Here is a 72,089-nt window from a genome sequence, read left to right on the forward strand (position 1 = left end):
TTTGTTGAACTTTTTATAGTGTAGTAAAATAGTAATTTAAATGTTCTGGAATGGATTTTATAAGATATGAACAAGAACTGTGAAAATAGGAATAGAGTGAAAAAATTAAACATCAAAATAAATATTCAGAAAACACTTCTGCCAGAATATATTAGGCATTAGATACTTGGGAAAAGGATACAAAATCTCATGGGTATCCTTAACATTTCTGGTTTATGTTACTATATAGCTATACTACCAACAGAGTTACATAATATATAATGACAAGTTAAGAAAATTATGGATTCTGGGCTTTTTTTCATGTTTATTTATTTTTTGAGAGAGTGAGGGAGGGGCAGAGAGAGAGAGGGAGACACAGAATCCGAAGCAGGCTCCAGCCTCCAAGCTGCCAGCACTGAGCCCGATGCGGGGCTCAAACTCACAAGCTATGAGATCATGACCTGAGCCGAAGTCAGATGCCCAACCGACTGAGCCACCCAGGCACTCTGGATTCTGGGCTTTTCAAACTGGTTTGTGCAGAAACATTTGTGTATATATGTCTCACTATCAAGGAGGAACACTGGAGATATATCTTTGGGAGTTAAAATAAGTTCAGTGCAAAGGACTACCAAGATGAGTTTGAAGAGAAAGAAGCAGTGGATAAGGATCAAACATGTAGGATTATAAAGCTAAAAAAAAAAAAAAAAAAAAAAAAAAAAAAAGACTGGATATCCAGAAAGGATGATGATAATGAATGACCAGAAAGGTCAAAGAAGAACCTTTAAACCCTTGACCTTACCACTTTTTTTTTTTTACCACCCACTGTTCATCTTGTATCATTTCCCTCTGTACTCATCTTACAGTCCAATGCACATCATTATAATTGTTCTCTTGCACTCTTGCAGCCATTTTAATCCCTTTGTCTTCTCTTTCCACTTTTATTACATTAAATATACCAACCACGGCAAGCCTCCATTTCTGCCCACTCTATACCTGAACTCTGAATCTGAATTTGTCTAACAAAAAGTCAACATTGCAAAATAGCTTAACTACATTTATGATGATAAAGTACTTCAAGTGAGTTTTCAGCTATGCTTCATTATTGGACTATATATCCACAGACATACTTTTCACTCTCTTTTTGTATAATTTTGGAATGAAACTATAAAACAAGATCTTCTACATACCCCACTATTTTTTCTACCAAACCGCATGAATCGAGATATCTATACTTTGTCTTCCCTACAGTGACAATGAAAACCATATATATGTGTTCCTATGGCCAGTGCTTCCATTTGGTCACAGAACTCACTTGCTTCCTCATGGACTTTGCCTTTGAGTCATCCACTTTCCTTCCTGCATCATCAATTATCTTTACTAGACTATTCCAAGCAGCATACATATGTTTTCTAATGTATCCCATATTAAAAAAGCAAACAAACTTAATCTATTTAAGAGTTAGAAATCTCTGGTAGCTACTTCTCCATTTCTTTGCTCTGACTAAAGAAAAACTCTTCATGGAAGTGTTCTATATTCTCCTCTATTTCTTTTCCTCCTATTTTCCCTATAGCCCACTTCAATCATTTTTTGCTTCCAACTTGATACTGAAACCTGTCCTAAAAGGGATCTCCATGTAACAAAGTAAGATGAACTCTCAAAGCAACATTTGACACCAGTTTTCCGTCTTTCCGTATTGAAACATTTTCTGGTCTACTGTGCCAGGACACTACTCTTCTACTTTTCCTCTAATTTCATTCTTTGCTGTTTCTACATGTTCTTACCCTCTCTGATTAAATTTTAGAAATCCCAAATTTAGCTACAATTTCTTCTTGTAATAAAATCTCTTACTTAGCACTTGTATTTTGTTTTAATTCAAATCAGAACACTGTAAGATGGGTGATATTCATTTACTTTTATAGATACAGAAAATGAATCATAAGAAAATTATACAGGTAATAAGTGCCCACACTGGGATTTGAACCTCAGGACCATCGGATTAAGCAAAGATACTCTTAGCCAGTTTGCAATCCAGCATTTATCAGGTAATCATGTCTCAACACTGCAACTGTAAATATCACCTATGTACTTACACTTTCCATATTAATAACTCCAATCTTTATCTCACTAATAAACTCCAGCTTTTTGTTTATTTTTACCAACTACCTTTCAACATGTCTACCCTGACAACTAATAGTACAAAATCAGTGTTTCCCAGTGTTGTAGACAGAATAATGGTCTCATTCTCTGTCCATTCAGGCTGTTATAACAAAATACCACAGACGAGGTACCTATAAACAACAAAAATTTCTTTCTCACAGTTCTGGAAGCTGAAAATCCAAGATCAGTGTGCCAACATGGTTGGGTTTTCTTCCAGGCTACAGACTGCCTACTTCCCTCACTGTAGCTTGATATGGTAGAAAAGGCAAATAGGCTCTCTAGGGCCTCTTTCATAAAGATGTCCTATTCATGAGGGTCCCATCCTAGTGACCTAAGCACCTATCCAAGGCAACCTCCTAATACCATCAACATGGGCATTAGGATTTCAGCATATAGGTTTTGGAGAGATACATACATCCAGACTATAGCAGCTTCCAAAGATATCTACATTGTAACCCACAGAACCTAAAAATATCAACTTATGTGGCAAAAGGGAGTCTGCAGATGTGGTTAAAATAAGGATCTTGATAGGGAGAGATTATCCTGGGTTATCCAGGTGGACCCAATGTAATCACAAGGCTCTTTATAAAAGGGAACCAGATGGATCAGTCAGAAATGGAGACACAATGAAGCAGAGGTCAAAGCGAAAGGGTACCGCTGAAACACGGAAGACACGTGACCTCTAAACGTTAGAAAAAGGAAAGAACAGATTCTCCTCTAAACTGCAGAAGGAATTCAGCCCTTCTGAAACATTCGTCTCAGAACTTATGGCCTCCAGAACTGTAATATAACACATTTTCATTGTTTTAAGCCACTAAATTTGTAATTTGTTATAGCAGCAATGAGAAACTCATGAATCCAGAAAAGACTCAAAATAATCCAACTTTTCCTTCTATAATTTTTTACCGTTTTAATAAATTAAACTACACATAATAGAAGTGTAGTTGGGGAGTTATAATTTGATAAGGAGTAACCCTGAGAAGGAGAACTAGAGAATCCTATTCCTAAGGGCTTATTCTCCCTGCAAGTTTAATGCTATAATAATCCACTGAAAAGCATCAAGTTTGTTCCAAAGAGCCAAAAGAGCAGGTCTTCGAAGAAAAAATAATTATACTGAACACATACACATGGGAAATGTAGTTGTATGGATTTGGCTTTATGAATATGTTCCAATAAAAGCTCTGTTCTGTAGAGGCAAATAAGATGACCGAAGAAAAGCAAATAGGCTTTGTGAAAGGGGAATAGTATGAGAGCAAAACAGTGCCTCAGTTTGCACTAGGAAATACCTATAAAATTTGATCTAAAATAACTTGAGGATAAGTTCTTGAAGAGTGAGAGAAGTACCTGAAACCCAAAAGCAGATAAATATCTGTTCACAATGGGCTAGGCCCAAGTTTAAAACAGGTATCCACTGTCTTAGCCTGTTTAGACTGCTGTAACAAAGTATCATAGACTGGGTGGCTTATAAACAACAGAAATTTATTTCTCACAGTTCTGGATGATGGAAATCTAAGAATAGGGTGCCAGCATGATTGAGTTCTGTTAAGAGTCTTCTTCCGAGCTGCAGAGTTCCAATTGTATCCTCACATGGTAGAGAATAGATTGAGGAAGCAATCTCTCTTATGTCTTTTATAAGAGTACTAATCCCATTCATAAGGATTCCATCCTTATGACCTGATCTAATGCTAATCACCTCCTAAGATTCCCAACTCCTAATAGTATCACGTCAAAGGATAAGATTGCAACATATGAATTCTGGGGGAACACAAATATTCAGTCTATAACATACATCCAAATGAAACAAGAAAAGGTTAGGTTATTTCTTAATTTTTTTGCAATGTTTATTTTTGAGAGAGAGAGAGAGAGAGACAGAGTATGAGTGGGGGAGGGGCAGAGAAAGAGGGGGACACAGAACCTGAAGCAGGCTCCAGGCTCTGAACTGCCAGCATGGAGCCCAATGTGAGGCTTGGATTCAACAACCACGAGATCATGACCTGAGCCGAAGTGGGACGCTTAACCAACTGAGCCACCTGGGCTCCTCTAGGTTATTTCTAACATTATATAAAAGAGGAAAATGAAGGAGAAATGACGTTGCTTCAAACCTTCAAGGATAAAGACTCCCTCAAAAGTTTCTGGGCTTTAATATAGGAGAGATTAAATATGATAGAAATTGTTCAGAGAAAGATTATGTATTGTAGTGAGTTTGATTTCACAGAGATATAAACTCCTACCCCAAAGCAAGTATGTATAGAAATTCTGAAGCCTTCATGGGAATGGTAAAATCAAAACAACCTTTGGTTCTTATTTGGTTATCGGTATGGCTAGCATGTTTTCTGATATATAAAATATGTTTGTTTTGTTTATAAACAAAACAAAACAAAAAAGAGAAACACACACACAAACTCTCCTGGATGCCTGGGTGGCTCAGTTGGTTGAGTGTCTGACTCTTGATTTCAGCTCAGGTCATGATCCCAGGGTCATGGGATCCCATCCCACATCTGGCTCCACACAGAGCATGGAGCCTACTTAAGGTTCTCTCTTTCTCTCCTTCTGCCCCTCTCCCTACCCACCCCAAACAAAACAAAACAAAGCAAAACAAAACAAAACAAAGAAACCTTCCTTATTTGGCAAAAAACACTTGCATGCATCAGTTAGTAGCATACATATAAACTGAAGACTGGAAGTATCACTTGCTTCACTTGTTTTTATGTTTGTTTGTGTTTTTTGGGGGGGACTGTTATTTAGTGTCAAAGAAGTTAAGCAGTATTTTTTTGTTGTTGTTGTCTGGTACCATTTTAAAAATTATATTTAGAGACAACATTTTCTCGAAGAAACCTTGTGTGTGTATGTGTGTGTAGGGGTACCATATTTATTTCATTGGTAATACTGCTGTTCTTTATTGTTCAGGGGGGTTTTGTTTGAGTTTTATCCTAGAAATTATAATGATATTATTAACTGCTAATGAAATATAAATAAAATAGAGTTGAAGAAAATGGATACTGCAAATGTAATCCATTATAGTATACTTTGTCCTAATAATTGAGAATATCTGGCTTTCTTGGGAAAGTGAAATTTCTATTGATATTGACAAGTAAAATTAGAATGGAAATGTCTGTCCTTAAGAACAGGGAAGTGAATATTTTCCAGGCAAGTTACAAATGTTATCACCTTAAGGGGAAGAGTCTCAGTGCACCACAAACAGTACTTAACCAACTACATGGCTCAGGGTCACCAGAAAGATATGACCCACACAGGCATTAGATGAAATTCTTTACTCATGTAGAAAAGAGGTAGAACAAGATCAGCTTCAATAGTGGGCACTGGTCCCCCATGACCCACAGGTTCCCTCTAGCCCCATGCAACGTGATGCTCTGCACAAATGCCTCTCGTGCGATAGGTAACGAGCCCCATTTTCTCCCCTGTGAGGGTTGGTCAGGTGTCATATTATGCACATGCATAAGCAGGATAAAGAGAGCATGTTGACTAGGAAAAGGTAAAAACATTGCCACACAAAACGATAAGCCCAGTATAGGTTGTGTGGGTTTCCTACCTCTTGGTAAGCAACTGCTCTAAGCCCAAGGACCATTCTTATATGGCCGAGAGGGTATTTAAAGACCACATGCACATGTCCACCTTTCCCAACAGTCCTCAAGTAAACAGTCTCACTTGACACGGTCAGTGTTGGTGTCTATATGTATACACGTGTATGTGTGTACACATATTCATATATACATATATATGTATGTATATAGGCCAGACAGACACTGGCAAAACTGCCTGTTCATATGTATGTACACACACAGACACACACATATACATACCCAGAGTCACAAGTACAAGGGCATTAAAAAAGATGTTTTAACTAATTATATCTCTGTATTAAAAAGGTAAGTAATGATTTGGTCCTTAGTATATAGTTTTTATCACAGAAACTTGATAATGTTTGTATACCCTTGGTTTTATGTTGATTTGTCAAGAGGGACTGAGTAAGATCTAAGTAAATTAAATGAGGACACCAAAACTCTCACAGTGTTATAATGACTTGATCACACAAGGAAATATCGTCTATGTAAGGCAGGTCATTCAAGTGGTGTTGGGTCTAACTAGAAAAGAAGAGTGGGTGGACTGAGGGAGGTATTGGATGGGGGAAAACAGAAGGTAGATTGAGAGATGTCTAAGAGTCCAAGACTAGAAGTGGTACATATATTTTTTTCTCAGTCATTTTTGGCCAAACCTTAGTCAAATGGTCCCATCTACATGAAAAATTTGGAAATGTAGTCCTTATTTGGCAAACTTACCAGTACAACTCTATATCATGGAAAAGGCTACTCTTTCTTACAACAATTCATATACATCCTGGGGTCTCACAGGATAAAAAGGAACTTCTGAGATGTAAACATTTAATAAGTTGTTAACTCTTTCAGATTGATCTCAAACACATTTTGGGATATTGATGGACATACCACTTAGGGAAAAATGTTACAGTGGGAGCAGAACACCCTTACCTAACCAGGAGTGCATTGTGAACATTCAAATGCAGAAATATTTTGATATATGATATCCCCTGCTCCAGTTCCCTCTTCCTATACTGGTATCATTTTTCTAAAACTTATCTTAGGTGATCTGATATTTGAAAACACTTAACAGAAAATTGCTAAATTTTTTTTCACATCATTATTTTGTTGACTAAATTTGTGGAAAAAAATACAAGGAATATTTGAAATATAAAACACAAATCATGATCCTTGTCCTGAGCCTGGTATTACATATATTATTATTATTAGGATCTTAATACTAATAATAAGCAGGTATTCTATATTGACTCCAATAGTCAGGAAAGTAAAATGATATGTAAACAGATAAATAATTACCTACTTGGAGGTCATAGCACAACTATCTTCATGATTTTCTCTTCATTTTTAACCTGTGATGCAAAAATTATTGATCATATTAAGGATGTATCTAGATTTTCACTTTCAATTAAAGCTAATAGGTTTGCATTTTCTGTTACACAGAGCAATGAAAAGGTCATATTCCAACTTCAAATAAAAAAGTGCAAAGCAGCAATTTTTCAATAGAATAAACTATTATTAAAAGCAGATTAAAGAACATCCATTTCTAACTCTGCATTTTAAAAGTATTATGGGAATCGCAGAAATATCCTGTAACGTTACTTCATATAGTAAAACAGTGTTGCATGGCATGGAACACTAGTGGAGATGTGGTTACTTCCATAAATTATAAATCAGTCAGCAGAACATGTACAGAAAATATATGAAACAGAAAATGATAACAATTCATAGAGGAGAGAAAGCACAAATAACACACTACAAGTTTGGCTTCAAAAATCTGTCAGCTATTTCCTCATAGTGTGTTAAGTGAAGGAGAAAAATAGAGCTCCAGGATATGTGACCATGTAGCATTTCAACTGGAGTCTCCTAATTGCAAAACTTGAAAAGCCGTTCTTTCTTTTCAGCTCAAAAAAGTGAAGCTTTGTGTCTAGAGGGCAACTTGTTCAGATTTCAGATTGCAGTCTTCTTTACCTTGTATGATTATATTACTTTGGTTTGTAGTTGCCTATAACTTTTATTTACCCAGAAGAATCAAATGCCACTTTTTCTCAACACCAAATGTTTCAAAATTTGAACTTTTGTACCAACACTTTTTCTGATGGTTTTTATTTTGTCTAACTTGTTTTAGATTATGTACAATATATATATACTTGAAAATTTTATATATGTATATTTATGTGTATATATATATGTGTATATATATATACACATAAATATACATATATGTATGTGTATATATATACACATATGTGTACATATATATATACACACACATAAATATACATATATATACACGTATATATATATGTATATATAACACATACATACGCACAAACTCTACTGGAGATATATGTATGGTATTTATATGAATTAGGTAAATTAAGATTATAAAATAAATTTTACCTTTTTATTGAATTAAAATAATTAAAGGAAGGTCTAGGGAAAATAATTTACTGTTTCAAAATGATTTGTGTATAATAATTGCCATAATAAATGGATTTGAGTATTTTAAAATTCAAATAGGACATGCATGTTGTAAGAATCCCTTCCTAAAAGAGTGAAGTGATAAATGAGATAAACTAACCAAGTAAACATTTCCAAAAGAAAAATTTGTCCTAAATTTTTTGAACATTTCAGCACATATACATTTGATTTTTTGTAGTCTGACTTTTTTTAAGTTTATTTATTAAGAGAGAGAGAGCGAGCAAAAGAGAGAGAGAGAGAGTGCACCTATGTGTGCTTACAAGTAGGCGAGGGGCGGAGAGAAGGAGAGACAGAATCTTGTGCTGACTCTGTGCCATTAACAGAGAGCCTGATGATGGGCTCAAACTCACTCTGTGAGATCGTGACCTGAGTCAAGATCAAGAGTCGGATGCTTAACCAACTGAGCCACCCAGGCACCCCTGTAGTTTGACATTTTGGGCCACAGATTGCATTCATGTCTTCCAGAAACAAGTGTAAGTTTCTACAAATTTTACCCATATTTTCAATTTCAAAAGTGGATAGCATACAATTTAAATCACAGAAAATACTTTGGGTGACTTTGCTCTAGAGATGTTTTAGAACATTATCCAATTCCTCTTCTACAGAACCCAAGAAGGTGTGTATGCTCATGCTCTGAGTCAGTTGCAGTTCTAGATCTGAATTTGGTTAATGCAATGCAAAATATTTTGGAAGTCCATTGCTTCTATAAATGTAAGAATATACTGTTTTAAGTCTTGCTACAGGTTTATCAATTTTATCAATTTCTAAAGAACCAGTTGTTTGTTTTACTCACTTTCCCTGATGTTTTCCTATTTTCAATTTCAATGATTTCTGCTCTTTTATTCTCTTCCTTCTTGCTTTGGGTTTATTTTGCTTTCCTTTTTTTTCTTTAGTTTTCTGGGCAAACTTTATTTGAAACCTTTCCTCATCTCTCATGTAAGCATTTAGTATTATACATTTCCCTCTCAGCAATAATTTTGTTGTATCCCATATATTTTGAATATGCTAAATTTTCATTTTCATTGTAGTTTATATGATTAAAAAAAGACTTTGAAACTTACTCTTTGAAACCTGAATTATCTAAATGTTTATAATTTGATTTCCACATATTTGGAAAATGCCTATTGTCTTTCTGTTATTGATTTCTAGTTATCACCCAGTATATGTAGAGAACATACTCTGTGTAATTTAAGTGATTTTAATTTATTGAGGTTTGTTTTATGGTTCCAGATTTGGTTTACTTTGGTGACTATTCCATGGGTTCTTGGGGAAAAAATGTCTATCCTACTTTTGTTAGGAAGAATGTTCAATGTATGTCAATTAGACCTTGTTAGTTGGAAATTTTGTCTCTGCTGTGTGTGAGATCTCTTTGTCTATCTCTGTCTCTCTCTCTCTGTATCCTATTGGATTTGTTTCTTTAGGGAACCCTGAATAACACTTAGACTTCCAGAGTTCTCTTGTGCTTGTCTCTTTTGATATTTCCAGAGTTTATTGATGTACTTGATGGGAAGAAAACCAAAGAAACAGGTTTACAATATCCTGTCTAGACCAGAAGTCCTAAAAGTATATTGTGGTAAAACTCGTGATCATAAGAAAAAATATTTTATACAATTCCTGTAAAACTATATACTATCTCTAGGACATCTATATTTCTTCCTTTTTCTTCTTAGGAAATTGTAATTTGCTGGAGGTAACTTGTCACAGTACCAACATGTCCAATATAAATTTATCCTCTCTTAGGTCCCACTGCTGTTTGACAGTCATTTTTAGTCATCTGATATAGACTCTGTTGCATTTACCACAGCTGTTATCTAAGAATTACTTTCTTCTCTCAAACATCTAAGTATGCTACTTCAGTTGTCATCCTTATCTGTAGAATGCATCTCCTACTTTATTTGTAAAAATTCAAGTCATCTGGGGCACCTGGGTTGCACAGGTCATGATGTCACAGTTTGTGAGTTTGGACCCTGTGTCAGACTCCACACTGACAATGCAGAGTCTGCTTGGGATTCTCTCTCTCTCCCTCTCTCTCTGCCTCTCCCCCACTCACATGCTCTCTCTTTCTTTCAAAATAAATAAATAAACACTAAGAAAAACCCCAAGTCATTTGACCCAAAATTCCTGCATAGTCTTGTTCTTTACTCAAACATCCATTTCTCCTTTCTGTTCCATTTCAGAAAAAAGTATGTCCCTCTTTTCGTGTCACTGTTCATTCTATCTTTGGGCCTCAATCTATGCCTTATTTATTCTATAATTTCAATTTTCTCTTAAAATGTTTATTTATTTTTAGAGAGAGAAAGTGGGGGAGGGGCAGGGAGAAAATCCCAAGTACGCTCTGTGTTCTCATCTCAGAGTGTGACATGGGGCTCAACCCCATAAATTTGAGCTCCACAAACAGTGAGATCATGACCTGAGCCGAAATCAAGAGTCAGACACTTAACCAACTGAGCTACCTAGATGGCCCTATCATTTGAATTTTTAATCTCTCACTCACTCTTGTCCCTTAATTCAATGAAATTAGTGTTCCCTAGAGTTCTGCAATGTGGTGGCCCTGCAAAATAGAACCAGAATCTATATAAGATCATTTTCACAGTTCAATGGTGAGTTTTCTAGAAATCTTTTCTCTATTGAAATCCACTTCCAGTAATTGCAATATTTTAAAGGATGATTTACTAATTCACATTCACTGAAAGATGCTAACATTTTTTATAGCTGACTGTGTCTTAACAAGTGATGATGTTAAAATTAAAGAAATGGAATCTCAAGAAGGATATAGACAATTTGAAATTTATTACTCAGAGAACCTGGAACCATCTTATAAAATATTACAAAAACTAAAGGAAAATAGATTTAAAATGAGAAATTGGAGAGGAGAGGTAGACAATCATTTCTCTCTTCAAAAATCTTTAATTTCATTTCAAGAGGAAGAGAGATAAGGTGTTTTCTACATTTTCCAAAGAATAATGCCAAGATGTAAGGGGAAAAAAAAACTGGAAGAGAAACAGATCTTGGCACAATATCAGTAAAAATTAATTAAGAAAATTAAATTTAGGAATGTTAAAGTAGTTTCCTTCAGTAAAATTTGAGTTACTCATAAATGGAATAACTCTTATGGTTGGAATACATAAGTAACTGGGCAATCTTTTTGCAAAAGTATTGAAAGAGGACTTAAACATCTGAAGGAACTTTAGATCAAATGTCCTCTAATGACCTTTCCAACCCTGAGATATAAAACCTAAGCTTTGACATTTCTCCAAGAGAGAAAGTAGGGTTTATACATTGGGCTGAAGAGATCTTTCAAGTACTCATAAATAGCAACAGAAAAAGAAATATTTTAAAATCATTTACAGAACTATGGACACAGATAATAAATGTAAAAAAAAAAAAAAAGTAAACAGTGGTTTATTCCAGGACCAGGACTATCAGTATAATGATGTCTTTGTTCTCCATGTAATTTTTTTTTTTTTAAGAGAGACAGAAAAACAGAGCACACATTGAGGAGAGGGTCAGAGGGTATATAATGCAGGGCTTAATCCCATGACCCCAGGATCATGACCTGAACAAAAATCAAGAGTCAGATGCTCAACCAACTGAGCCAGCCAGGCACCCCTGTAATTTACCATTTTTATGTGAAGACTTTAAACATTTTTAAAATAGATAGATCTAATTTAACCACATTGTATTTTCCAAAAGAATAAGAATTAAATTTGAGATTCATTTCCACCTCTATAAGTCAAATACTCCCTTCACTAAAGTATGCTTATACTTAAAGTATGCTAAGTATGACCTCCACTACTTAGAATCAATCATAGCATTTGCTTTAAATTTATTTAAATTTAAATTCAAATTAATTAAGACGATGTAGATCCAGTTCTACTGAAATGTTTTCTGATTTCAAATTTTCATATGGGGAAAAACATTTATAGCTTTGCTAGCAAAATGAGTTATTTTGTTACTCTTTTTTAGATACTGGCCCTAAAAAAATAAAAACATTGAAGATTTGCTTTTTTGTGATTTTTAATTTACAAACGTTTGTAAGAAAATGTCAGCTTGGGTCATGTGGGTGGCTCAGTCGGTTAAGACTTCCGCTCAGGTCATGATGTCACCTCTCCTGAGTTCAGGTCTTGGATCGGGCTCTGTGCTGATAGCTCAGAGCCTGGAGCCTGCTTCTGTTTCTGTCTCCTTCTCTCTCTGCCCCTCCCTCACTTGTCTTCTGTCTCTCTCTCTCTCAAACATAAAAATAAACATTAAAAATTAAAAAAAAAGAAAATGTTCGCTTAATAATAGTCATTTTATAATGTCTGCAGAAAGATTATTAACTTCAATAGTTTGGGAACCTACTATTATATAGTTGGTCAAAAGTTCCCTATGATATACTTATCACTATAAGTGAATCATTCTGATTTCTATATACTTTAAAGTGTATTACTTAAACTACCTATATCAGAAATGATGGTAGAACCAATCCTAGGCTTTCACAATCAGATTTCTGAGAATAGAGTCAGAGAATTTCCATGTAAAATAAAGACACATTCAAGTATCATAACAGGGATGATAAAAGTAAAATAAAATAGTAAAATAAAAAAAAATTAAACTCCTTATGAAGTCAGAAAACCATTTTAAATTGTTTTGAAGGTCTGTGAACTTGTTTATAAAACCAAAAACTTCTCCTTCTTTCCAAAAAAGAAATATATATAAATTTATATATAAAAATATACAAATATAAAAATATACAAATATATATATATATATGTATAATATATACTTACTTTCAGATTCTCATCTGTACTATTTAGTACTACATTCTCATCTGTACTATTTAGTCAACAGAAACTACTTTAAAAATTATATCATTTGTATAAAGAAAAGCAGTCTGGAACATATGGAAGACTTAATATTTGGGAATAAAATTTTCACAAATTGAAAAGTGGTAGAGATTTAGATAAAAAGTTCCTCAGTGTCTATTCCTAATGAGAGGAAAAAAATGCTTTATTCTTAATGTTAAAAAAATTTTTTTAAATGTTTATTTATTTTTGAGAGAGAGAGTGTGTGAGCAGAGGAGGGTCAGAGAGAGTGGGAACCACAGAATCTGAAGCAGGCTCCAGGCTCTGAGCTGTCAGCACAGAACCCGACGTGGGGCTCAAACTCATGAGCTGGGCTCACCAGCCGTGAGATCATGACCTGAGCTGAATTCGGATGCTCAACCAACTGAGCCACCAGGTGCCCTGCCCCTGTTCTTAATGTTTTAATCTGAGGAATTACTGAACAAAGAACATAGTGGGGTAGGGGCAAGAGGGCTTGGGGTAGGATGGCTGAAGGAGAGTTGACCTAATCTGGCCATTGGGTGATTTATTGCCGAATCAGCACCACTCATCAGAAGGCACTGTGCTTGGCACTGCTATGTGGGCAAATAGAGCTTTCCCCCTTCTTTTGTTGTGCTACCTTTTCATGTGTATTCCTGTGTCCTTAGGTTGTCTCAGAATCTGTATTTGTGTGTGTATTTTGTGTGTGTGTGAGAGAGAGAGAGAGAAAGAGAGAGAAACCCAGATCCAAAGCTTAGCCTTGTCATTGTTTTTCATGTCAGTGAGCCTTTGCACATAGAAACATTTCATGAGTTTTGTACTTCATTAAATATTGAAGAGGTCTTAATAAGGATAACAAAATAGACAACTTTCAGGAAAATCTATTATTCTTTCCTTCATCTCCCTTCAATTCACAGTATTTGGATATATCTGTAATAGATCTCTACTCTAAAAGAATTGTCAAGAAATTTATATTTCAAATGCAAATAATTGTATCTATGAAAAATCACCTAAAGATGCTTTTTTCCCCACATTAGAATGTAGGTTCCCATCAGGCATGGATTTTTGCTTGTTTGTTTTTGTTGCTCTTTGTCAAATCCTAAAGGCCTAGAAAAAAATTACTGGATCACAGATCCTCAACAATTAATTGCTGATTGAATGAAAAAGTGAGATATTTTGTCTACTGAGTTTTTTTCTTCTATGGGGTCAGAATCACATGTCTTACTAACCTTGCCTTAACTTTTCCTCTGTAGGAGAGGGAAGAATTCACACTGGTATAGGCTACCTTGTGATAGTCATCTTTACTGTAACCAGATGAGCTAGGAGAGATTCCTGGTCTTCTCACCTGCCCAAATAATTATGAGTCCATATGTACTTACACATACAGAGTAGAGCTCTGGTATAAGTTTAAGGGGCATTCTGATAATAGGAGAAAACATTATTCCCAGGAGGGCAGGCGATATGACAGATTGAGTCACATTTACATCAACTTCAGCTCCTTAAATGAGGCTAGTGCTGCCGGTTCCAACCTGGCTGTCTGGTCTTGCTTCATGAGGCTACCTCATGGTTTCTCACTCTCATTCCTTCTCTTTAGAAGGAGATCAGTTGGTTGAATCAATTAGCCACACATTCACTTTTCTGTGAACTATTCCCACAGGAAGTCAGGTAGACCTGGATAAATTTCCCAGCCAGTACCTCACCTTATCTTGATGTTTCATGCAATATATGGTATTTCTCTTTCATGTTTTCTAACAACAAATACTTATTTAATATTGTCATATTTAGTCTAGTACAAGTTTCTATTTTCTGGGAATGTGCAGAACTTCTACTTCCCCAACTGAGGCTCTTCTCCCTATTCTAGAATCACTCTGTGCTTTCTAGAATTAGGGACTTTTTTTTTTCAAACTATGGTTCCAAGTTACAAAGATGTATGGAGAATTACTCTTTTGACCACTGCAGTAGGGTGGACAAAATGACGCAATTCGAAGATGTGCAATAAACTAGTTGGTGCTCTAAATATGTCAGCTTCTAAGAAAGAGTTGCTGCATCTCTACTTCCAAGCATGATAAACTGCCAAAATAAAAAAAAATGAGAAGGGCAAAATGAGATAAGTGAGAAAAGAGGATGTTGGCAGCAGCCATTGATGAATCATTTGTAAAGGTGATATTAAGAAGTAGAGAACTAATTTTTAAAACTACAGTAAGACTTGTTTGCAAGTGTCTTCTATTATCATAAAATACCATCCTGCTGCATAGCAGAGAGAATTTGATTTTTACTCTCTGAAAATAATCACTTGACATGCAGTATAAGTCTCTGCACTTGAAAAATTGTTTTACCACTTGTCTCCAGGATGGTTATTTTACAATCCAATATAAATGCAATAATCGGAATAAGAATGTGTGGGCCTCTCACAGTTTTAGAAACAAGGACTCATAAGGATATTATTTCACTAATATTAATGCAGTAACTCTTTTAGTATTGAAGGTAACAAGTCTTTAGTAGTAGAAAAATATTAGGCCTTTCATTTTTGTTTACCAAGCAGCATTTCATGAGATTTCCTGCCTGTGTCATTATCCATGGAGGAAACATTACTTTCATAATGGAAATGCTATACAGCAAACCTGCAATCATCAGATTGTCTACATAAGTAACACCAATGTGGATTTCCATCCAATAATTCACACTCCTTCGGTTCCATTGGACCACAGTGGGAATAGGTGTTGTATATATGCCTTACCCAAATAAACTCCTAAGTTACAAATAGTCATCTCCAACCATGATTCATATCACGCCCTCTTCCTCAATCTTCATGTCACAGATGTTGCTGCTGCCTTTGTCATGATAAATGTGAAAACATAGCAATGACTCACATATGAACTCCGGTATTTTGAAAATATGTGAGTTCTGAAATAGCCAGAAAGTGTTAAAAAAAACTGAAAAATTAATATGGAATATTAAACCAGGTACAGATTCAAAGGTAGAGCTGACTTTCCTATTTAAATCCAAATAAGTACTCCTATCCAACTCTGGGTGCCCAATGGGCATCCATCTTTCTTTGGCAATGCCTTAAAATGTGCACTTTTGATATACTGCCAAATCTAAAGAACAAGATATTAAGGTGGATGCACACATCTTTAAAACGCTCCTTACTCAGGCAAACTTCACTCAAATAGTTGTGCCCAGTACAAATATTAGAACAATGTAAGAGGCTGAAATTTAGAGAATTTGATTGCCTAGAGATGAGAAAGAAATGCATGTAGTGGGAGGGTAACCCAATAAACTTTATTTATGAAACTAGTATCCAGGCCATTGGCCTTAAATTGTCAATCTAATGTATTTTTTAATAAAAATATTGAATTGAATTACATATTTATTTCCTGAGTTTTTTTTTAAATATCTTCTTACATTTTATGCCCAAGTTCTGAATGCCAAAGATGAGTTGTCAGCTATTAGTTATGGACAGTTAAATCAAGATACATGTCTTGCATTTTGCAATTAATTTTAATCACAATGGGAAAAGCATTTTAAACTCCAATTAACTATTTTTAAGAATTTTATTTTAATGGGGCGCCTGGGTAGCTCAGTCGGTTGAGCGTCCGACTTTGGCTCAGGTCATGATCTCACGGTCTGTGAGTTCGAGCCCTGCGTCGGGCTCTGTGCCGACAGCTCGGAGCCTGGAGCCTGCTTTGGATTCTGTGTCTCCCTCTCTCTCTGACCCTCCCCCATTCATGCTCTGTCTCTCTCTGTCTCAAAGAAATAAATAAATGTTAAAAAAAAATTAAAATAAAATAAAATAAAATAAAAGAATTTTATTTTCAGAGTGCTTGGGTGCCTAAGTTGGTTTAGTGACCAGCTCTTATTTTAAGCTAAGATCATGATCTTATGGTTTGTGAGTTTGAGCCCCACATTGCGCTCTGCGCTGACAGCATGGAGCCTGCTTGGGATTCTCTATCTCCCTCTCTCTCTCTGTCCCTCCTGATTCTCTCTCTCTCTCTCTCAAAAAAATAAGAATTAAAAAAAAAAAGAATTCTATTTTCAAGGATGTGAGGAGGAGAGATTTATGTTTACACACACACACACACACACACACACACACACACACACTTCTAGGGTTTTCCCTGAGAAACCAAGGGTAGCTTCATTTCATTTCATTTCAGAGAGATCTCCACAATCATCTGAGGAACACATGACCTATTGGTGATGTTTCCTTAAACACATGGAAGTCTCTTATGACACCCCAGGGTGCATTATGTTTTGGGGAAGAAAGCAAGTTAATACCTGGTTCTACATAGAAAATACATTAACAAAAGTGCACACAATTCCACTGGGAAGAAAATATTGATAATTGTTGGATACATCCAAGCAAGGTCTATATCCATCAGGGGCAGCTGATAGTGTCTCCAATGTGTCTCTTCAATCAGATGGTAAACCATTTCAGACAAGATGACTGAGTTTACTCTTTGTTTATAGAATGACTTCCTGAGAGCCTTCATTTCAACCTGTCCTGTTTGTCCCCATTATCAGAAATATGGCCCTCTTCCTCTCTATAGAATGTCAGTGGGATGACAACAGGAATAAGGGTGAGAAATACAAGTAGAGGTTTTGACAAGTATTTCACATGGAATGTACAGGATCTGTGGTCATCTCTTATTGTTTCCAATGACAAAAGGAAATAATTATCAATTCTTATCAGAGTTAATATGTTTGGACATGGCAGACCCAATAGTCGGCTACATTTAAGGATCCATCGTTGGTTTGGGAGAACTGCAATAGGATGCTTTCCTTCGTGGGTAAGATTCCAGTGATAATTGTCAAAGACAAAGATCATTAATTGCCCCTCACTCTTCTACATCTCCAGGAGATGTTCCCTTTCCAGGTCACAGAACTGTTGCTCTTCTACTGTCCCCTAATCTATATGTCCCATTCCAATAGCCATAGTTTTCCCTATTTTCAATCAGCACTTACTGGAAACCAGTTCTTCCATCCGAAAACAAGAGTGTACAAGGAAAAGTGGAATTGTTACAAAAGGTACAGATGTGTAGTTGTCTCTTTCTTTGTTTTTTTTTTTTTTTTAACGTTTATTTATTTTTGAGACAGAGAGAAACAGAGCGTGAACAGGGGAGGGGCAGAGAGAGAGGGAGACACAGAATCTGAAACAGGCTCCAGGCTCTGAACTGACAGCACAGAGCCCAACGCGGGGCTCGAACTCACGGACCGTGAGATCATGACCTGAGCCAAAGTCGGACGCTTAACCGACCGAGCCACCCAGGCGCCCCAGTTGTCTCTTTCTTTGTAGGCCAGTGTAGGGGGTTCTTGGCAATCACTGTTCTTGTGTAAGTATTCATTTTCCTTATGATTATTACATCAAGCCATCAAGAGAATACATATAGCTGAAACAGAATTGTTTGCCATCCTTTAGCTGCCTTACCAAGGTGTGTGGACTAAGAGGAGGGGAAGGGGGAGAGTGTTATAAATTATTTGAATGGATTTTGAGGAGGATATTTCAATACTAAGTTATACCAAAAGCCCGTGGATATTAGGGTGTGGGGAAAGTCTACTGAAAACATTATCGGCCATTGTTGTCTTTTTTGAAAAAAAGGTGCATCATTACCATATGGAAAATTGTCCAGAAAGCTGAAAACGTAACACAGTTTAGTTCCAAGGGCCATAATTACATGGCCAAAATCAGCTGATCACATTGGGACAGCAGCACCATAACTTGAAAAAGTGCCAATTTTGTTGTGTTCCTACCAAATAGTTTTGACAGTGGTCGAAGTTCTGGTGTAGTCAGTATGTCAAGAGTGAGCAGGAGCCATAATCTGCCCCACATTGTCATGAGACAAATGGACCAACTTTTGGCAGGAGTCAAATCTGGCACATGGTGCTGGCCTCTGCATCAAAACACTGATTTGTTTACTTTGTGCTCAGTCAAGAATAGTGGTTCAGTTGCCACATCTGGTACAATTATGAATATAGGCAATAGTGTTTATAATCTGGATGTTGAAATATTTTATTCAGACCTTGACTTCATTGGGTCTGTTCAGATAAAAGGCCCTTAGTGTGTACATCTTTTGTGAATAATCTAGAGTCTGATTAGTAGCCATGATTTGTTTCCACCACGTACATTTCCCAAGAGTGGTGCCTTTAATTTTGTAGTTTTGCAACCGGGAGACTAAACAAGAACCCCATCTCTTGAGCAATAGCTCAAGAGTCTGTGAAAATATAACAAATTTAATCAAGGGGAGTATTGGCCAGGTACATGACAACAGCCTTGGGTTCAACCCACTAAACAGAGAGAGCATGTCATTGGCAGTTCTGCATAGCTGATGCTGAGATAGAACAGCTGCCACAGCCCAGTGGGTACCATCAGGTTTCACCTCAGCCAAAGCATCAGTGAACCAGGCCAGGTATGTGGGGGAAGCTCTGTGAATTGTGGACCCCACTGAGCCATCAGCTTTGCTTCAGTCAATGGAGTAGAAAATGGAGTTTTCCCTAATGAGATAGTTGCCACTTTTTCATATAAAATAAAGAGCTACTGGGGCCAAATCAGCTGTGTTCTTGAATATAACTTTTCCGGTTCACTAGCTAGGTTTCTAGGCCCTATCTTCTTTGTTAATCATTGAATCTGAGTTGATCCACACCCAAAATAGGAATATTTGGTTTGGAAGTCACAAGACCCTCATAGTTCATGTGTTCAGTTTATACAAGAGTTTAATAATAAGCAAATAGCTGCTTTTGAAAATAAATGTGCCTGGTAGTCAGTCCCAGGAGAAAATGAGTACAAATCCCTAAGGAGAAGACCAGTTCCCACTGACAGAGGTTCCAGTGTTAAAAATCATCAGTCACAAAGACTCAAACTTCAAAGGATTATTAGAATAGTGGGACCCAGTGTTCTTAGCACTTCTGCTTTTTTTGTTGTTTGTTTGTCTGTTTTGTTTTTTTCCATCAGGGGAATCCCTTCTGGTACTTATGGGAAGAGAAAGTGGAAGCATTTAACACGTCGATTCCAACTACATATTCAGGGCTGAAAACAACGACAACCTGGGGCACCTGGATGGCTCAGGGGGTTAAGCATCTGACCCTTGGTGTCGGCTCAGGTCAGGATCTCACAGTTTGTGCCCTGCATTGGGCTCTGCGCCAACAGTGTAGAACCTGCTTGGGATTTTTTCTCTCTCTCCCTCTCTCTCTGCCCATAACATACCTTCTCTCTCTCTCTCAAAATATGTAAATAAACTTAAAAAAATAAATGAAAGCAATGATAACAGTTGCACAGCACTGACTATAGAGGTAACAGTTATATTTTCCATGAGCAAGGGTATATAGTTTCTTCTTTTGAGCAGATAGAGTGAAGGGCCAATCATCTCAATAAAATAGGGGATTGATCTGGGTTGGGAATGGTTCATAGGGCACTTATGCTTCACCCCAGTTCCACAGGTAGGTTCTGGTAGGGGCTGAATGTTTGTGACTCCCTCACATTCATATGTTAAAAACCTAATACCCATGGTAATGGCATTAAGAGGTGGGGGTCTTTGGGAGGTGAATAGGTCACAAGAGTGGGCCCTCCATGAACATTTTCACCAGAACCTGACCATGCTGGTACTCGTATCTGGGAATGCCAGATTCCAGAACCGTGAAAATAAATTTTTGTTGTTTATAAGCCACCCACTCTTTGGTATTTTGTCATAGTAGCTCAAACGTACTAAAATAGGCTCCTTCCAAACTGGTAATTGAGCCTAAGGTCCCTTTCCTCAACCCCTAACAGTTCTATCCTCCAGAAGTTTTGAGCTGGATTTTTAACCTCACTCCAAGCATATTAACAATTTGCTGAATGAGTTGAGGGGAGATGAACCTTGGCTTTGTTGCAGGCCCCTTCATTCTAGCTAGAACTTGTATCCAAAGCACTGTGAGACTATGAGGGAATTCACTCCACTTTTCTGGCCTATTCTCTGACCCTTCTCCATTGACCCAGAATGCAGAAAATGCCTCATATTGGAAAGTCATCTTGTGACTTATGACCGGGTTGGGTGCATATTGTAGTGTGGTAGGTTGTACTTGCCAAAGATGGTCACAATAATAACTCTCATGCTACATGTACACATGCAATGTGACTTTGATACACTTTCCATTGAGGGGTGAGATCTGTGTTCCTTCTTAAATTGGGCAGCATTTTATTTCAACCAATAGGGCATGATGGAAGCAACACACCATGAGCTCATAAAATGTGATTCAGCTTCTGCCTTTTTTGACAGATTCTTTCACTCTTACAGCCTTCAGCTGTTAACAATTCAACTTCCCTGAGGCCACCAAACTGTGAAGAAGCCCAAACTATTCCATAGAGATTACATGGATAAGCCCTGGGACCACATGGACAGAGAGACAGAGAACAGATAGCCCTCAGTATTCCATCCCTCCACTATTCCAGCTCCAGTCACATCTGAATGCGACCACTGCGGAGACTCTAGGCCAGAATCACCCAGCTGATATTTCCTGGCATTCTTGTGCCAAAGAAACTATAAGGGAAAATAAATGTTGTTTTAAGTCAAAGTTTAAGCCTAAATTTTGAAGTGATCTGTTCCAGGGAAATGCATAACTGGAATACCTAGTTTCCAGTTTGTGATGCCAACACAGTAAGATGGTCAAAATATCTGCTGTTTCTTTATTCCCCTATAAAATTTGCCTACCAGGGCCAATAGAAACACAATTTGTGCCAAGATCTGGCAAATTCCCAGAGGGAATAAAGTAGCTGGCAATCATTAAATCATTTAAAAAGGCTTTCTTCTCTGGAATTCTAGAGCATCTGGTCTTTGTCATTTGGTCTCTGATATATTTAAAAACACATTTATTTATTCATTTGTTTGTTTGTTTGTTTGCAGTTTATTCTTTTATTTTCTAGTTACCACAGAGGGATTCTTGGCCTGCTAAGACACAATCCGTTCTGTTCCCATTCTGTTTGAAGGCAAATACCCCCTTCACTCACTATACCTATTTCCAACAAAGTTTTATCATTGCATCTGTCACTATTTAGAACACACACACACAAATGCTTCCCTCAGTTTGTTATAATACTTATCTACTAATCACTATAGAATCCAGGACTTTCTGACTCCAAAATAAAGTTGTAAATATGGTATTTCTTAGTTTGAATAATGGATAATTTTTTTTCTAAATTTCACCATTTCCGAGTATTATAGAACTAGGTGGTAAAAGCAGTCACACCCAAAGCAAAACAGATGCCTTCTGAAAAAGCTGCCCTACTTCTCAATGGTCCAGATTGGAACACAGAACCACATACAGACCAACCACCACAGTACATCTAGGATGTAGTAATTAATATAAGCCAGGTAAGGTCCACTCCTGTGTTGGTGGGTAAGATGATCACTAAGAATTTTGAGGTTCTGTTAGGAATGGGGAGGGGATATACTAGTTAGTACTCTTAATACCAAAAAATATAAAATCATTTCTGTAATTCCTGCTAAAAAATATTGAAGAGCTATCAGAGGGCCCAGTGTATATACTATCTAGCTAACCATCTGTAGAAATGGAATGGGGTATAAATTTAAAAAATACCACAAATCCAATCTCTTTAGGATGACTCTACCCACTAGAAATTTCCTGCCATGCCACATGATCTAGACATTCCAGAACACTCACCATTGCATTGCTTACCTATGGCTTCCTAGGTTCCTATTCATTCCAAAATGCTGATTCTGAGAAGAGGCATATTGTCCTCATTTAGAATTCCATATTTGAAAGCCAGGCCCCATATCCAACTTTTCCTGGATTTACCTGAAATATTCAGGTGGTGCATGGCAAAAGAACAAAAGAAACAGAAGAAAAAAGAAAAAAAAAAAACAAACATACATGTTATTTCTTCCACTTTTCTGTGCAATGCTATTCATACGTTTTCACTTACCAACATAGATAAAGTACAGTTCAGGGTTTCTCAAGTATATCATTGCATTAGAAGTCAAATTCAATTGTGTTCCAGACCTTCATGATCATGGCTAAATTGTATCCACTACTTCTGTAATAAATTACCATGAATTTAGAGGTTTAAAAAAACCGAAATGTATAATCTTCCAGTTCTGTATGTCACATGTATGCCACGGGTCTCACAGAGCATAAGTCAAGGTGTTGGCACTGATGCATTCCTTGCTGGAGGCTCTAGTCACAGCCAGTAGCTATGACTTTTTTTCTGTGGTGTCACATTTCTGTCTGGCTGACTACACCAGGAGTTTCTCCCATTTTGATTATACTGAGCCCATTTTAACAATCCAAGACAATCTCCCCAAATCAAGGACCTTAACCCTTAATTACACCTCCAAAATCCCTCTTGCCATGTAAGGTAACATATTCACAGGATCTGTGCACAGTGGTGGTATTATTTTTTATTTTTTATTTTTTTACTGGAGTACCTGGTTTATTCTGACGCAGGTGAATCCCAGCACAGCGGTAGATTGTAGATTGTGAAACGAAGGTGTGGATTTCTGGATGTCTGGGTCTGGGCTAGCATTTCACCATGTAAGGCGGGAAGTCCTCGATCTGTGTGGAAGCTGCTGTGCTGCTTCCAGCACCTTGAAGCCCAACACCTGGTGCCGGGCTTGCGCCGCCTGCTCCTACCACTTGTGTGTCTCCTCACCTCTCATTACTTGTGCGTCGCCACGCAATACAAGGTGAGTATCAGGGTCATCTGGAGGTCATAGTCCCACTGCTACTTGCGTGTTCAGTAGCCCGCTCCGCAGGGCCCCTCTCGCCCTCTTCCTTGCGCCGGGCTTGGCCGCTGGTGACTTAGTACGGAGTACCAGGGGAAAAAGTCAATCTCCAGGTAGGCGCTGCCCCAAATGTACAGATAGGCCAGGTGGAGGTAGACCGAGGGCAGGGTTAGAGGGAGGGAGCCGGCTGCTGGCCTACTCAGATGGGCTTCGAGTTGCCGTCTGGGGATTGAAGACTCTGTACAGGGGCACCCTTGTCACTGGCCTCGCTCCGGGCGCTGAGTTGCGGACTGACCTGGCCCTCAATAGCTAGCTTCCTTGGTATTGGGAGCGGTCCCCAGAGTGGCTTTGCGGGCAGCAGTACCCGCGTTGGGGCGAACCCCGGACTTCCGCGAACTGCCAGGGCCCTTCGACAGCCCGGCCTGCTGGGGGCTGGGCGCTGGGGGCAGCAAATCGGGGTCCACCATGCACGCGCTGGGCGGAGTGGACAACAGTGGGAGAAACCTGAGGGGGTCTGGCAGCGAGTATCGGCAAGGAACCCCGAAGTTCTTGGTCTAAGTTCGTGGTGCTAGGGGACCTCCGTAGCACTCCCCTGCTCCCGTCGGAGCTGCCAGGGTTTAGGGGAGTCAGTACAGCCGTGCGGTGATCAAACTTTCCTGACCACTCCGGGTAAGCCCTCGTGTTTCGAGGAGGCGGAGCACCCTGCCCCCGGCGCGCTGCGCGAGCCTCAGCCCTGCCCCTTAGCGGTGGTGGTGCGGTCGGCAGTGCTCTGCCGCGCAGCGCAGGCTCGAAAGAGGCAGAAAGGGACTACCCCTTTGCGGGGCGCGGAGAGCCGACCCCTGCAGGCAGCCATGGGAGTGACGTCGGGCCTGGCCTCCTGGCCCCACTGTGGGCTCAGCGACAGCCGCCTACAGTCTTTGGCCTGTGGGCTGGTCGGGGGAGGGCGTGAGAGGGCTCCAGAGCGGGAGCCGCTGGTGGCCTACAGCACCTCCAGCGTTTTCTCTTCCGGACTATTGCTGTCTGCCCCGCAGGCCTCATTCCCAGCTCCAGTGTTCTCTCCCGGCAGGGCGGGCCACTATCTAGAGGGCTGGGGAGCCGCCGAGCTGTTCTCTCCACACCAGAAGCAGGAACCTGGTGGGAGCTACTGGGTGCTTCCTTGTGGTTGAGACGCCTGGGTGGGGTATGCTGGGCACTCTGCTGGGCTTGAGGGCTGCCTGGGGACTCGCCTTCTTGACATCGACCACAGCGGAGGCTGTGCTGTGTACCTTCTGGGGATGAGTCTGGGAGGGTCTCAGGTTTACCTCTGAGAGGAATGGCTGCTTTTTTCGGCCCTGTGAGGGGCCTTGGCTGCATTGGGTCATTCAGGGCACCATGGAATGCTCCTGGGCAGGCCTGGAGGGTGCTGTCGTTGGGCCCTTTCTTCTTTGAGCTGCCCAGGGAGACCATGCTTTCCTTACTCTCAGCTTCCTGAGGTCCTTGCTATGTCCTAGGGGTCACCACATGTTCTGCAAGAATCCTGAGTTCCGCAGGGGGCCAGACCTTCCACGAGAAGGGTGGATGTAGTGCAACCAGGGGACAGCACCTTTGTTGATGGGGCCATGGGGTGTCACACCAGCCAGGCATGCAAGAAGCCAGCATGTGGTCATGCAGGCCAAGGTGGGGGCAGCTGGCCCATCCATGACTATCTTCTGGAAGAATTTGGTAGGCTTGGATGGTGGCAGCCAGTGGCTCATGGTCAGGGGCATGATGATCAGCCAGTCCAGGAGGCCTGCGGGCAGCTTTGCCTAGTACTCATAGCACACCAGCTGTGAGGCATGCAGGCATTGAGACCCAGGACACCCATGTTGGGTGAGATGAGTATGTAAAGCCTCACCTTTGGCCACTTTATCCTGCTAGCCCAGCTTTCTTAATAGATTCTTGAGGCCAGGGAGGCTGTCATTGTCAGGTGGGTCACCAGCACAGCTCCTACCCGGTCTGGGTGCCTCATCAGCTTCCAGAAGCTCAATGGGGTTAGCGCTGCCTTTGACCAACTGTGAAGCCATTGACAGTGAAGAAGGTGGTATCACCAAGGACTCGGGGGAAGATGTAGCAGCAGCAGGGCCTGTTGAGCCTGGGAAAGCCCATTGAGGCTGCTGGCACCAGCAGCTGGGCCACTTACTCTAAGAGATCTCCCAGGCCCTTGGAGGCCAGCAGCTGCACACTTCCTGCCCACAGTGTAGGGTATGGGTTGTTTGTGGATTTGGGTGGTTAGTTACGGCTTTTGCACCAGGGGTAGCAAGGAGTGTGTGTGTGTGTGTGTGGGGGGGACTCTCTTATTCTCATAGAAGAGGTTTTAGCACAAGTCTTCTTCTCACTTCCACCGCACCTCATTATCTCCAGATCTCCTTCTCTCCTCACATATTGTCATGATAGAGTCTGCACATTACTTGATCATGCTTTTTTGAGATCACTGTTGGGGCCACTTGTGGGGTCAAGCTGGGCTCCGCTGAGAAGGAGCTGATAGTGCTATTATGGAAAATTGTGGATCTGGCCAAGAACGAGTACACAAAACAACTATCACAAAATACTAGTTAGACTGGATTCGTTGGAACTGATGGAAAAGAAACTAAGATCCATGTGAAAAGCCTATCCTCTCAGGAGTAGGTGGACCCAGCTCTGAGACAGTTTAACCAGTCAGTGAACAATGAACTCAACACTGGGGTGGGGACCTCCTTCTGTCTCTGTACTGATAGGCAACCTCATATCAGGCAAATCTGAAGGCTTCCAAGAAGAATGTATTATTGCCTGAATCATTTTTTTCTATTTTTTTATTTTATTTAAATCCAAGTTAGTTAACATAAAGTATAATAATGATTTCAGGAGTAGCATTTAGTGATTCATTACTTACATATAACACCCAGTGCTCATCCCAACAAATGCCCTCCTTAATGCCCATTGCCTATTTAGCTCATCCCCCCGCTCAACACCGCTCCAGCAACCCTTAGTTTGTTCTCTGTATTTAAGAGTCTCTTACGGTTTGCCTCCCTCTCTGTTTTTAACTTACTTTTTCTTCCCATCCCCTATATTCATGTTTTGTTTCTTAAATTCCACATACGAGAGAATGTATTATTGCCTGAGTATTTTTTTTTTAATCTTTGAGGAGAATTCAAGAAATGTTACCCTGATTCATCTGATATTGATAAACTGGATATTGCAGCAATGATACTGTGTTTAAATTTTGAGAATAGGTCAGTCTCCCAGTATGGAACCTCTCAAGTTAGATGTGGGGAATATAATTTTAGCAATGATTTCAGAACCCTATCATCACAGATTTTCAAATCCAGAGATAGTAAGTTCCAAATTTGGAAGTGGCACTTGCAGCAAGATGGAACTTATTGATGATAATACTGTAGTCAGGACTCAAGGTTTACTATGGCAGTGTTTAGATCAAGACATTGCAGGATTCTTTAAATGACTCAATATTGCTGTGGGAGATACAGCAACTTTGTCTGAATGTCCAGGGTGGAAAGAATAGAGAAGCACCGGTTAGGTTTGTACATGAGGAGTATAGAGGCCTAGTACTACAGAAGCACAAACATCACATGGAGACCCAGTACACTGAGGTTTACAAAGCAACAGGTGATGATTTTCTTAAATTTGCTGGTGGTACATCCAAAGAAGTAGCCCAGTTTCTCTCCAAGGAGAAAGAAGTCATCGACTGTATGTGAGTGCTCACATCTGATGAAGTGGTGACCTTTTCTGGACAGCATTGCCTCACCAATGGGGGGAAGGAAGGCATCTTCTTTGTTAACTCCTGGATCAGTAGGCCCGCAGGAAATGCTTTTGTCCTCTTTGCTCATGAGGAATATATACAGAACACAACGAAGGAGCATAAGGACTTGTTAGGAAAGGATACATTGAACCCTTTAAGAGAATAGGAGCTGAAATTCAGCAGATGATGAATCATTTCTCAGCCCCTCTCATTCCTCTTCCCACCATTATTCCAGTACTACCTAGGCAGTTTGTACACCTACAAATGTTGAAGAGCATATACACCTTTGAGATCTTTCTTGATCTTTCTTGAGGACCTCCTGTAATTTCTTGGGGAGTTTTGTCCAAATATTCAAACTCACAGGGTTCACATGGTATTGAATCATCAGGGCTACCCATGGGTAAAAGTGTCTTTATCCAGATGAAGTCTATAGACAAAGCATTTATGGCTGCACAGAAGTATCCTAAAAAACTGTGAAGGACAGACATGCTAAAGTCTTTTAGTATTCAACTGAGGAGATGAACTTTGTATTCATGGGACAGGGCACATTTTGTTTTTTTTACATTTACTAGTTTATTATATAATAAAGTATATTATATAGGATACAGACAAATAGCCAGATGAAGCAGTACATAGAGTGAGGTCCCAAAGTGTCCTAAGCACAGGAGCTTCTGTCCCCATGGAGTTGGGTTGTGCCACCCTCCTGGCATGTGAATATGTTCACCAACCCAGAAGCTCTCTGAACCTCATACTAATTGAGATTTTTTAATGGAGGCTCCATTATAATTAATTATCATTATTGATAATTAATTCCATTTGTAGTCCCTTTCCTCTCTTGGTGGAATGAAAGTTAGGGCTAAAAGACCTAAGATTCTAGTCATGGCTTGGTCTTTCTGATGGCTAGCCCCCATCCAATAACGTACGAAGAGTCATTTTGTTAGAACAAAAGACACTCCAGGATATTCTAGGGGATTTAGGAGTTTAGTGTCAGATGCTCCTATTATGTAGGAAATTGCAGTTCTTAGGAGCTCTGTGTCACCAACTGGAATCAAAAATGAAATGTTAAGGAAAAAAAATTCTCCTAGCACCTCTATTATAAAGGGTTTGGGGAGCTCTGCATCAGGAACCAGGAAAAGACACACACACACACAGAAACATACATCATTTCACACCAGGTAATCTGAGTCTGTTCCCCACCTCCCACCCCCACCTCATCTCTACTCCCTCTCCAACTATATCATTGATCTGGTTGAGCCAAAATCCTAGACTGTTGAGAGTTTCTTAGACAAAGCCACAGCTCCGGTACCAAGAGCCAGTGATACGATGTTTGTATTAGTTTTTAACTGTTGCCTAATGAATTGAAGCCAACCTAGTGACTTAAAGAAAACCCATTTATTCACTGTTCTGTAGGTCAGAAGTCATTCAGGCATGACTGTGTAGCATCTCACAGGGTCAAAATGAGTGAGCCAGGCTAGGCTCTTATCTAAAGGTCATCGTCTTTTTGTGCCAGCCAAGTAGCCAGAGGTGGGACCAGTGAGCCCTGGACTGAGACTGCCTTACAGTGACGGTTCCCTACCCTCTTTGGGAGAGATAAATGCTGACTCTACTCTGAAAGCTCCCAACTGCAAAGTTTACTTCTTTAGCTGTTGTGGTTAAAAGGTGCTTGAGGATCCCTCCTGCACTGGTGCTTTTGCTTTCTGCATTCCACCTCCCACTCCAGTGCTCTGCTAGGTGAGGGCCTGTGGCTGCAGAGCTTTTTAATCTAACTTAGCACAGAAGCTAGATGCTTGGTCCCAAAGAGAACAAGTAAACTAAGAATATGTAGAAGGTGCCATTTCTGTTCCTAATTTTAGAAAACACATCACTCCGGATCCTAGTAGGAGTCAGCATGGTCTGGCCAGAAAATCACATTATGATTTCAGGTATGGAAGATGGCATGGTGACCCCAAGTGCCTGTGAAAAGCCTTAGGAGTCTGTGGGCTTAATAGCTCTGGTGCCAACAAGTACAGAGAGTATGACATTCACATAGAAGATCTGCCAACTCCAGAAAGCATCCATGCCCAAGGAGAAAGTCAGAGTACCACAACCCCATATGTGGCAGCTAGTCACTCCATGGAGAAAGTGGATGGAGAGATATGGACAACAGTGAGAAAGATGGCTTGGTGACAGTGACCTTGGTTGGAATCATAGTTGAGTGTCTTATTAGCCAGTGCATTCATTAGTGGGATCATTATCGAAGTTGGGTGAAAAATGTCAGAAGAATACCCTGAAGAGCTAAAGAATTGTGATATTCTGCCAACATGTTTTAAAAAGGAGATTTTCCAGGATTGCCTGGGTAGCTCAGTTAGTTGTTTCTGACTTTGACTCAGGTCACAGTCTCACAGTTCATGAGTTCAAACCCTGCATTGGGCTCTGTGCTGGCAGTTCAAAACCTGGAGGCTACTAATAAATAAACGAACAAACAAACATTAAAAGAGAGTGAGAGAGAGAATGAGTTTCCAGTTTTTCCCATCCCTGAGCATGTGGGAAAAGATGACCCATGGACATGCTTGGCCACTTCACTCAAAGTCCATGATAATCCCTCCACTTGCCAATAGTAACCAAAGGAAAACTAATTCATAAAACTTGCTTCTCTAAACATTTGTCTTCTGACTCTTTTTAAATATGTGTTTTGTCAAATATGATTTAGAAGACAAAATGCATAGAAATATGGAGAAAAACCAAGCTGATTTGTAACAAATGTAGACAATATAATTCAATCAATATTAGAAACTATGATGATGTCCTTGTTCTAACCATTCTGTTCTTTTTAAAATGCAAAGAATATATTTATACCAATGGAGTCCTTGGGGCTAGTGCTATGCCAGTAAGTAGAACAAACATTTGGCAATGTCTGATCTCTCTCTCTCTCTCTTTTTTTTTTTTTTTTTTAGAGAGAGAGAGAGAGTGAGCTCAAGTCAGGAAGAGGGGCAGAAGGAGAGAGAGAGACTCTTAAGCAGACTTCATGCTCAGCATACAGCCTGACATGGGGCTGGACCCCCATGACCCTGGGATCATGACCTTAGCTGAAATAAAGAGTCTGTATTCAACCATGCAGGCACCCCTCTTCTACTTTTAAAACTTGATTTGGGGTGAATGTTCAAGTAAAGAAAAAAACTAGAATTATATATAATGAGCAACTGTCTACCACTCATTTAGATAAATCATAAAGGTATCTATTTTAGATCATAAATGGGAAGTTTATACTTTGGAGAAGACATATGTTTCTCACAACGAGGACATCAGGCAGCCTGCAGGTTTGCTTTACTGCCTTTTCCAGTAATGACTGATGACTGAAAGTTTGCCCCTACCTGCCACCTGCACTTCTTTTCGATGAAGGGAAGGCAGAGCTAATGAGGCAGACTTCTTTCTTTTCTGTGGAATAAGTCCTTCAGATTGGCTACTTTGTTCTGGAATATGGAGATCTCTGTTCTGTATTCTGATGAAGCTGGACACCCAATGTTGATAGGGGCTTAGAAAGTGTTCTAGAAAGTAAGAACCATGATGGTTCCCAAACAGAAAGAAACTCTGTGAGTGCCTCTAGCATGAGAAATAGAACCTTTCAGTTTCCTAACATTTACTTCTGCTCCAGAGGACACACGTGGGAAGCAAAAATAATCTTGCAAAACTCTAATTTTAAAGATGCAGCTGGATTTAAAGGCTTGACTTAAAAATAAAAAATATTCCCAGTCTTCATGATATTCCACATATTTCTGTAGGGTCATAATTGAAAGATCAAAATAAAGGCTCCAAAGCTGCCATTCTGTATTGGCACTATCCAGCTTAGTTTATTTCTTCCTATTGATCTGTTGAATTCTCTTCTGTAAAAAAAAAAAAAAAAAAAAAAAAAAAAAAAAGTTTTGTCCTGAGATGTTTTGTTGTGATTATGGTGGTACAATTCTGACATCCTCTAAACTTGTACAAGTTTATAAAATAGGAAAAAGTAAACTCTCAGTCAGAAAGCACTGCCTGTACCTCCCATTTTTGGCAGTAATATGTGGATGTTATTTTAAACAGTGTGCCTTTGTGTTCTCAAATCCAGTTGATCTTACACTGGACCCATTACCTGCTAGGACAGGATCATGAATTTCTTGGTCATATCTGTTTTGGTACTTAATGCAGTGTAGACATGTTCTAAAACTATCTTTCTATCTATCTATTTATACACACACACGCACACATACACACACACACACACAAACACACACACATTCACGTATATATGTATATACATACATGTTTTGCTTGAACCAAGAAAATTGCTAACCACAATTAATTATTAATGATTTAAAAGTCAAACTGAATATCATAAATAGATTAGTCTAGAATAGTCTTTAACTGGTAAAACTATATAGGTTCTTATTATCTTTTTTAAAATTTCTTTAATCTAGGAATAATAAATGTTTTGTAACCATACTAAAAATTATTGTACCCAAAACAGTGTTAATGTTATCATAGGGGAAGGAGGGAAAAATAAGATAAAAGAGAGGGAGGCAAACCATAAGAGACTCTTAAATACAGGGAACAAACTGAGGGTTGCTGGAGGAGTGTTGGGTGGGGGGATGGGCTAAATAGGTGATGAGTATTAAGGAGGGCACTTGTTGGGATGAGCACTGGGAGTTATATGTAAGTGATGAATCACTAAGTTCTATTCCTGAAATCATCATTACACTATATGTTAACTAGCTTGGATTTAAATAAAATTAAGAAATTAACAAAACAAAACAAAAACCTTTGTTTTATCCCTCCTACCTTGTTGAATCAAGGTAGGAGGGATAAATGTGTACTTGTAGATTAAAACAAACAAAACAAAACAAAAAAACAAAACAACAACAACAACAACAAAAGGGGCACCTGACACCTGGGTGGCTCAGTCGGTTGAGCCTCTGAGTCTTGATTTCGGCTTAAGTCATGATCCCAGGGTCATGGGATCAAGCCCTGCATCAGGTTCCATGATGCTAAGCCTGGAGACTGCTTAAGATTCCGCCCCCCCCCCCCCCCGCCCCTCTCCCCATTCATGCTCTGTCTCTAAAGTAAATTTAAAAAAAAAACAAAAACAAAAAACAGGGGTGCCTTGGCTCAGTTAAATGTCCCATTCTTGATTTTGGCTCAGTTCATGATCTCATGGTTCATGAAATCATGTGCAGAGTCTGGCTCTGTGCTAACAGCAGGGAACCTACTTAGGATTCCCTTTCTTTCTCTCTCTCTGCCCCTTCCCTGCTTGCACTCTCTCTTTCTCTCTCAAAATAAATAAACATTAGAAACAAACAAAAAATAATGCATATAGATAGGGAAGGAGGGAGGGAATTATACATGCAAATAAAATATAGATGAATGTGTGTACATGGGTTAGTATACATGTATATATTTGTATGTATATACCTCTGTCTACTAAGTAGGAGGAGTAGAAGAAGTGGCATTCAGGTAGAAAGGAGCATACTTGATGCCCAATCTTCGTTTCTAACTACCATGCTTTAATAAAAGTTCCTAGCACTCCTTGGAGAACTCTTTGATTCCAGCCCTGGTATTGGAAAAAATTCAAGATAAATGTGACAAAATAAATCTTTCCTGAATTTCTTGGTGTTATCATAGAAATCTTTGCTTCCTGAGAAGGCTTCCTGAGAAGGCCTTGGAAAATATACCATAGAGACTGAATGTTTGCTTTCATGCCCCTTAAAATAGTTCATATTTCACATGCAACAAGGAATAGATAAGCAACCATTTGTTTTGGGGGGTTTGTTTGTTTTGTTTTAATGATGGAATTAATTGATTCCACTTAATAACCTCTCTTATCTCCCAAAGACCCAGAAACTTGATTCTGTGACAGACATTTGGGTTAGAGTATTATCTTCCTAGGTATTTACATTTTAAAAAGGGATGGCATCCTCTACAGTGGTGGCATCTTTAGACTGTGAAAAGGCTTATCTTCCCTTGGAGAGATAAATTTATATGCCAAAGTATTAACCTAAGGATCCTTTCCTACCTGTTCTTTTTTTTTTTAAGGGAATCCTGATTTCTTTCCTTTCTTTTTTTCTTTTTTTTTTAATGTTTATTTTTGAGGGAGAGAGGGAAAGAGAGATAGGAAGAGACAGAATCCCAAGCAGGCTACATGCTGTCAGCACAGAGCCTGAAGTGGGGCTTGAGTCCACAAATTGTGAGATCATGTCCTGAGGGGAAATCAAGAGGCAGATGCTTAACTGACTGAGCCACCCAGGTGCCCCTTTCCAACCTGTTTCTAAGGCAACCTGGAAAAGAAGTAGAAGTGAAAAAGAGCAATGAATGGTCTCTTTCCCCTTTTTAAGTGGAAGAACTTCCTCTTTATCCCTTGCTTACAAAGTGAGACTGCTACTTGCATAGGATGGTTTTCTACCTGGCTCTTTTTGGGTTGCTTTTGAAGAGACTGATGCTGTAATATTATTCTGGCTATTGATTGTGCTGTAAGGGGAATCATGTTCTTTTTCTTTTTTTTCTTTTTTTCTTTTTCTTTTATTGGTCTGTTATTGGTACCTCTTGATATTAAGAAAAGTATATACATCTCAACAATTACATATGTTTGTATATATATATCACACCCTTTAACATAGGAATCTGGAACATCTGTGGTACCAGAAAGTGAGAAGTTTCTTGAAAAAAAAAAAGATGGGCAGGTTAAAGAACACAGGAACTAAATTCGAAGAGCTTCCAAAGATCAAAGCTATACTCATTGGAAGAGGAAGAGAAGGGATGATGATGATGATGGTGTTATTATTGCATTATAACTTTATCCAAGAGATCAAGATTAAGATCTCCAGCAATAAGAGTCATGATCCAATATAGCGGCATAGGAAAATCCTGAACACACCTCTTCCCACAACACACCAAATCTGCAGCTACATGTGGAACAGTTCCTTCTGCAAAAGACATGAAAACTAAGTGAAACCTTCCTTATAACAAATGATAAAAAGACCACATCAAGATGGGTAGGACAGACAAGCATGTGATTTTACCAAAAACCCCATCCCTGGCAGGGTAACCCACAGTCAGGAAAGATCTCACAAATCAAAAGCTTCTCCCTGGGGAATGAGAGGTTTGTGCCCCACATCAAGCACCCCAACCCTTGAGACTTAACACCAGAGACAAACCCCAAAACATCTGGCTTCGAAAACCGGTGGGGTTTATGTATAGGAGACCCAAAAAGATGTAGAGAACTGAGATACTGCTCTTTAAAGGCTTGCACACAGACTCACACCAGGGGGCTCAACCCAAAAGCAGCAGTTTGAAAAGCTCCTAGACTATATGTGAAGAGGATAGTTTTGCTAATATATAGCATCTGCCAGAAGGGCAGTTGTTTGTTTGAGACTCTCTTCAGGAACAAAGGTACTGGTGGGCACCATTTTTCATTTTCCTTCTATATTATTATTGTCCGTAGGTCCATGCAGTCCCTGCACTGTCTCACTGCCCCACTAAAACTTGGTGTCTTACTCCCAGTGTCTTCCTCAAGCTGGAGGATATACTCTGGCTCTCTGCTTTCCTTCTTCCTGTCTAAATCCAACAGACATGCACAGAGAGGGGCCTCCTTGATTACCGGGCTTTGAGACCCAGGAACACTTATGTTCCTAGATCCCATGAGACTGTAAGAATTAGAGAGACAGTTCTTGCCAGAATGACAGTTGCCAGGAGAGGGCTTAGGGGTAGGTGAAGGGGGTCAAGAGGTATAATTTTCCAGTTATAAAATAAATAAGCCATGGCGATGTAATATACAGCATAGTGACTGTAGTCAATATTGTAGTTCATTTTTGAAAGTTGCCAAAAGAGTAAATTTTCAGTGTTCTCATCACTAGGAGAAGGGAAAGGAGAAATTCTCTGATATCTTGCACCTCCATTAGATCACTACATCTCTGTGGTATTCATGCCCCCAATTTAAAACTTCAATCTAATTTTGTGGAAACATCAGACAGGCACAAATTAAGGAACATTTTACAGAATCAATATATGACTGAAGTTTTGCAAAAATATTAAGGATTTGAAAGACAAAGACTGACTGTCAAAAATTGGAGGAGTCCAAGAGACAAAGCAATCAAATGCGATGTTGTAAACTTAATAAATCCAGAAATAGAAAACAGGATATTTGTGGAAAAACTGGTGAAATTAGAATAAAGTTATAGTTTAATTGACATTATTGTATGAATGTTAATTGTACGGTGGTTGTGTAAGATGTTAACATTAGAAGAATCTGGATAAGGATATGGGAATACAATTTTTGCAAATCTTCTATAATTCTAAAATTATTTAAAAATGAAATTAAAGAATTATGGCCTAGAAAACACATTATGAGAAAATAAAATATGTTGTTCAAATCCTGTAGTATAACCAATATTTTAGACTATATTTTATATTTATTTAAATTTCTACATCTCAAAAATTTGAGGTGCACATATATTATAGTATTTATGGCCACAAAACTATTTAAAATATAAGCAAGGAAAAACTGGAATGAATACATCAAAGTTTGAGCAGTAGTCATTTGTTCAACTATATATTCAAAAATGATTTAGTGAGAATTTCCTATGCTATAGGTACTGTGATAGACTCTAGAGAAGCATGCGTGAACAAGACAGAAACAATCTTTGCCTTTAGGAAACTTACATTCTATTTTTAGAATAGATTAAAATAATCATATAACAAAATAAGTATTCAGTAACTAAAATAAATACTATAAAGGCAACAAACAAGTGGGCAAGATGGAGAGTAATGGTTATGGACAGACCTACTGTAGAAAGAATGATCAGGAATGGTTCGGGGAGCACATCATGTAAGGTGAGTCCTGGAAAATGAGGAAAAGCAGGCCCTGAGGAGAAAGGAGATAAAAAAAATTCCAGTAAGAAAAAAAAAAATGCAGCAAATATGTATCACAGTCTTCAAACAGCTAAAGCTGTGGTGTCCTGGAAAATTGGAAAAACAAAAAAAACCCCAGCTAAGTGATTTGAACTTACTATTTGTAAAGTGTAGAGAGACAGGGAATAGTCAGACATGCAGGACCAAAAGACAGTGAAAATATGTCTGGATTGTTATTTATTTATTTGTTTATTTATTTATTTATTTATGTATTTAAACAAAATGGGAAGTAATTGAATTGTACGCAGGGAAGTAAAAGTTGAATTGGAGGGGAAAAGAAGGTGTGGACTTTCATGAAGTATTTATTTTCAAAATCCAGGTAATATATCATGGTTCCCTGCGCTGAGGTCTTACACTAGAACTGTAGAAAAAGAGACAGATTGAAAAAGCTTTGCAGGTAGAATGTTATGGTGACCTGGATATGCAGAGTGAGGAAAAGGGAAAAATTGAGACTGACTTAGAGTTTTGTATTGAGTAATACTGTGATAAGAAGTAGAAGGATAAAAAAAGAAAAGAGGGTGTGTTTGCTATTTCAGCAAGGGCGTGCTAACCCTCCAAGAATTATTCTGTTATTAGCCATGAAGGAAAGGTTAGAGTCAAGAGTGAGCAGGAGATGGGAGAAGGTAGACACTACCATAAATTTAATTTTAAGAAGACTATTTGAGAGTTATGCTAGTGGCATAACAGTATTTTTCCAGTAGAATATTAGAGATGTACTGTTTTTTTTTTTGAAACTTTAACCTTCTTCTAATTGCTAGAATACAGTACTATTCCATTATGGCAATGCTGATATCTCCTTAAGTATTGTGTATATGTGGTAATATTTATAGAATGGATAAGAGGTAGGGAAGAAGTAAAGATTATTTTTGGGTAGTTGGGATGTGTATTTTTTCCATCCTGTACTTTAAAATATTTCACAGAGTGTATATATATTACTTTAAAACTTAAAGCAATGGTAGTTATAATGTATTAAATAAAGAAAGTGTTCCAAAATATGCCGACTAGGTGGAAAAATAAACTATAACCAAATAATTTTTATAGTTGTATATCAACTGATTTCAGAATTAAACACTGTTATTTTTTTCTTTGCAAGGTTATTAACATATTAAATATGAAAGCAAATGTGTATTAGTACTTATAATACTTGTAGGCTGAAGTTTTATTTTTATTAAAGCACATGTGAGTCTTAGAAGTTTCCTAAATTTTACGTATTAAATATTTTTATATCAAAATTCAGTTAGTATAAAGAGAAATTGACCAGTATGATTTTTCTTTCTACTCTAAGTGTTATTCACATAATTCACATGAGTGGTTGACCTTGACTTGCCTTAAAAAAGTTAAGTGAAGCTTTCATGCTTAAAAATCTGTTAAGAAGAATTATATTTTTCTGTCCCAAGCTCTTAAAGTGCTTTGAAGTTCTATAACTGATATCTAGATTTTAAAATCACATGATTTACCTTTCAGTCACATCTTCCCCAAGTGTGAAAAATAATATATCCTACCGAATATATATATTTTACATTTCAGTGGCAAAGAAATTACATACTTCTATTGAATTATAAGTACCTTTTACTTTTGTATGGGTTTAGTTCGATAAATATGAATTATTTTTTCTTTTTCATACCATGTTTTGATAGCAAGGAAAAGAAAACCTACTCAAATTAGCTGATAGAAAAATGATTTTAACATTTAATAAAACACCCGTATGCAAGAAATGGCATGCACAAACAAGAAATGAACTATAATATGAAACATAATCAAGTCATAGAATGACTGGAACTGGTGGCTTGTCACTCACATTTACATCTTTCTTGGTATTTCTACTTCCCTATAGAGACTTGATTCTGCTTACATTACACTTGTATCTGGTGTCTGTAACTGGTTTGTACATGATCCTGGATTTTAAATGTCCTTATCCTGTCCTTAATTTTCTGTAAATCTGGATCTTCAATGTCCAACACTGTCTATTCTTCACAGACTCAGAGGCTTATTTTCTATTAAGAGTAAAGAGAATTTAATTGATAACTGATTAAGGCTGTTTCAATTATCTGAAGCTCAACATTTAGGCTAGGGGTAAATGTTCCTTCATTACCAAGAAAGAAAACACAAATTAGAACTTTATCCATTTTCTTCAGTTTGGAGGCTATTAAGGAGTTTCAGACTTGCATCTTTGACCAAGGGTATGCAAGTACTGTAGTAATTCTATTAAACCAAATTCTGTCAATATTTATTGAAAATTAGCATCAAGTTGAAGTGTCATGTCAATTGATAAATCTTGCTGAGTATAGTGTTGAGAAGAATCCCAAGGCTTAATCTGGGTTCAGTAGTCAAGGGTGCCATGTTAATTAGTGATATAGTCAATTGGCATGGGACAATGAGAAAGAGACTAGAATGCCACACATTTGCCATCTTATAAAAACACTGAACAAAAAATAGAAGAATGTTAGTCCCTAATAGCAGCATTTTTCAATTGTTAGTGTACTAAGAATCATCTTGTGAGCCCATAAAAAAAGTAGATTGCAGGTGTCCACTCTGGGGATTATTATTTGGTAGGTTTGAGAGAGGGTTCCTTAATCAGCATTTCTTTCAAGCACCCACATGAATCTGATAACAGTGGAATTATATTCATACTTTGAAAGCAATGTTCTGTTTAACAAACTTTTGTCCCCAAAAATGCCAATCAACTAGATTGTTCATTAAAATGATAAAATGCCTGAACTAGTGAAAATGTTAGGGACTAGTCCAAATATCCAAACTTTTACATGAATTCTTGCTATAAACAGACAAATAAAATAGATTTCATTCAGATTATTTATACAAATGTAAGTATGGGGTATCTTTAATGTCCTAGAGTATTAACAATGCTTTTATGGGTCAAGTCAATTTATCTGTAGATTCCAGCAGCTAGACCCCATTCTGACTTTTGGAATGAGCTCAAGTGATTCTAATCACTTTTTCCACAAGCAGTCCTCTTATAATCTCTTTTCCAAGAAACCTCCTTTCTTTAATATTTCTCTGTATTTGTGGCTTAAGTCTCTTTTCCATATGAGTTGCCTAGAAGTTTGCTAGTGACAGTCATAGTGATTTTTGCCCAAGTTTAAACATAGTTTTCCATGTGCTTTGATGCATGAATAGTGTAGTTTGATCCCGTTCATCATCCAGGCACTTTATATCCATTAAAGTAGCAGTTCAGCAAAATCCTAGAGAGATTACAATATAATATAGTGGCTAAATACTTGAAAGTTGCCCTGAGACAGAAATGGGTTTTGAATTCTGGCTCTGTTTACTTAGATGTCTGAAATCATATCAGATTGTTACATATGGATGGATGGTAAAGAACTTTGGAGGAGATGTATTTAATTAATTTTCTTTTCATAATGCTGAAAAAAATAATAGGAAATTTGTTGATTTGACTCTTCGATGAAAAACTCAGTTTTAAAGTAATTTTCACTGGAGGGAAAAATTTGATGAAAAAAATTAGAAATATAATTGTGACTATTTGGTAAGATAGTAGCTGTACAGAGAATTTGATTATATGACCAAATTCTTATTCCAAATTGAACTACACCCAATTAGCACTGCAGACATGATCTTTACTAGAGCCAATATTCCCTTTGCCAAGATGTCTTGTTTGCTTGGATCATAACAACAAACTGGCAGACCTGCCCAGTCATGGCGATTGCCTGCCTGCATGCCTCCTGGCATTCAGAGACCTGAGCTCCATGCCAGGTGACCCAATCTATCTTACCTCATCCCATAGCTCCTTTTATTTATTTATTTGTCTTTTTCTTAATCATACACTCAGAATTATCTAATCAGTGTCCTTAATCCTTGAGACAGAAACTACTGTTTTCTTATTCTTTATCGATTCTCATCTTTCTTCTCAACAGAAAGCTGATTTTGCTGGGAGTGGAATGTGCTTGGCAAAGAAAACTGCGTTTTCTTGTCCCCTGTACAACTAAGGCTAGCTCATAACTGAGACCTGGTCAATGAGCCTTAACAGTAGTTTTTGTTCACGAAAATTGGGAACTCAAAAGAGGAGAGAGTTTAAGTCAACTGGCATATGTCATTTTGTCTTTCTTCTTTCCTACTGCCTGAAAAGCAAATGGGGTAGTGAGAATCCTAGTGATCATCTTGTAAGCATGAGGTTACTTTGAGGGTGAAGCCTAAGGATGGCAGAGCACATATATGGAAGCAAGTAGGAAATCGATAATATCTTTGAGTTGTCCTGAAAACCCCAACTCTACATTTAATTATTTGGGAGAAATATGAGTTCCTCTCTTAAGCATTATTTTCTAGTTTCTGTTACTCAGAGCCTAACACATTGATACATCACTCTGAGAGAGGTAACTCAGATAGAAACGATTCTGGTAATGGTTACATAGAATCCTGAAGTTTTCCAAAGGGACACTTCTGGTTTGCAAACATATTTATTTATTTCGAGTGCAGGGGTATTATTAGGATGGAAGGGGTTGCCAGTTGTTTTCGTTGTCAGAAATTTAGAAGAAGTTAAATTCTAAGCCAAACATTTCTAACTTGCTTGTGAAAAGTATTATTGAATAATGAAGAACTATAGAGATTTGAAAAACACAATAAATAAGCATATGTGGTAAAATACTTTCTATAAAATTCCTAATCCACAAAATATTCACATTCCTTAAAATATGTCAGGAAAAAAAAAAAACAACTTGTTAGTTTGGAGGAATTATTGGAACTTTGGGTGTGACAATAAGTTGTAGTTAAGAGTTGCCCTATATATTGCAGAAAGCTTAACATTTCTGGATTCCACTCACTAAAATATTCTACCCCCATTCAGTATAAGGGTCAAAAACCGAGTTCTGAGGAGTCATTAATTCTTTGTCCCTTGCCTCTTCTTCCCTCCACCCTCCCCATCTTGTTGAAAATCACTGTTTCAGGTGGAATCTGAAGCAGTTTTGCCTTGAGAACCTATTTCATTTATTCCTTTACTTCACTTGCTCCACAATCAACTATCTTTATTGATTTAAAATATTGAATTCAGGTAACCTTATTTTTCTCTAATGAAACTCTGTCGATCCATCCCTCCCTTCTCTCTTGATTCCCATGAAAAATGCTGATGATGGTAATTAACATAAATTTAAAGAAGTGCATATTAATGAAATAGTTAGGGGTCTATAATGGAAACAATAAGTTTTAGTCTAGACCCACTCTTAATTTGCTACAAATCTTGTAGAGTTTTTATTCATCAGTGAAGTATGATTAACAATATCTTCAATTTCAACTACCTGTTACTATTATAAAAATCATATGGAATAATGTGTGTATAATCATTTTACATGAAACACTGGGATAGTGATATTTAGTCAGATACCATTACTACTTTATTTTAAACATGACAAAAGTAGGGCACAGAGAGTCTAAGGAACTTTTAAAAGGTCATATAGCTGTTACTCTAGGTATCCACACTATAATTTAGGTAGTCTGAGTAAGGAGTTCTTATTCTTAACCATTGACAATACAAAGAATTTATGCATTTTCTATAAAACAATTTTGATAAAATAGTCATTCCATTCTGAATTCTTAAAAGGCATTTTAAGCTTTAAGAATTAAGTATTCAGTTTTGCCACCCAGTAGACGCTTATTCAAAATCATATTCTTTATTTCAAAAATAAATATCAGAATTAAAAAAGTCTAATGGAGGGGCACCTGGGTGCCTTAGTCGGTTAAGTGTCCAACTCTTGATTTTGGCTCAGGTCATGATCTCACAGTTCCTGAGATTGAGCCCTTCGTCAGGCTCCAAGCTGACAGCACAGAGCCTGCTTGGGATTCTCTCTCCTCTCTCTCTCTCTGCCCTTCCCCTGCTCATCCTCTCACTCTCTCTCTCTCAAAATAAATAAATACACATATTTTAAAAATTCCTAATGGAGGCTACAATTTGTGAATGCTTTACAGTTAACCCTTGAACAATGCAAGGGGTGGGGCACTGACCCTCACTTAGTCAAAAATCCCCATGTCACTTTTGGCTCCCCCAAAACTTTACTTAATAGCTTACTGTTAACCCGAAGCCTTACTGATAACATAAATGGTTAACCCATATTTTGTATATTATATGTCATATATATACATATATATATATACACACACTACAATATTCTAATACAATAATCTAGAGAAAATAAAATGTTATTAAGAAAATCATAACAGGGCACCTGGTTGATTCAGTCGTTTGAGCGTCTGACTTTGGCTCAGGTCATGATCTCATGGTTTGGTCTCTGGGTTCGAGCCCTGTATCAGGCTCTGTGCTGACAGCTCGGAGCCTGGAGCCTGCTTCAGATTCTGTGTCTCTCTCTCTCTCTCTGCCCCTCCCTCACTTGCTCTCTCTCTCTCTTTTTGCAAAAATATATAAAGAAACATTTTTTTATTACAATCAATGTATAAAATGGAAACCCATCCAGTTATGGATGCTATTTCTGCTAACATGAAGTTTATAAAAGTGTCTAATAAACCATTTTCTTTTCTAAACAATTGAATCATTTTCTTTGTTGTTGATATGGTACCTGAAACACATCTGATAACAAGAATGATGAGAGAAATATTTGGATAATTTTACATAAATGTTTAAAGCCAAAAATAATTATTTGAACATTAAAATTAAGTCTCAAAAAATGACTTAAAATATCTCCCTCATGCACAGAATGGAAATAAAAATATACTTACATGTGTTATATAATATTATTTCAAATTATTTCCTAGTAAAAAGAACTGGCAAAAATCCTAAAATATATTTAACTTACTTATTTTTCATGATGTAAGATATGTTCATGATTATGAATTATTAATGAATATGATGAAATATGATGTCAGAAAAGGAAATTAACTAGCTTTTCTGTTGCATATTAAATACAAGGAAATTGTTCTTATAATCATCTTAGTTTACTTTCTGAGAAAATTCTGTTATCAATAGGGATATAGTTTCTTTTCAAACTGCCATATTTGGTAAATATTTTTTTTAAAAAGCCAATAAATAGTTACAATTTTATGTTTGTGAATTAGGTGATATGTAAATGGAAATAAGTACGTTACTGAATTTATAATTTCCAGAATAATAAACTCATATCCTGTAGTTCTATGCTTTTCATGTGGTACTTTGTTTTGGTAATGTCTGAATATTTAATAACTTGTATGGTATAGGCACAGAACAAACAATACTAGCTTTAAAAAAAAGGACAACCATATTGCACAAACAAAATGTCAGCTCTGGTATCTCACATTGCAGTTCATTAATGAACAGATTTATTTGTACATATTCTTTGCCCTCTGGGCCATTCTTTTGGATATCCACGTGACTTACTCTCTTACCTTTTAAAAATTTGCTCAAATATTACCTTCAAAGTGAAGATTATTTTACTACCTTATCTAAAACTGCACACACACCCTATCACCCTTATCCTGCTTAGTTTTTTTCCATGTTACTTTTTTATAAATATATATTTTTTGGTACCCAACCATGTCTAATTATTGATGTATTGTCTGTGGTTGTTTTGCCCCTACAGTGACAGATTTGTGTAGTTATGAGAGAGACAATATAGAAAACAAAAGCTAAAGTATTTACTATTTGGCTCTTTGGGGAGCAGGGGGGAACAAAAATATAAACAAAACCTGCCTGTTTATGCCCTAAACAATTTGCTTATATGTTGCTTGTCATTTTACTTCACTAGATTATAAATTCCATGGAAGCAGAGATTTTCTCTGTTCCTTTTTTTTCTTTCTCTTTATCAGTTCACTATTCCCAGAGCCTATAATAATACCTGGCATGTGGTAGGTAATTAATAAATATTGATGTATAAAGGGTAAATAAAAAATAAAGGAATGAAATGTTGATCACTTTTTCCATGATTTTCTCTTTTCACTTAGTAATCCTTTAATATTTTTTACATCAGTTTTTTATTTCTTAAAAAATTGCAGTCATATATAAACTTAAAAGATAGAAATAAAGCAGTATATAAGATTATTTACAACAAGCATTATAAGTTGTGTCAAATTGACCACGATAAAAATAAAATAGTTAACTATCAAATGATTTATAACCTGGCTTTTTTTATATTATAAATATGTCATATAGTCTAATTTTTATATCAAATGGACATAAACCACAGACAGAGAGAAAAATCAAAGTTCTTTCATCTCTTTGAAAGTAGAATTGACAATAGATATTGCTACTTTGCTTTTAATGTGGCCAGAAATGAAAAATGAATTTATGATGTGGAAAGAATCTACAAAGAAGAGGCTGCTTCATTTTAGTTTTCATAATAGACAAGGAAAGTAATGTGAAGAATTGTCAGACTTGAACAAAAGATATTAGGAAAGTAGATTTCAAAAAAGGTCATGGAAACATACAATTCCAACAGCCTTTAGGTGTGACCATAGCTTAAAATGAATAGAAAATATGTTAAGAGAATTCTGATAAAATAGTATGAGGCACTATCAGTAAGGAAGAAAATAATAAAACACTAAGAAATCTGAGTAATTGCTCAAAGTACTGGTTATCCTAAAAGCTTATATACATAAAGATGTCAAACATTTTCAGTCAGGCAAACCTGAGAGGAGCTGAGACTTAAAAAGTGATGAAGACCCAGAAATCCATGTTCCCTTTTCTAAGAGCCAAAAGATGAAATTGAAAATAATTGTGCCTACTGATGGGGGGAAATGGTGTACAGCTCAACATTGAAAATGAGAAAAAAATAATCACCCACCTTACTATGACAGGTTAGGTTCCCAGGTGCTAGGAAAGAGATTCTGAGACAGAGAGTAGCCTGCGGGATGTTTATTGGAGGGTCCTCCTGAGGTTAGCACGTGTGGAAGGGAACAAAATGAAAAAAACTTGGCAAAGGGAGAAAAGGCGTTATAATCCCAACAAAAAGGGCACCCTTGGGGTGCTCTGGAGATGTGATGGCCCATCAGAATTGCTTCAACCTGTGAAGAGATAAGCAGGCCTTTGTATCCTTATGTTGATCAGTCATTGAGTGAGGCTGCCACTAAAAGAAATACTAGTATTGGTCAAGGTTGTTTTCTTCAGCATAGCAATCTGCAAATAGGGTTTAAAATTGAAAAAATGTCTTCTGGCACCACTCACAGTTCTGTCAGTGAAGGCCAAGGTGCAGTGGGTGGCGGTTGGGGCGGGGGGAGGTTCATTCTTAAAAGGAGATCTGGGCAGCGCATTATAATGTAAACTACAGTCCACTTATTCGGATAGGTTCTGGGAGTAGTTCTTCATGGATCCCAGAAGAACCTCTTTAAGGTATTTAGAAGATGTTAGTTGAATAAGTATGAGCCATTGCATCTGTAGCTAATATTAGGACCATAACAAGACAGCCATTGTCTCCAACCTCTGGTATACATTGTTAACTCCCCTGACATTCTGATGCTTTATTTTGTATCATGAGATCTAATCCCTGAGGGTTCTGAAACTTTGGTTACCACATCCTTCTCAGCCTGAGGTTGCTTCACTCTAACATTTATTTTTATTTATCATGTCTTCTATACCTTTCTTGATTTTTGGTCCAGTAAATGTATCCATCATTGAAAGTAGGGTATTAAAGTTTCCAACTATTACTGTTCATTTGCCTACTTCTTCCTTCAGTTCTCTGTGTTTGCTTCTTGTATTCCTATAATGAGCTTTGCTTTTACATGTGTATATATTTACACATACTGTATCTTCATAATAAAGAATACTTTTATCATTATGAAATATTTCCTTGTCTCTAGTAGCATATTTTATTTTAAAAATCATTTTGACAGACTTTTAAGCTCTTTCATGTTTTGTTCTTGTGCACTGTATTATATTTTATCGTTCATTATCAGCCTACTTGTGTCTCTACTGGGGTAGAATTTTCAGTTGCAGTTGACAGCCCTTTCTCCCTCATCATTTTATTGATATCATTCTATTGTCTTCTAACTTTTATAACTTTAGACTATAAATTTTCTGGATTTCTTATTTTTCCCCTTTAAGTATGTCTCTTTTTTTTTTGTGATTTCCTTCAAAAGTTTTTCTTTACCTTTGTTTGAAGGTTTTGAATGTCACCTATCTAGGTGATTTTGCTGGGGAAGTGTTTATCCTGCTTAGTTTTCTCTGAGATTCTTGGATCTGTGGCTTGCTCTTTGCTATTAATTTTGGAAATTTATCATCCATTATGTCTTGACATATTTCTTTCTTCTCTTTTTGGGATTCAGTTGTATGTATATTATATTTGATGTTGATCCACAGCTCTTGGTGATCTTTTTCTAGTTTTACCTCTGCCTTATTTTTCCCCATTTTGTTTCAGTATGGATAATTTTTAATGACTCCTCAGTAAGTTCATTGAATCTTTCCTTGGATATGTTGAATCTACTGAAGTGCCTGTCAAAGAGTTTCATTTTTTCATAGCTTAAAAAAAAGTTATGTCATTTCCATTTCAATTTTCCTTTTAGTTTTCATCTCCTTTTTGAAATTTCCCATCTGATTTTACACCTATTTCATTAGCAGCATTAACATATTAATTATAGATATTTAAATTCTATTAGTTAAATGTCTGTCATGCCTGTGTGTGGTTCTGAGGATTGCTCTGTTATCTTTTGAGTGACCTGTTTCTTGCCTTTTATTATGTCTGTTGTTGTTATCAAAAGCCAGACATCTTGTGTAGGGTAGTACAGACAGATAGTTTTATGCCTAGAAATGGGCACTCCTTTCCTTCTACTGATCCTTTAATGCAGGGTATTTAGTTAGTTTAATTAGAGTAAGGATAGATTTAATTTTTTTTGTTTGTTTTTTGTTTGTTTGCTATGACTATTCTCAGCCACTCGTTTCAAATTCCTGTAGATATATCTTGTGTTAAGTTGCAGGTTGATTTTTCACAGTAATCCTATTGAAGTGTGAAGTTTAAGTTTTTCTTTGTGCTGTGCCTCATGGAAAGTTGTTTTCATTCTCTTATTCATTTCCTGTGCTTCATCCAGGAGTAATCTACTACTGCTTATTATTCAAAATTAGTTGGCTTAACAGTGAGAAGGGGAGTTGGAGGAGTTAATTCTCTGTTGTTCTAATTAAACTTCACCCTGAGGGATGTACTATGTTCCTGGGTCTCAAAAATGTGCCCTTATTTTTCCTCACCCTTTAATGACTGTACTTATGGGCAAATGTATATTCTTGACCTTCCCTTAGGAAAAGTTTTCTTTTCACCTTTCTCCCTCCCTGAGATGCAATGAGTTTTCACTGATGCCTTAAAGGCAGCAATACTTTGTGTCCTTAAACCCATACACTACAGCTTTGTTTCACAGTGGTGGTAGGAAAGAAAGATCCTAGTGAAACTTCTTACACTTCCCGCACAGCAACTATTTCCCTACCCCAAGTTTGTACCTCAGTGAATAACTTCTTAGAGCTCTTTCTGAACTTTTTTTGTGAGTGTTCAACTGAGTTTGTGGAAAAATGACCTTCAGGAGGACGTGGATTTCCTCAATTTTTATAGTCCCAGGTTTCAGATTTATACAGTCTATAAATATTTAAAGGTTACTTTCAACCTTTACCAATTTATCGACTATGCTATTGGAATTCTTCTTAATGAAGCCCACTTGTGTATACCCCAGTTGAGCAAGAACTCACATCTACTCTCTCACAACAGAAATAATCTATCCTTATGGTTGGCCAGTTCATTGTCCTGCAACCTCAGCTATGCAATTAGTTTGAAAAAAAAAAATGTTATTTTCAGTTATTTATATCCAGAGGTATAAGTATACTTTATTTTTAAGTAATTATATTTAAATTACACTTGAACTTTAAGTAATTATTCTCAGCTTTTAATTTTTTTCCAGATTGTGTTAACAATAAAACATAGCAATAGCCACCCAGTTCGATGTCTTAATAGCCACTACTTCTCCTTTATTATACTTCTCATCTGAACATTGCATCATGTGTGTGAGTGAATGTGTTCATTTCATAATATGTTATATTGATTTACCACCAATGAAAGTTTTATAAATTACATACCTACCTTTTAGTTAATATCAGGTAATGTGTATGCTTCATCCGTCTCCAGTAGGATTCTTGTTTTCAAGGCAGCAAGTGTTACAATTCCAAATTTTCATCTTAAATTTATTTTTTGACTATTCCTGTCCCCTACTCATTCAAGTTCAGTTCTACAGGAAGCAGAATACAAGTCATAGCTAATTGTGAAGAACATTTATGGGGAGTGCTCTTGGAATCAATATCTTTGGAAGATAAGTAAAGGAAGGAAGACTGGACATATGGAGAATTTTAGCCAATGTAGTTCCAATAAAGGCTTCAGTTGATTCCCACAGGGATTTAGGATGGCATGTAAGAGTGCCCTGAGTTGAGATAAGGGGTTTTATCCTTCTGTGTGATAGTTCACTAGAGGGAACTTTTCACAGAAGAAACATGACATTGAGAAAAGTAGTTTCCTTAGATTGAGGCTCATAGGCAAGACTTGCCAATTGGCAACACTGTCAGTAGGTGGGGGGGATAACATCTTTATTCAAAAATAGAGTTTGGTTGGCATACCTTAGTGTATACCATGTTTATTCTTACTTTTTTTTTCTATCGAATAAAAATATCTTAAAATTAATAGCCATCATTATTATAGATCTAGGAATTAAAATATTCACATTTCTGGTTCCACAAAATCTACTGACTAGTGGGGAGAAAGAAGTATGCAGGCAGTAATTGCTTATTACTGGATGAGCATCTATAATACCATTTGGTTGGCACATTTCTATTCTGAAAAATGTTACTGCCTTCCCTTAGAAATAGGAGTGCCTGTGTCAATATAACTTAAATATTTGTTCCAAGAAATACTCACCCAGGAAGTTAAGATTGAAAACCGATAAGTAACACCAACTATTTGCTTTAGGAGAACTGTTGCAACAAAAGTATCTGAGAAAACAGTTTGCTCATCTGTGCAAAGAGCTGTCAGACAATAGTTTTCATATGTGGAGAAACAGCTCATTTATCATGACAATAGTTCCATCAAAACTTACCTCAAAATCCTTATCCTACTTTGTCTATTGATACTATACTACTGTGTAAACTAATGAACAAACAAAAAGCCTTTAATTCTAAAAAAGTTTTCTACCTCAGAAGACCCAGTTTAAAACCACTTGAAGTGAGACTTATAATTTTATAAATATCCTTCACTAACTTCCTCTGAAACATTATTAAGACTGTGTCAAGGTACTGTTCTCTGTTGTTACAGCAAATTTAATAAGTTTAGCTTGATTTAGTCAATAGTCTTGTTTTAATTTTATTTACAACATCCAGTGCTCATCACAAGTGCCTCCTTAATACCTATCACCTATTTAGCATATTCCCCACCTACTTCTCTCCATCAACCCTCAATATGTTCTGTATCATTAAGAGTCTCTTGTGGTATGTTTCCCTCATTCCTCATCTCCTCTTCCCATATTTTCATCTGTTTTGTTTCTTAAATTCCACACATTAGTGAAATCATATGCTATTTGTCTTTTTCTGATTGATTTATTTTGCTTAGCATTATACATACTAGCTCCATCCACATCATCCCAAATGACAAGATTTCATTCTTTTTGATGGCTGACTAATACACACACACACACACACACACACACACACACACACCACATCTTCTTCATCCATTCATCAGTTGATGCACATTTGGGCTTTCTCCATAGTTTGGCTATTGGTGATAATGGTGCTATAAACATTGGGATGCATCTACCCCTTTGAATCTGTATTTTTGTATCCTTTGGGTAAATACCTAGTAGTGAAATTGCTGGTTTGTAGGGTAGTTCTATTTTCAGTTTTTTCCCCAATGATTATTCATTTATTTTGAGAGAGAGTGTGTGAGTGGGAAGATGGGGAGAGAGAGAGAATTCCAAGCAGGATCTGAGCTGTCAGCTCAGAGCCCGACTCTGGGATTTATCTCACGAATCGTGAGATCATGACCTGAACCAAAATCAAGAGTTGAACACTTAACAGACTGAGCCACCCAGGTGCTCTATTTTCAGTTTTTTTGAGGAACCTCCATACTGTTCTCCTGAGTGGCTGCACCAGTTTGCATTGCCACCAATGGTGCAAGAGGGTTCCCCTTTCCAAGCATCCTTGCCAACACCTGTTGTTTCTTGTGTTGTTAATTTTAGCCATTCTGACTGGTGTGAGGTGACATCTCATTGTGGTTTTGATTTGTATTTCCCTGACGATGAGTGATGTGGAGCATCTTTTCATGTGTCTGTTAGCCCTCAGGATGTCTTCTTTGGAAAGCTGTTTATTCATGTCTTCTGTCCATTTCTTAACTGGATAATTTCTTTTTTGGGTGATGAGTTTCATAAGTTCTTTATATATTTTAGATACTAACCCTTTATCAGATATGTTGTTTGCAAATATCTTCTCTCATTCCATACACTGCCTTTTGGTTTTGTTGATTGTTTCCTTCACTGTGCAGAAGGTTTTTTTTTTATCTTGATGAAGCCTCAGTAATTCATTTTTGCTTTTGTTTCCCTTGCCTTCAGTGATGTGTCTAGTAAGAAGTTGCTCTGGCTGAGGTCAAAGAAGTTGTTGCCTGTGTTTTCCTCTAGGAATTTGATTGTCTCCTGTCTCACATTTAGGTCCTTCATCCATTTTGAATTTATTTTTGTGTATGGTATAAGAAAGTGATCCAGTTTCATTCTTCTGCATGTAGCTGTCCAATTTTCCCAACACCATTTATTGAAGAGACTTTCTTCCATTGCATATTCTTTCCTGCTGTGTCGAAGATTTGTTGACCATATAGTTTTGGTTCCATTTCTGGGTTTTCCATTCTGTTCCACTGATCTATGTGTCTGTTTTTGTGCCAGTATCCAATTGTTGTGATGACTACAGCTTAGTCAACAGGTTTTTGGTGGTCTGTTGGGGAGAGTATAATTGTCAATTCTGAAGATCACACCAAGGGCCTCCTAATATTTTCTTTCTGGCATGGTTTATTACCCTTTAATAAATAGTGCCTTCCTCTAAGGCTTTATATCCCATCCAAGGATCGCTGTGACCACAGTAGTAAATTAAACCCGCATTTGTTGAGTTCTAATTTCTGTTTGTATAGGTCAAGGATTTTCAAGGTATGGCCTGCAAGCCATACTTGTTCATTTATGTCTATGGCTTCTTCCCTGGATGAAGATGGTTGGGACAACATCTTCTGCAACAGCAGAACTGGATGGTTGGGATTGAGGCAATTATGGTACCTATAGCTGAAAATATTTGCTATCTACTTTTTTAGAGAAGAAATTTATTGGTTTATTGTCTGCATCCTAAATGCTGAATTAATTTTATCTTCTGAGAATGGGGATCCCTCTTTTACAAATCATTTAATTACATGCTCATAAATTGATAATATATATAATACATTGATAATAATATATAGATAGATAGGTATATGCTATAATATAAACAATTTTTTCTTTCTGTTCTTATCTTTTTTTGTTTGTTTGTTTTGAGCCTGTAAGAGGAGTTCATAAGACACAGTGGGCATAAGACCAAGAAGTCTGTTTTTCAAGATAGTTCCAAGGGCTGCTAAGATCAGAAAGTTTTATCATATCTATATTGTTATAGGATAAACTTTGCCATGGTCAACTTTTGAAAACATTACAAGAAGTTTCCTGTGTCTCATCTTTGTTTGCCTGTTTTTCAGTTTGTGTAGATCCATTATCACCAAATGGCTATATGGATCTGAGAATGGGGGCTGGGTTAGAGTGTACCAGATATCTGGACTTCAAAGTTCCTGGTAAGAGTTGGAGGGAATCATAATGCTGCAGGATCTGAGGTATTGCACAGCTCCCCAAAATGTCTTTTTCATGGTGAGCAAAAATTTACTTGTCAGGCCAAGAGTGGCTTCTCTCTCTCTTTCTCTCTCTCTTTTTCCCCCCTTTGCTGCAGGTTCTTTCCTCCTTGGATAGATGACATTATTCACATGATCCCTTGAGGTTCTGCTACCATCAAGGCAGGCTACAGATCAGGGTAAAACTACTCAGTTTATCTTGTATGTCGTGGCTGCTGTAGTGAACCACTCAGACCCCTTGTCATGCCTGAGGGTACCCATTCCACATCTGCTGAGATCATTGGCAGCTGATGGCTCAAAGCCAAGCCTGTTTTTGGAAGTGCTCATAGACAAAGAGAGATGCTATACCCAAACTCTTAAGCTCTCCCTGAGGTCAGGCCATATCCAGTAAAGTCTAAAAGCTTTGTTCCCTTGTATCAAAAACCGACACCACTGAAGGACCATTTAAACCTTAGCATTCCACTGAGATTAGCTGAGCCATTTGTCGCCACCATATCAAAGCTCACCCTATGCTTCTTCCAGATTTTACTTTTCTTCGTAAGTATTGATTCCAAGAGCCATTTCTAATACATGTCCTACAAAGCAATATCCATCTCAGTGTCTGTTTCCCATGAAATGTGATTCAAGACACTATCCTCACCAAAAATATATCCAAATCCTATTATTTTAAATTATTGATTTGCATGGAGAGGAGAAAAAAGGAAAAAGCAAGGGATTTACAAAGATTCTGGTATCTTACTCACAGTATATATTCATAATGATAATTTTTAAGTAGCTCACTTTTATTACTCTTATAGCATATGCTACATATGCACGTATAAAGTAAGTTAATCCTATCAACCCTTGAAGTCCTGGGTTCATAAACTGTGTGTCAAGACAACTCACAGTGCTTCATTATATTATGAGGAGGCCATTTTGACTGATATTTTGGCATAGTTAGAAGATGAATTTGTGATACTCTACTTTTTCTACTTCAGTTACTGGCTATATTATCATATACAGATCAGTTCATCTTGCTTGGCTCTAGAATAAAAGTTTTACAGTAGTTTTTAATGCAGAAAATTGGTGTATTTTACTTCATTGTCTCAAAGAACACTGCATTATTTTAAGAGTGTTGGTAGATAACTTTAATAGGCTTTCATAAATATTTTGAAATTATTTACTAAGATGAAATAAAATGACACTTCAGCCTGGTTATGCAAAATCATTTGAATTTTATCATACTTTACTTCCACACAAAGTTTATGTTAACTAAATTATATGTGGAGATGCCGCACGTTTTTGTTCATAATATCTATTGAGATGTGCCTTTTTGAAAACAATTTACAGATATTTAAAATTGGCCTTTTGTGTTGGAGTAGAAATAAAACATGGAAAGATAAGGCTTCAGTAACGCAATGATTGAGTTAAATCTTTATCTTCAAAATCAAATTTGAGGCTGCTAAAGATCATGCATGGCTATGACTAAGTTATACTTAGTTAGGAGATGTAGTATCTTCCCTCAGAAATGAAGTACATTGGCCTTCGAGCAACTCAGGTTTGAACTGTGTGGGTCCACTTATATATGAATTTTTTTCAATAAATACCATAATGTAATGTATTTTCCCTTCCTTATGGTTTTATTCATAATATTTTATTTCTTCTAGTTTACTTCATTATAAGAACCCCATATGTACACATAACATGAAAAATATGTTATAGTTGACTATGTTATCAGTAAGGCTTCTGGTCAACAGGAGGCAATTAATAGTTAAGTTTTAGGGGAGTCAAGAATTATACACAGATTTTCAATTGCGTTGGGGTTTGGCACAACTAACCCACCACTTTATTCAAATGTCAGCTATTTAGTGACAGAGTCAAAAATATGTGAAATATAATAACAAAAAAATAAAAGACTATCTGAGTCATTATGCAGTTAGTTAACAAATGAAGATTTCAAGTAATAATTCCCTGAGTTCAATGGATATAGATTACAGATGGCTCAAGTCACTAAACAGTTCTGGGATGACTTCATGGAAAGTGGCAGGGTGTTAATTAAGCCTTGAAAAGGTGGACAGCATTTGAAGGATGAAATTGATTGGTGGCAACATGACATGCAAAGGTGATTAAAAGAGCAGAAGTGCAAAGTCAAAAATGTGCAAGATATTTGGGGGGTTCAAAAAAGGGCATTGCTTAAATCACACATTTTATGTGACAGTAGTAGATGATATGGCTTAAAATATAAGTTGGGGCAAATTACAGTGTTTTGAATAACTAACTCATTTATACATCCCATTAGAATCAAAAAGCATTAATTAAAAATATTTTAGTAGGTGAATGGCATGATAAAGAAACATGAATTTTAAATGAGATTTTTAGTCCATTGACTAGGTAGGGAACAGAGTAATATTGGTTAGAAGACTGGGGAGGCAACTCAAAAGAGATAGGCAAGATAAGTGAGAGTGTTCATTAGATCAGTGGTATGATTGGGGTGGAGAGCACAGAACTGAAATACATTGTGGGGACAAAGAGGGCAGTATTTTGTATTCAGTATATGTGGCAAGAAAGGAAGCAGGATGAGTTAAAGGTGAACTGAAGTATTCCAGCTTGAGTGACAGATTGAATGTCTTGCCACCAAATGAGAGGTTAGTCATTAAAAGATACTTAGTTTTAGGAGAAATGATGATGAATACTTTCTGAATATGCCATGTTGGGAGAGATTTATAGTGAGGATAAAGTTATAGGAGCCTTCAGCTCCTATGGGAGCCAGAAGTGGTTGAGGAAAAAGCCTTGAGGAAGACTGAGGGGAAAAGTTTAGAAAGTTTTGAGGGGACACAAAAGAGCAAAGATCTCATGCAAGCCAAAGGAGGAGTATTTCAAAATGCAGTGAGTGATCAGTGATGTCAAAAGTGGCAGAGATGTCCCATAACATAAAGTTTGCCAAGATAATGAAGCATTCTAGTAAAGTATTAACCTAACGAGGCCCTTAGGTACAGTTTATAAAGAATTGGTGAATGTTTTTCTGGAAAAAAAAATCCTTGATTTATATTCATTACAATGCACTGCAAGGATAAGATGCTCTATTTATTGTAATAAATTGTCTCTAGAGCACATTGAACTTCCCAGTTAATTAAATAATGCTATAATTTATTTCTATTTATGTTTTATTATTTTTCCCTGGTGGAATCTAAAGCATCCTTAATATCCTGGGCCAGAATGTATAGTGCATTTTTGGAGCTACATTAACTCTTTCGCCTTCATTCAATGCATTGAAGACAATAATATATTGGCATACTCATACAAATGTAGGCAAATTGGCTTCATTCATCTGTGTGATCAGGGACATTTTCACATTAATCCTAGAAATGATCTCTTAATGTACTCAATCCTCTTAATGTATAAATTACTTTCTGTGAGAAGTGAATCATTTTTGAGTCAACACTAATGTTTGCAGATCATGATTAGTTACTGACGTAGGCCAAGTTTAGATAACAGCTACAAAAGCAATGTTGAGAAGGAAATTGTGGACCTTTAATTTATGCGGACACATAAACATGTATAAATGCACACATACACACAGAGAGATTTAATCAGAATATAAGATAACAGCCTTCTAATTTACCCTGTTCCTTTCTCTGAACAAATTCCTTCCTCATTAGCTGGTTGAAAAGTAGATAAATTGATTTAACAAATATTCACTGATTGTGTACTATGAGCCAATATTAATATCAATGGACATAGCAGGGAACATAGCATATATTTTCTTTCTTATCATGAGGCTTACGATTAGTGAGAACTATAAATGATAAATAAAATAAGGAAGTGAATAAAAGTATTTTAAGTGGTATGAAGAACCTAAAATGAAGGAATTTGATAGAAAGGAATAGGTTAGGAGTGTCTAACATAAATTGAATGATACTTTTTTTGGTTGCCCAGGCAACATCCATTCTTCTCTTACTCTGTCTCACCATAAGTATAGTCATTATCTCCTAACACCATACCAAAACTGATTGCAGGGGAAGATGGTCCATTTAGAGCTCTAGCATGAATTTAAGTTAATCATAGTCAATAAGAGCATCCATATCTTTGCTAACTGTTGAAGTCCCATGGTGGCCACATGATGAGAATTTGTCCAATCAGGTGGACAGGAAGGACTTTATTTTATGGATGACTAAAAGGTTGAAAGGCTTCTTGTCTTACAGGTAGTGATGTGAACAGTAAAACATTTCCTTGAAGCCATTCTATAGCCACAAAGGAAACAAATCAGGACAAAGTTGGTTGGTTAATGGTAAAGTGAAGAAAAAGACTGAATATAGATTTCTGCTGATATCATTAAGCCACTCAATCAACCAATTCTGAAACCTATCTGTATTTGAAGATTTGCTTTTATGTAAATACATTTATTATTTAGACCAGTCTGATTTTAAGTGACTGTTACTTGCATCTAACACATATTGATACTAAGTAATACACCTAGCATACTAATTAATAGAGGGATATCCTCTCTGAGGAAGATATATTTAATTTGAATAGTAAATTCAGAAAGGGGACAACCACGTAAACATCAGGAGAAGGAACATTCCAAGTAATAGGAGTAGTGCAAAAATATATGAAAGAAATAAATCCAAAATGTTAGAGTACAACAGAAAGAATCCTAATGTGGATGCGGTTTATTGATTGAGGGAAACAGAGTTTTGAAGATATTATAAAAGTAAGTGGGGCAGATCATATAGAGCCTTGTAATGATAGTTCATCATATATAAAAGTCATGGATATATACACAGTATGTGTTAAGTATTCTATATCTTATACAAAACTCAAGGAAGAAGGATAATGCATCAAACATTCTGTGAGAGCTTGCTGTATTTCCTTTTTTAAGGCAAGCACTACATAAAGAATTGGGGCCATTTTTGCCATTAAAAAAAAATTTAAAGCATTAAAGAAATATCAAGTTACTTGCATATCTAAAATGATATGAGATCCTGGAAAAAGAGAAAGAGTCCAGAGTATGTCAGTTTGACTATTCACTGCAGATACAGATTCATATATATGTGGTAGGAAATTATAACTAAGAGCTTTTCAATTTATTACATATCTCTCCGAGAATAAGCTCTATAAGACCTTATTTCTACAGGAAGTGAATTAACATTCTTTCTTTTATCCTCTCTTCCTTTATTCACACTCTCAATGTCAAAATCTGTATTATTGGTAATAATGATGCTATTAATTTTGACTATCATTTAATTCTTATAATTCATTAGGTACCTTCTAAGATCAATCTTAATTGTTTTGCTCTCAGAAGATTCCTATGGATAGATACTTTCATTATCTATACATTATACAAGTGAGAAACTAAATCACAGAAAACTTAAGTAACTTACCTGATTCAACACAGGTAGTAAGTAGGAGAATAATAAAACCATGCTGCCTGGCTCAGAGTCTATACTGTTAACTAATATTTTGTTTCTAACTGGGTTAAAAATATATAAATAACAATAAATGGAGGAGTTCCTTTACTTTAGATATCAAACAATATAACAAAATAATTTTATATTTAAAATTAATAAGCAGTGTGAGCTTAGTTATGATATTAAATATATATATAACTACTATATATAATATATATGTATATATATTTAGATTTTTAATGTTTATTTTTGAGAGAGACAGAGACAGAGACAGAGTGTGAGTGGGGGAGGAACAGAGAGAGAGAGGGAGACACAGAATGTGAAGGAGGCTCCAGGCTCTGAGCTGTCAGCACAGAGCCTGATGTGGGGCTTGAACTTGCAAACTACAAGATCATGATCTGAACCAAGGTCAGATCCTCAACTGACTGAGCCACCCAGGTGCCCGATATATATATATATACACATATATATATATATATATATATGTGTATATATATATATATACATATATATATATAATTATAAATTATATGTGTATATAATTTATATACATATATAAATTATATGTGTATATATACTGTAGCCCAAATAATGCTGTGGGATCTGTCAGATCAACTCTGTTCCATATATCTGTCATCCTCTTAGCCTAAGTGGGATCTTTTTATGGTGATAGCAGAGTATACAGTACAAATATATACAGTTAAATTATGTATATAAATTACACACACACACACAGACACTACAGGATATAAACATATCCTATATATCAGGTCTCAATGATAAATTAAGGTGTAAACAGCACATCTGAACTAGGCAAACCTGAGTTCTTCCCAGGCATTTGATATACAAAAACATGGAAGAAAAATCCTTTATCATGTAGGATCTCCACAGTGTATGGATAAAATCCAGAACTGCACATTTTTTTGCTTGTTTGTTTGCTGGCAAAAAGAGAAAGGGACCTAGTGTAGGAGAAAATGATGTTAACACAAAGGGATAAGCAGATATTAGAGATAGGAAAAAAGAGAGCACTAACAGTGCTTTAGTCCCTGGAGTCGGTTATTGTTAACATCATCATCTCCACTCTTTCATTTCTGTGGTGTAAAAGCTTGAGTAATGTTGCTAGAGACAGACTTTAAAATGTGAGGTTTGGTTGAGGCACTGAGGTAGGAAGATGGACTCCTCGCTATGCACTAGCAAGCGTTCTGTTTTGTTGGTGGTGGTGATGGTGGTGGTGGTTTTTCCTAAGTGCCTCAAATCAGGGACTGCATAGTCTTAACCTTTGCCCCCTTCCTTTATACTATTTTAATGATATATTATTTCTAGCTCTTTAGATCAAGAAGAATTATACTTATGTTTTATTTATATGTATATAAGATAGAATTTTACTTTTAATGGTAGATAGACAATTATCCTAACATCATGTGTTAGTCTGTTCTCTTTGAAATGTCAACTTTGTTATATATTAAGTGTCATATATGCTTGGGTCTGTTTTGTTTTTCAATCTTCGGATTTATGTATCTCTTTGCTTTCCCTTCAATTGATACCAACTGTTTTAATAACTATATATTTTAAATTGATATGTATGTTTATACATTTAATATAAATATTTATACCCAGTATGACAATTCCTCCACCATTTTTTCATGATTTTTGAAATTTTTCTAATGTTTATTTATTTTTGAGAGGGTGCAAGTGGGAGAGGGGCAAAGAGACAGGGAGACACAGAAACCAAAGCAGGCTCCAAGCTCTGAGTTGTCAGCACAGAGCCTGATGCGGGGCTCAAACCCACAAACTGTGAGATCATGACCTGAGCCGAAGTCCGGAGCTTAACCCACTGAGCCACGCAGGTGTCCCTCTTTTTCATGATTTTTAAATGTCCTTAACATTTTATTTTCCAACTGAACTTTAGATTCAGCTTGACTATTTATTTAAAATGCATTTTGGGTTGAATTTATAAATTAATGTGTGGAAAATAGATGCCTTATAACATTGAATCTTCTCATACGGGAATATGGTTTTTCTCTTTATTTCTTCAGTTCCTCTTTTATTTACTTTAGTAGAGCTTTACAAATTTATTTATTTCATTAGTACACATCATTTTTTAAAGAATGTACGTTCAGAAGATTTAGTAGAAAAGTGTCTGATTATTGAATCTTGTTTGCTACTCTTTTTGAACTGAAGTAATGTACTACAGGAGCACAACAGACTTCAACTTAAGGAGGCCATCTGAAAGAAAAAATAAGGGAGTTATATAGTTTTTCTAATAAAGAGTCTTTATGTCTCTGCTTAATGCTTCTAGACAGCTGACAAGTGGGCAGACCAGAAAGTGATATTTGAGAAAGCCAGAGGGATGGAGGGAAACTATTCTTATAGACTTATTTTTAAACCTTCCTGTTGTGAATTTATCTCCCAGTAAAGAAAATCCACTTAGACATGTTTTGGGGGTCAGAAAGCCAATTAGCACTGCTTCTCAAAGGAGTGTATTTTTCACTTTGGTCGAAGGTAGAGAGACCAAGGCAGAGGCCTTTGATCTGAGGGCTGGATGGTTGGTTGGTAAGAAGGAAATCACAAGTTCAACTTGCAGACTCAAATATCACTGCCTTAAGAAGTCTAATACTGGCCATAAAGCAGTATGGGTGGAGTATTAGAGGAAGTAGAGAGGACATGACCGCTGGTTGACCCCTTGAGCAGGACCCAGGCACAGGCTCCGTATCCCCTTCCTTTCCTTGGAATGTGCATTCCTCTTCCTTTCCCTGCTCTCAGAAGCTGCCTCAGGGATACAGCTTTGAGATAGCAAGGTGGTATTGAGTCTATTTGGACAGTATAGGTGACTGAACCCATTGAAGGCCTCTGTATAAACTTTTACGATCTGATGGTCAAGTATGAAGATCTACTCATCTTGTGGCTGACCAAGACAAACCTAATAAGTAAATTCCCTTGCTTATTAAACCTGCTACCTACCAATCTGGAGTGGTCTGCCTCTTTCTTTGGTGTCTCCCAGCCTTCAGTATATGGGAAAGGTGTGTGGATGGGGAAGACTGGTTTCAGGTTACACCCAGAAGCTCTTAAGGAGGTTGTAAACCAATAGGAGTCCTTCAAATTGAAAATAGATAGATGGCCACCAACGGTGTTTAGGGACTGTATTGAGAAAACCTAATTCTGGCAAAAAGAGTACAATATTTCTCAAGATTTAAAGCATCCCCTATGTGCTTGTAAGTAGTCTAATAGGAAATAGGCATCTAAATGATACTACTTTCAAAATAAGAATCTAGTGTTCTATTTACTGTCATTTGGACAGTGCATAAAAGAATACTGTAGCTAGTAAAAGCAGAGAAAACTGGTATCATCAGCATAGGTGTTTTCTCCATCTCCAGGAACATGACTGAAAAAATGGATACACTGGTCACATCACTGACAGTGTATGGAATATAGTTCTTGTTGGTGACCACGGTGCATTGCTTCCTATTTCTCCATTTCATATGCGGGATTTTTGTTGTGATTATGATTGCATTTGGTTGTGAGGGTAGTTTTGTTATTTATTGGATAATTTGTCATGTAAAGAAAACAAAAATTGTGGGTCCAAAAATAGAATGCTGAGAAAAAGTTTTACTGTTAAGCAGAAAGTCCAGTTTAGGGTATGTAAGCTAAGAGTGAAGAATGGAAAAGGAGTTTTGTTTTGTTGTTTGTTTTTTGTTGTTGTTTTGGGGTTTTTTGAAGTAGAAAATAACAATCTCTGTTCCATATTTAGAACAGTGTCTGAGTGATGCTGATTGGTTCATAATATCTAGACCAAATGCTGAGCATTGGATAAGCTCTTACTTGATTGTGATTTTTCCAGAAAATGGGCTTTGCTGCTTATATGAAATAACCAATCCAGGTTTATGGAACTATGCTTGCCATTTTAGTAGAAATCAGGTTTGTACTGTTATCTATAGATTCATTGGATATATAACAAGGCAACCCACATCTAAATTTTATTGAATAAGAGGCTCTTGATCTAGAGGTTCTGTACTCAGAGTTATACATATTAGTTAGGCATGGGTATATCTTTTGGGGAGAATAGGACATTATTTGAAGTTTTATGTGGGACTGTTATTTTATGTGAGATGTTGGGATTTTTTGGGGGGCGGAATGCATAAGAATTATATTTACAAAATTCAATTCCAAAGAGACAACTAGAGAGTTACTATTTTTTGTGTATGTTTTTTTTTGGGGGGGCGGGGGGATGTTGTTTCTTTGTTGTTTGCTTACATCCTTGTTTTTATGAGTTTTATTCATTGACCTCACTTTCACCTTTTCTTTCAGTAACAGCACTTCCCTTCACCCTGATCATAAAGAAAGATAAATAACCTAGCCTGGGATAATTATATTTTTCTAACTCTTTGGGCATGAGGATTGGACTAAGAATAATGATGATACTGTGGGATTTTATCTACAGAATATATTCATTTATTCAATAAATATTTTTGAGTATCAACTATATGATAGTGTTTTGCTACAGTAAGAATAAAATGTATGTGTTATGGAAAAAATCAGAAAATAAGAATAGAGATTTTGAAGAGGAATAGAAAGTTACAAATTAAAAAAGAGTGTGTCATATTGAGAAGGTGAAATATGAACAAAACCTTGAAGAGAAGGAAAGGAAAGAAACTTTTTGGATATTTGAATCTGGGTGAAGTGAATCACTCTCCCTTAGTATTCAATGTCAAGAACTGTGATAGGTCTGAGATTTTATCCTATTTGTAAGCTAATGCAGTAGCCTCCCATGATTTTATGAACACTGGTAGAAGATACTGGACCCTTGAGTCAGAGATGAAGGGCAGTTTATTACTCATAGCACTAGCAGTAGACAGAGAATCATCATTTTTGCACTCTTGCTCAAATTCCCAGTTCCCATATGGTGATAGAAGAGGACCAGATTACATGTGAATACAAGTAGGTTGCGTTACATGAGAGGAACCCAGAGTTTAGGGAAATCAATCATTTTATGATGGTGATAAGCATGCCTGACCTTTGTTCTGGAGGGAAATATTATTTCTGTCTTCCAAGGCTGTTCACTATACAAATGTCCTTGAAAAAAATTGTCCAAACAAAGAGTAGTTAGTCCTTCACTTTGCAAAACATACAGAAACAAAAGGCCAGGTTCATACCTGACTTCACATGATTTTAAGGTATGAAACAATAAAGTTTCCTCCTTTAATTAAGCTAGCTGAAGCATTTTGCCTTAAAATTCCAAATGAATTAGCTCTAATACATACATGTGTTTATATATCTTATATCTCTATATATGCATGTACATATATATAAATTTGCATATGCATATATATATATATATATTTACACATGTTTTTTGAGCATGTGTATTTAGGTTCTTTTTTAATGTAGCCTTGTGATGTTCCATTATTTCCTATGAAGTATCATTGGACATCTTTCTTTCATTCTAAAACTGTCCAATTGGATTATTATATGAATTGTTAGTAGTGTTTATTAAAACTTCCCTGATCCATATTTTGTATTACACATCCTAACATTAGGCTTTTTAGGAAAATCTTGAGAACTGTACAATGTCAGCTTTACTTACTGCTTTTATCACATTTTAAGTGACTCAGATCCTACAGAGCTGGTAACTTCAGATTATAATCAACTTTTTAGATACATGAAGTTGAAATTGATAATGTAATTTTAATGAATCATATTTCTCATGTATTTTACAAATATCAGCATTGAAAAATATATTTTATTTGTTTTACACACTTTAAGACATTAATGAATACTTAAAATGTCAAATTGGTGGAGAGGTTTTTCAGGTCATTTAAATACTGGTCTTCATATAGAAGGTTCATGGACATCGTTATTGGGGGATATGCTAAATACATATATTGCACCACCTTAGCCAAACTGCCTGGTTTAAAATCTCAGTTGTGCAACTTACTAGCCTTATGGCCTGAGACAGTTTATTTATCTCCTCTTTTTCTCCATTCCTGTGTATATATAAAAGGGATAGTTATATTATCTGTTTCCAATGGCTAATGTAAGGAATATGTGACTTTTTTCTTTTTTTTTTCTTTCTGTATATCAGTTTGAATAGTGCTTGGCACATAGCAGTAATGCAGTGTTTTAGTTATAATTCTCATATTTTATCTCATTTCCTTGTAACCATATGCATGTATCTGTAAGATGGTTGGCTGCAGTTATAATACAACTTATGGGTGTTGAAGGCTTTCTCTGGGCACAGCTAAGTAGTCCATATGGAAATCAAACATGTCATTCACTTTATTTGAACCAAGCTAAAACCAGATGAGCAAATCGGCCTGGATACTGAGTTGGCTGCAGTGGGTAAGTCATCAAATAAGGCAATTGATTTAAAACTGCAATCTCATCCCGAACTCAGAGTAAACACATGCATACTACTCTGGGTCACTTTTTTACATCAGATATATCTATGTGGAATTATTAGTATTCTAGGGAGGCCTTTTCTGTGTAAGAACAGATTTATTTATGTTGCAAAGATAATAGGCCTATAATGGGAAAGGTGATGTAGATCTGTACTAAGGGCATAATGCAGCGATTCTTGTGGCTTGTTAAGATCAGTAGGTGCACACAGAGACAATAGTACTAAGAAAATGATGAGACGATCATTATGTGTTTTAAGCCACAGTTAATTACACAAATTACATATTAAGTGAAAGAGAATTAATTGCTCACTTTATACGTGCCTATTTGTAACAATAGGTGGCCTGATGAATATAAGCAAACAAGAAATTAAAGCAATACCCATTCTCTAAAAAAAAAAAAAAAAAAAAAAAAAATCACAAGAACTAGAATAATATTTTTTGGTTCATGCTACTGTTAGGTATGTACTCACTCTCTAAGTTCACTGTAAAAAATAAGAACAGTGGGTGTCTATAAAAAATAGCAAAATATAAGTTAGTTAATATAATTAAGTTACACACACACATACATTCCCTCTCCTTCAAGTCTTCAAAGTCCCAAAATTTAATACTGACTGAATCATTCTCACACATTTATAAATGCCATAAACACCCCTAGAATTAACTTCTGGACTTTGCAATCTATGTAATAACATGGATTAAAGAGAACTATTGTAAGAATTATCAAAAGTTTCAAAGTTTGAGTAAGAATTCAATATGAAGAATATGAAGAAGGGAGAAGAATATGAAGAATTTCTGCTTCTTAGCCAGGGGAAGAGAAAGAAGGCTTAAATAGATTTCACCTATGGAAACTATTATTTTCCACACATATTTTCTATACTTAATGGACTGTGAGAATTTTAAGATATTAAGTTAACTACTGTTTTGGGTAATTACCCCTCCCCCCCAACCTATAACCAGTATGTAGAAATCTTCTGATACCACCTATGTGCAAGATAGGCAATGTTATCACCAGTATTGTGGCACCATCCTCAAAATTTCAAGTTTTCTGTATCTTGGGAATCAGCCAACCTTGTCTCATGGATTCCATGAGCGTAAGATGCTGGATTCAAAACAGCTAGAAATTGTAGACAAATGACTGCCACGGAAGAATAATCACAAGATTTTAAAGAGGGTGAACCTGCATTAACTAATTTACCCATATTTTAAGTCTAATTGTGTCTGTATCTTGGGCATGATAGCATTTGCTGTTTTCCCTGAGAGGCCTGAAGCTTTGTTCCCTTTGGGTTGGGCAAAGCCTTCTCCATAGCTGTGTCACTCCCCTGCTCCAAGTCTGTACCATTAAAGAAAGAGTTATCCTTTCAAAGCATGAATTAGGTCTCATTGGGAATCTACTCAAAAATCATTCAAAGTTTTCTCATTTCAGTCAATGAAAAGGTCAAATTTTTAAATTGTCTCTAAAGACCTATATCTTTAGTCTGGTCCCGTTACATTTCTGAACTCATTTAGTAGTCACCCCAGCCCCTGCTGTCTAGCCAGAGGTCTTCTCATTGATACTAAAGCAAGCGAGATATGTTCCCAGGCCAACTTTGCACATGCTTTCTCAATACCTAGAATGTTTTTCCTTCTCAAATCCATATAGCTCATTTCCTTTCTTCTTTAAGCTCCTAATCAATGTTCCCCATCAGTAAGACCTTTGCAGATCAGCCTATATAAAACAGGAAGACATCACCTCTACTTGTTCTATATTTTGACCTGCTATACATTTCTCTATAGAGCTTATAATTATTTGAGTTATGTATTTACTTATTTTCTGTTTCTTTCTTTTATAAGTTGCATGAAAGCACACATTTTGTATGTTTGTTTTTAAATTCTATCTATCTATCTATCTATCTATCTATCTATCTATCTATCTATCTTTGTATCCCTAACACTTAAAACAATGCTGGACACAGTGTATGACCTCAATATTTATCTGTTAAATGAATGAAAAATTGGAAGCATGAATGAATAGTATTTTCACTGTGTATGTACTTGCCCCATTTCCGTATTAAAATTTAACTCTGGACAGGGCAGTTCTTTCTGTAGTTAGTTAACAGGTAATAACTGAATAAGCAGTGACTGACTGATATATGTTAAATTGCTAATACAAAATGGTGTAATTAAAAAAAAAGAAACAGCATGAAAGAAGAAATGGTTCAATTGTATTTTAAAATGTTCAGATGAGAATAGTTCTGGTCCTAATAAATAGATTGAAGAGCACATTAAGATTGTTGTCCGTCAGTGTTTGCATCATAGTATAATCATTCAACAATTAACAGATGCTTACTGAGTGCCTGTGTTATTCTATACATTGTGTCAGGCAGGATTTGAGGATATAATGGGAAGAAAGACACTATCTCTTTTCTCCAAGGACTTACAGTCAACCGGGGATACTAGGTGGTGAATAGAGTCTGATAAGGTATTGTGTAGGATGACACCTAACTCAGTCATGGGGATAAGAGGAATATTATTACTGAAACACATTATACAACTTGCCACACAATTTAAGAATGAGTAGTATGGCTTTAGTTAAGCATGGCCTTAGTTAAGCACAGATTTATATATATATATATATGTGTGTGTGTATATATATATATATATATATATATATATACACACACACATATATATTTTTTCTTGTAGACTATATATATGTGTGTGTATATATATATATATATATGTATATATATATTAGAATACAGTGAAAAAAACTGTTGGAAACCTGTAAAGCTAGGAAAGGAGTAATAGACTAAACAGGCCAGATAAAGCTAAAAATTAATCCAGAAGTTAGGAGAATTCTCAATCAGGCTAACTTGAACAATAGAAACCCTGAAATACATAAATTATTTGTGAAAGTAGTATCACAGTTAAAGTGGAAAATAGGACCCAGTTAAAGGTCTATACATAAAGCCAATTAGACTTCCTTACTAACTCCTCAGCCTCAAAATTTAGGAAAGTTCCCCTTCTCCAAACCAAAAGAACAAGGTAAAATTGAGACTCAGGAAAACTAGGCTTAGCTGAAGAAAGTATGGGTACTACACTAAAGAAAAGATGGATTGGGGCACCTGGATGGCTCAGTTAGTCAATCATCAGACTTCGGCTCAGGTCATGATCTCATTGTTCTTGAGTTTGAGCCCCATGTTGGGCTCTGTGCTGACAGCTCTGAGCCTGGATCCTGCTTCAGATTCTATGCCTCCCTCTCTCTCTGTCTTTCCCCCACTCACGCTCTGTCTCTCTTTCTGAAAAATAAATAAATATTTAAAAAAAAATTTAAAAGTTGGATTAAGATGGAGCAAGAAGATAGAACTTCAGAAGAGACATTGTGAAGAAGACAGGTTATTTTACAGGCTTGGGTATATTTCAAGTAGATACATGCTTCTAGGGGTGAATTAATTCATAGGGACAATGAAAAATATGCAAAGTAACAAAACATTTGCTCACTAATGCAAAAAAATTAGTTTTTATAGAAAAGGGAAATATAACCATAACATGTGATATGCCATGAGTATTATTTACATAACCATAATACTTGTAGGTACTGAATAATTTTTCAACCCAAAAATTATTAGGGGAGGAGAGGAAAAGTACCTCATCTTTTATAAGAAGTTAATGAATAATGTCTAAAACTTAAAAATTTACAATGATACTATAATTAAATTGTTTAGAAATGTAATAAAAAATATTTTTTAAATAGCCAAATGACCTGAAAATTATTGTGGTGGATAGAAATTTGAATGAAAAGAAGTGAGGCAGGAGACCACTATTTTCCATAATAAGCCAGGTTTGTGCTTATTTATAAGCATGGTGCATTTATAACTTTAATGAACATAAAACAAGCCCCGCCCCCCCCCAAAAAAAAGATAAATACGTGAAGTGATGAGGTGATGGATATGTTGATTAACTACACTGGAGAAATCCTTTTATCACAGTGTGTACACGTATCAAATCATCACGATGTACACTTTAAATGTCTTAAAATTTTATTTGTCAATTATATTTTAAAAAGCTGAAAAACTAAGGTTGTCTTCTAAGGAAACTAATAAAATGATAATAAACAGAAACAGTTTATGTAAAAGAGAATGGTCAATAAGTTTGTAAGGTATGTTAATTTTTGTTTGTTTGCTTTGTTTTCTTGTAGACACTATTGGCAGCCTTTCCTCTACACACGAAAGAGTACATACTGTAAGAACTTGTGACTCAGCCTCAGACATTAATTTTTCCTTTTTGGTTTTGGAGTAAAGTCATCACATTCTCCACGCAAATCATAGTTCCTAAAGTCAATGTCCTCAGAAACAACCGTCAAATAGTGATGGATGGAGAATAAATAACTCAGTGTTCTGGTCTGTTACCCTGGTTTTCCCACCCACCCAATGAACCAGATCTCTCAGTATATTCAGTCTTATGAGGTTCAATCATCAAATCTAGGCTAGCTTTGTAGCTCTCTCTTTTTAAAAAAAATTTTTTTTTTAACGTTTATTTTTGAGACAGAGAGAGACAGAGCATGAACTGGGGAGGAGCAGAGAGAGAGGGAGACACAGAATCGGAAGCAGGCTCCAGGCTCTGAGCTGTCAGTACAGAACCTGACACGGGGCTCAAACCCATGAACCATAAGATCATGACCTGAGCTGAAGTTGGGACGCTTAACCGACTGAGCCACCCAGGCGCCCCAGCTTTGTAGCTCTTTTTAACCAGTAGGATGCAGTTTCATGAACTGAATTTTTTTCTGAATTGAATATATTCAATTGAACTACCTGTGTGATGCCCAGTAGGCAGTTGTACCTATGTGATATTTAGGATTGGGGTTACAGAGTATGATATGAATGTGCTGGAGATAATTAAAAATTATGAGAATTTAAATGGTAATTGGGTCCTGATTTAGTATATCTCAGTATAATAATAATGATTAATGTTGTTTAGTAGCATAACTTACATAGTACTCATATCAAATTTGGTTGTAAATCGCTGAATATAATGTATAAAATTTCATTAGAACTCCTTTTAGATTGTGTAGTAGGATGTCAACAGATAACACTATTAGGCTATGGGGACTCAAACCTGTATTAGTGCAATGAAAAATATACAAATTAAAAACTCATAGAAGCATATAATAAAATGGTAATTTCAACTATACTTGAAACACACCCTGATTATGAATTCAAGACTGAAGATTTAATGCTATAGCAGTTTGATGATTTGTCTTAGGAGTGCTATTTCAGCTTGGAAGTAAGCTACAACTACCTAAGGAAATTCACCTTCTTTTGGAAAACTGATTAAGGTCCATGTTATGCTACTTCCAACTACAAATTTTTCTGAAAGGAGCCTCTCCTGAGACTGAAAGTCACCAATGGAAACAAAGATCCCTGAACTGCTATCCCCCATTCCTATCTTTCAAATCAGCAAATCGAGACACTTCTCTAGAGCAGGTCTAGCTAGCTCAAATCAGTTCGGACACAGACTGATTCTGTAGATCATGACCCTAATTTTGTATAGTCACTTTGAAAGGAATGGACTCTCCCTGAATTTGACTGAGCAACTTCTTTTCATTGAACTACTTTGAAAGCTACTTCTGTGTATAGAACATTTTCCACAATAGAAATAGAAAAAATAGGATTTTTCTATCTCAATACTGTCAGCCCAAATGACTTCAAGCAGTTTCAGTTCTGCCATCTGTAAGAGATGAATTTGTTCAATCAAGTTAAATCACTGTACCAGCTAAGTCACTGCACCAGAACACATTCTAGTTTTGTCTAACTGTTCTTATTCCAAGGTTAAATTCATGTCTAAAGTTTCACATTTTGCCCCAAACCAGTCACTTATGTATTAGTAAAAATATATTTATAAAAAATCATTTAGCTAATTTAAGAAGTCACATGGAATGAAATATACCTTTGGACTTGTACTAAAAATATACTTTAACATTCATTTTTAATTAAAAGAAATATTCCTCTATTAGCTGGATCTTAACCTACATACTTTATATCTTTTTTTTTAAAAAATTAATGTTTATTTATTTTTGGGAGAGAGACACACACACACAGAGAGAGAGAGAGAGAGAGAGAGAGAGGGGCAGAGCATGAGCGGGGGTGGGGCAGAGAGCAGGAGACACAGAATCCCAAGCAGGCTCCAGGCTCTGAGCTGTCAGCACAGAGCTCAACCCACAAACCATGAGATCATGACCAGAGCTGAAATCCAGAGTTTAACCGACTGAGCCTCACAGGCACACCCATACTTTATATCTTTATATATAGGGTAGTCTGCCTTCTTAATACACACACACACACACACACACACACACACACACACACACACTCACTCACTCACACACACAGGCTCATCTGTAGAAGCCTCAAGTTCAGCTTACCTTTAAAATTTCCTGATCTTTTTTGCCCTATTCAGCTTACATCAAATCTTTTGCACATCCAACTTTTCTTCATCATCTTCTTCTTCTTTTTGCACCTACAGTTACCTTCACCGGTCTTGAACCCTAACCTAAAAGTAGAAGCTGATTTCTTTTTCTCTGTTTTATCATTTTCCTGGGGGGGGTGTGTGCTAAAACCATTTATCAAAACACTGATAATACAACAGGAAGACATAATTTAAAATTGCAGAACAAAGTACTTAATGTAGCTATAGGGAATAATCTTAGGCACCTCAGAGTATGCAGTAGAAAAGCAAACATCTTCCTTTCCCAAGACCCAGCTTATGGTCCTAATTTTAGCACTCTCATTTGTTCTTCCTACAGCTGTAATAAATCTTCTTTATTCTCCCCCATTCTCTTGATTTATTCCTAAATAGTTTTAAACTGGTTAAGTGTCAATAATGTGTGATTTCATAGCATATTTCTTACAGAACTAAGAATAAGCAAGAGCCTTAGGTCTTTTTTCTCCCCCCCCCCCCCCCATTATTCTGCTGGTTTATTTTGCCATTTATTCTTATCATTTTCTTTCATTATTTTTGAAATATTGCATTTTTTAATATTTTTTTTCTTGTAAGTGTGCTATACATCCCCTGTGCAAACTTTGGAAAACTATTAAAAATAAAATAATTCAGTTGTAAAAAAATTTTTTAGGTTCAAAAGTGACTTGTGCTCAGCATGCATAGGGGTATATATAAGGTGACATAATTAAATATATTAATCATTTTGAAATTACAAAGTGCATTCCTGTGTATTACCTGATTTAGATCTCAGAACACTACAATGAGGTGACTGATATAGGTAGTGTAATCTAAATTTATACACAAGGGTTTAACGATTTTCAGCAGCCATTACATTGATTTATAGGAATTTTTACTAATCTCTATAAGTTTCCCTTGCATTCCCACACAAAGCTGTTCACTCAAGGGTAACATGAGTTTGGCCAGTCTGTAGATAAGGGTTTATTACAATTTTACATATGATGACATTATAATGTAGAGAAATTCAGTTGTAACAGCTAATTAAAGAGTCAATAATACAACTCTAGTTTTCACATTCAGATTCCTGAATTATTTACATTAATTGACAAGTAACATAATAAATAGATAACATTTAGTACCCTGACTGGAAAATGGCAAGTATTCATTTACTATCAGCAATTATCATTACTTTCCATATTTTAAAATATAAAAAATACTGTACTCTTTTTGAAACTTCTCTTTAATTTTGGCATTCTATAAAAATAAAAAGTTACCAAGAATGCCCCAATTTTTGTACATCAAAATTTTGTGAATACAAAAATATTTATAAACATAAGTAAAATATTATGATGCCTGGATTTGCTTTAAATACTCCAGCAAAATAACACAAGTGAAGGGGGGTCAGGTAAAACAACAACAAAAGGGCAAAAGGTGGTGTGTGAATACATGTTGAACTGGGAAATGATTACTTGGGAGTCCATTATAATTTCTCCCTACTATGTATATGTTTGAACTTTAGCAAAATAAAAAGTTAAAATTAAATATACATGTATATTCTAGAACCACCTATATAAATTATCAAGTTACAGAATAAAGATATATGTGCTAACATTAATAAAAAGGAAGAATGGTGTATTACAAAAGTATTCGCATGTAAATTCATCAGATATCTGTGATACAACTACCAGAAACCAGT

The 72,089-nt window shown here is 36.6% G+C and overlaps 1 long non-coding RNA gene and 1 pseudogene across 1 annotated transcript; one reads left to right on the forward strand and one right to left on the reverse strand.

The window, feature by feature from the left end:
• Positions 1-7,004: 7,004 nt before the first annotated feature.
• LOC122219064 lies at positions 7,005-23,588 on the reverse strand. Its single transcript, XR_006202245.1, has 3 exons — positions 23,410-23,588; positions 22,661-22,780; positions 7,005-7,060 (listed from the first exon to the last, which is right to left on the reverse strand). It is a non-coding gene; the product is annotated as an uncharacterized LOC122219064 (long non-coding RNA).
• Positions 23,589-26,111: 2,523 nt separating this feature from the next.
• On the forward strand, positions 26,112-29,623 carry LOC122220699 (annotated as a pseudogene).
• Positions 29,624-72,089: the final 42,466 nt, after the last annotated feature.

This window comes from Panthera leo, chromosome B2, assembly GCF_018350215.1.
Source record: "Panthera leo isolate Ple1 chromosome B2, P.leo_Ple1_pat1.1, whole genome shotgun sequence".
Taxonomy (NCBI): domain Eukaryota; kingdom Metazoa; phylum Chordata; class Mammalia; order Carnivora; family Felidae; genus Panthera; species Panthera leo.